The sequence below is a fragment of the Myxine glutinosa genome, chromosome 1 (assembly GCF_964187855.1).
Source record: "Myxine glutinosa chromosome 1, kmMyxGlut1.1, whole genome shotgun sequence".
NCBI lineage: Eukaryota > Metazoa > Chordata > Myxini > Myxiniformes > Myxinidae > Myxine > Myxine glutinosa.
Genome location: NC_136261.1, coordinates 417,080,670 through 417,152,758, shown reverse-complemented (window position 1 = coordinate 417,152,758; position 72,089 = coordinate 417,080,670). Strand labels below are relative to the sequence as shown.

Genomic DNA, 72,089 nt, shown 5'->3' with positions numbered 1-72,089 from the left:
GTCTGGTCCAACCCTCAACTCTTTCTTGGTCCACTCACTCTTTACCACCGACTCCTCACCGCAACCAACGCAACCACTGACCACCACCACCGACTCCTCACCGCAACCAACGCAACCAACTGACCACCGACTCCACTGACTGACTCTGACGACTCACTCCCGACCAACTCGCGTGCGCGCCTTTTATAGCGCCTCCGGCGATTAAGCCGCCGGCCTTCAGGACACGCCCATCGGTGTGCTCACCTCGGCCCTGGTTGGTCACGCGGCCCTCTCGCTCCGCCATTGATGACGACGGGCGGGCACGCCTTTCTTCCCCGATCCGAGCACATGTTCAATGGCAGTTTTGGAGGGGAGGTAATTGGTAATCGAGGGTTGGCAATCACGAGAGGGGATGTAAAAGGAAGTGGAGATTTTGGGGATGGGAATGAAAGGGGATCTATTCTCTTTCACTGGTGCAATGGAGTACTTCAATTAATGGGAGACACAGCCTTACCCTAAAACACAGAATAAGAGATAACTATCAAACAGGGATATTCTATTCTTTGGCTGACGTGTATGCTTGTGGACTAATTATGGGATGCCCTTTCACCTTTATACAGCTCCGGAGGCAGGGGGCGCAGAATAAACAATAATAATAATAATACAGCACACAATCAAAAAAATACAGTCCTCATCTCCGCAACACTGCACCCTCCTCCTCTTAGGCACGTCCCGGGCCTACAACTTTTATTTAGTGTGACACGTAGGTGTAGTTCCCTCTACTTTTAACCTGACCCTGAGTGCGACAGTTTTAAAACATAAATAAATGTGTCCCGCTGCTGCATTGCACCCTGCCTAACAGACTTACGCCCACAGTTAACCGAATCGCGGATTGGTCTTCAAACTATACACTGACGGTGGGGAGCATTATTTACACTTGACGCTACTTTTATTTACAAGACTAACCCAGGACCTGTGATTGTTCTTTCTGGGGGGGGGGGGAAGACAGTCTGCTCTGCATCAATGCACCATGAAAGTACCCAAAAACACACCAATACACACCCAAGCACCAATCGGTGCAGTCACCATAGTTCATCAGTGTTCAAGAATAAAAAATAAATCAACAACCCCGAACCCTGCAGGTGATCTCTTGCTCTTCGGCTCCCTCTGCTGGTTATTATTATTATTTGTTCTTCCAGATGTTGTCATTCTTTCATTTTCTTACTGGCGGCCTATTTGCAATAAAGTGTGCCCAATGTGTCCTTTTTATTTTCTTTATTTATGGCCCACAGGGCCGACTACGTGTGATTCACCTGTGGGGCATCAGTGCCCTGTGGCCAAGGTCCGCCAGCAAGATTTCGGGCCATGGCCGGTTCCAGCAGAGGGGCCATGCCCCAACCCATGGGGTCCATAAGTGGTGCTCGGCCACAGACATGTGGTCCATAATGTGGTGCATCGATGCAGACAGCTGGTTCTGAGAGTTCCGGGCGCACAATGGCCGACTCACGCACGCTCCCCTCGGCGCCCCATAGCGCACAGGTCATGTGGGAGACAAAAGGGGAAAGACCAATGAGCGAGGAGTAAGGTCACAAGGGTACACATCAATAAGGCAATGCAAGGCGAAATGCGTACGGAGGGCGAAGTGAGAAAGCTCGTCCCTACCGTATGTCACCCCCCTGTCACCTACACTACCCTTGCCCTTACCCCATATTTACAAAATCTACCCATTTACAAATTCATCACTACTGTCACGTCTTCCCCATATTTCCCCTATACCCACATTCGTCACCACAATCCCTCTATCCAAAATTTGCCATCACCAAATTTATCATCAATCCTCATAAGGAGGAAGAGATCGAACACAAAGCACAATGTCACACCCACGTCATGATGCGTCTCACAATCCAAACATTTGCATCATAAAAAATAATCAAACAACCTGGCATGGTGTGGAGTACCTGTCACCTCAGGTGAGTGGATGCAGATGGTGCGAGGAGATCCTTCTTCCTAACTATCCTCTAAATGACTAACACACTTTACACTACCCAGGGTCTTTCCCTGCCAATCCATTGGCCAACTTACACTATGGGTTCTAAAAACCAATTCCCATTGACCAAACTGTGGTGCTTCTCAATTTGGGGTCTCACTCCCCCGATTCACCTCCCGGTGCCCTCGCACAATTTCTGGGCTGTGACGTGTAGCTCTCCCAGCAGGTCTACCCACCTGCACACCTCCACCACTGCAGTTGCCACCCGAGCTTACCTAGCTCCTCACCCTAACCTAACTAACTGGGGACAGCCCCTCCTGGCTCTGTCACCCCACTCGGTGCCCTCTGGCACTGGGCTACCCGGGTCCGTCCTCCGGATCCTCGGGCCCCATCCACAACAACTACTACCGGCTCCCAGAGCCCACCTGCGGCCTCACCTGGCCGACATCCTCACAGTGGTGGAGCGCCCAACCAACTACACACACCAACAGGCTACACGCCCAGCCATTTCCACAACACTAATGCACCCATCCAAATACCATTCTTTCACCTCGCACCACAGATGCCAATATCCAACCACAATTTACCTATACCCTCTACCTAACACTTACACTACCCGCCCCGGGTATTCGTGATGGGGGTCCACTCTTCCCCCATTCACACCTTCGCACCATCCACTCCACTCCACAATTTCCACCATACTCACTCCACGACCATCCATTCCAATACCCCATATATTCCACACTCCATATATTCCACACACCTGTTGGTGCACACCTGTGCACTCACACCTGGTGCCACCTGCACCCTCCTCCTCTTCCTGGACCATTTGGTCAACACAACACGCAATCACCACTACTCCCTCATACACTGCTCCATACATACACCCGTTCAGTTGCACACCTGTGCAATCACACCTGTTCAATCCTCACACACACGGCATCATCTCTTCTAACTACTCCCCTCTGAAACTTGCGCTTCCCAGTCGTCCCTTTAAACTATTGCACTCCCACGTCATTATCATCCACACTAATCTACCTGCGTCCCCACTACAGGTATCCTTGTCACTAACTAATCTTAACGTTACCTAATGTCAATCTTCTAGGTCCCTACACACGATATCCTAACCCACCCGGGCTAGTTTTCACTGCCATACACCCCATAACCATAACCTAGTGCTCCTTCGCCCCCCCCCCCTGTGAGGGATGGTGGATTTGCCATCCCACCACATCGGGGAGGTCCTATCAATTTCGCTCGTCCAAATCCAAGAAATCCAAAATTTGTCATCTGCCAATCACTGTACCAATCATCAAATTTTGCTTTTTTTTCTAATTTTGGGTCCAAAACACTACCCTCATCACTCGTCTACTTATTACATCCTCTCGGTGCGCCAATTCCCTTCCAAAGCTCGGCTTCGTACAGCCGAGCAATGAATGCGGGTTGTTTTGTGCCAGCGGCTGGTTACGTCCCGCATTCGGGGCAGGGACGGGGGCTTACCCGGGCCGAGATCCCACGCACCACCTCGGCATGGAGCCATCCAATGTCTCGATCTCGACCTGCCGGCACGTCTCAACAAAAAGTGGTCGCCATGATGACCCTTCCTATCGGGCTGCCCGCTCCGCTTAATGGAGCACGGACGCGGCCGTTCAAAGCGCGGCCCGGCGTGGATCGCGTACGGTGGTTCTTTCGAAACCGCCGTGGTTCGGATCCCCGCGGGTCCTCGCGGCACGCGAAGCTGCCCGACGCGCACCGAGGGCCCGATTCGGCTATAAGTCGTTCTAACCTCTAACCCGGTTACCGTCGATGCCTCACCTGCATGCTTACATGCATATGCTACCCCTTTCTTGCTCATACCTCCAGCTGTTCCCATGCTCCTCGTACCTTTCCTTACACAACTCGGTACACTCATTCCGCTCACAGACTTGGTCACACACCTGACCACCGAGCACCTTGGCACACATTCGTCGCTCGCACACCTCACCAACACACCTCTTCGTGCCCCTTCCTCGGTCACCTCCTCTGTGACCATCACAGGTGTGCTTTCACTCGCACACCCAACCACGTGCCTCACGACCAACTCAAGTGTGCATTCCCACACACGCTCTACCATTCCAGGTGTGCATCCTTCCATTCCAGGTGTACATCCTCGCTCACCTGTCACAACCAACTCACGCTCCGTGCCACTCTCACTACTCTCACTACCACTCTTGACAGCGCACTCACCCTTACTCTCGACAGCACACTCTTTCCTCATGCACCCGTCCGTTACACACCTTTCTCGCGCACGCTCTTGCACACACTCTTTCGTTACATCCTCTGTAACACTCACCACAGGCGTGCATTCTCCCTTACTCTTGACAGCATGCGCTTTCCCCCTGCACCCGTCCGTTACACACCTTTCTCGCGCATCCTCTCGCGCATCCTCTCGCGCATCCTCTCGCGCACTCTTTCGTTACCTCCTCCGTAACACTCACCACACCGCGCTTCCATGTACCCCCTCGCACACGCGCTTCGACCAACTCACTCTTGACGGCACACTCACTCCTCGGCGTGCACTTTTTCCTCACACACCCCATGGTCGGACATTCTCGCACACCTCTTTTTTCGCACACCAGACCTGTCGCACACTTCACCAACGGCCTTTCACGAACACCCGGATCCAAACCAATCCCTAAGCCGACTGAAGCTTTCCTCACATCATGTACATTTCCGAATATTTCGCCACTCACCTTGGCACCTCGTCTCCGCACCTCTTTTGCCACCTGCAAACTCTTTATTTGGTTCATGAGCATCACATTATGAGTTGAGCACCGACCTTGTACCAATTCCATTACCTCCTCCTGGATTTCTCTCTTAGTTTCTGTCCGTCTCTTCTTAATTTCACTCACCTCTTCTTCCACTTCCTCTAATTTTTGTTTAACCTCTTTTATTTCTCGGTGCGTCTCCTCAAGTTCGTCCTCTAAGGCTACCGTGACCATCGCTATGTGCATCCTCACCTGCCGGTCCTTTGTCTCCATTATCTCTGTCACCTCGTCCCACTTCTTCGTCAACCCCTCATGTACCATCTGACATTCCTTTTGTGTTGCTATTAATTCGTTTTTAATGTCCTTTTGTGTCGCTTTTAAACCCCCGATGATTGCAGTGTTCTTTTCCACTTGGTCCGCTAGTTCCCTTTGTCCGACTGTCAGCTGTTCTACTCCCTTCGTCACACCCTCTATGCCCCCCTGTAGCCTAGCCGTATTATTTCTCACCTCTTTCTCCATACGCTTCTCACCTCGCTTTACCTCCTCGCGTAGCCCCGAAACCTCCTCACTCACACCTCGTCATATCTCCTCTTTCATCTCCTCCATCTCCTTTGTAGATGCCACCCTCATCTGTCCCAATTCATCCCTCTGTGCATCCAATTTGGTTTCTACCCCGATTTTTACCTCCTCTATCTGCTCTCCCATTTGTTTAATTTCTCGGGCGGATTGCTCCCCTATCTCCCGCAATTTGCCTTCCATCCTGTTTTCTAACCCTGTTAACCCATTTTTCACCCCCTCTAACTGATTCTCCTGGGCAGCCATTCTATTTTCCACCCCCGTTAACCCCTCCTGTATTTCCCCTAATCTATTGTCTAATTTCCCAAATTTCTTGTCTAACCCCTCACCGGTACCCCTCGCTTCGTCCCTCATTACCCCCATTTGGCCCTCCAATCGCTCACCCTGAGCATCCATCCAGTTCCCCATTACCCCCATTTGGTTTCCCAAGTCATTCCTCAGGTCTTCACTTGTCTGGACCATGAGCGCCTTTATTTGTTCCATAAATAGGCCCCAATCCATCGGCGGCGCTGCTACGGTCACGGGCGCGGCTAAATTTGGCGCCACAATAATCATGTGCGTGAGGCCGCCATTTTGTGCGTCTGATACTCCCTCAACCGCCTCCTCATTGCTCCCCTCCATTTGATCCTGGGTTACTCCTAACCCCTCCTCTAGCTCACCCACCGGCATTCGATCGCCTTGACCAGCCATGGCGCGATTTCAAAATTCGGGTTTTTGTAAAACAAAACAAATTTCACCGCTCCAAATTTTGACCAAAAATTTTTTTTTTTTTTGATGTTTTAAAAATTTGGTTCGGGCCCCGAATCTCACTCCCAGACACCAATTGTTACGGCCAATAGTACAATTGGTGTCCAAAATTTGGGCTAAATAAATTTAGTCCCAGGTTCGAATCCCAACTCCTGACTACCAATTGTTACTGATCGCAGTTTAGATGTTATGATGGGCCGAGCGGATGGTCCAACCGCGACCGAACAGTTACTCCCCGATTAGAACCCGATTTCACCCAAACGTTGGCCGGATCGCACCGCGGCTATTCAATAGGGAAAAGACAAAGGCGACACGGATGTGAAGAAGAAGAAGAAGAAGAAGACAAAAAAGGTTGGAAATACTACTAAATTTATTCCTACTATTTACATGCTCAAAGTAACCAAGGAGAAGGAAAGATAATAAAATAATATACAGAAGGATCAGAGACACAGTGCAATTATTAACTTATACAGACTTAATTAACCCAGGGACAGAACAAACAAAACAAACTCACGTACACAAGAAGGGTGGAAAGGCAGGAGGTGGATGGCTGGAGGGAGAGGAAGGTCCAAGGGGGTCCTGCAGCACAACGGGCGCGTTTAGCAGCCGCCGTTCCTTCACGGCCCTGCTCCAAACCACCGTTCAGGCCCCCAAGCTGCTGTTGTGGCTGCTGTGGACGTCGCGTGCTTTGCCAGGCCTTGTCCGACTCGTCTGGTCCAACCCTCAACTCTTTCTTGGTCCACTCACTCTTTACCACCGACTCCTCACCGCAACCAACGCAACCACTGACCACCACCACCGACTCCTCACTGCAACCAACGCAACCAACTGACCACCGACTCCACTGACTGACTGACGACTCACTCCCGACCAACTCGCGTGCGCGCCTTTTATAGCGCCTCCGGCGATTAAGCCGCCGGCCTTCAGGACACGCCCATCGGTGTGCTCACCTCGGCCCTGGTTGGTCACGCGGCCCTCTCGCTCCACCCTTGATGACGACGGGCGGGCACGCCTTTCTTCCCCGATCCGAGCACATGTTCAATGGCAGTTTTGGAGGGGAGGTAAATGGTAATCGAGGGTTGGCAATCACGAGAGGGGATGTAAAAGGAAGTGGAGATTTTGGGGATGGGAATGAAAGGGGATCTATTCTCTTTCACTGGTGCAATGGAGTACTTCAATTAATGGGAGACACAGCCTTACCCTAAAACACAGAATAAGAGATAACTATCAAACAGGGATATTCTATTCTTTGGCTGACGTGTATGCTTGTGGACTAATTATGGGATGCCCTTTCACCTTTACACAGCTCCGGAGGCAGGGGGCGCAGAATAAACAATAATAATAATAATACAGCACACAATCAAAAAAATACAGTCCTCATCTCCGCAACAATATATTGAACAAGAACGCCACTCAGTAGAGCGCATACTCCCGCTGTGGGTCAAGTTGGAATAGTACGATTTCATAAAAGTTTGAGGGAGTAGTTCAGTGACAACACAAGACAGACATTGCACAGATATATATTTAGAATATATAGAAGACAATGCAAAAAAAAAAAAAAAAAAAAAAAAAAAAAAAACGCTATTTCAATTACATTTTCGGATTCAGCGTTCAATTCCATATAGGTGAGTGCATTTTGAGGCATGTGTGGCTTCAAATAAAATTGTAAGCCAGGAAAAACTTTCGTTTCATTCCTTAGGGATACAACATGTAAAACTGGCCCAAACGTGAAAACAAAACTCGCTCATTTTAAGTCGTACAAGCTAATGTGACCACCCATTCTTCTGGGAAGAATCCCGTGCACATGCTGGTCACACTTATAAGTCACCGAAGTCTTTATAAGTTCATCAAATACTGACACCGCGATTGACATTCGCTGAGGTAAATGTTGATATCTCTTCTGAGGTAAAAAAGAAAAAAGAAGAAGCAGTTTTAAAGCATTATACGTATCAAACGATACATTTGATGAAACAGGGAAACCTAATGCACACTCTGGTGGTTTTAAAATGACAGAATATGTCTTTATTAGAAAAAAAGAAAATGAACATTGAAGACGACGCTGCTAAAATAAATACACCGCTCTAACGCACAACCACGAGTTAAAACTACATTTACAACAAATATGAAAACTATTTTCATATCACAATGTTAAATATAGAATATATGTGAGATATTTGAGATAATAAATAAAAAAATAAAAAACAGCCCTATCTTCCAATAGTAAAAAATCCTTCATAAAATTCCTGGATCCGGAATAATATCCTGAGCTTCACCAAAAACGAATCATTTCTTCCTTATTGCAAGGGCAATCATCCCATCAACTTTCATCCAAATCCGTTCAGAACTTTTCCAGATATCTTGTTCACGAACACACACACGAAAACACACACGAACACACACACGAACACACACACGAACACACACACACACACACACACACAGGAATGCATTACTCCCTGGCGGGAGTAACAATGACAAAAGAAGGTTCATTAGTTCATGAAATAACCCGTGAGTGCAGCGGAACGTTGCGGTTTTTAAAATCAGAACTCCTGACCCGAGGAGGATGATGCAACCAAACTACCCGAGCAGTGATGATGCAACCAAACTACTCGAGCGGTGATGATGCAACCAAACTACCCGAGCAGTGATGATGCAACCAAACTACCCGAGCGGTGATGATGCAACCAAACTACCCCGAGGATGATGAATTCGCGCGACATTTCAGGCACTAAAAAGCTAAGATCTGGCGATCTATGAATTGAATGCAAATCGGCGCTCAGTGGGACGAGGTGTTGAAAGGGTCGGGACGAGGTGTTGAGAGGGTCGGGACGAGGCGTTGAGGGTCGGGACGAGGTGTTGTGAGGGTCGGGACGAGGTGTTGTGAGGGTCGGGTCGAGGTGTTGAGAGGATCGGGTCGAGGTGTTGAGAGGGTCGGGTCGAGGTGTTGAGAGGGTCGGGTCGAGGTGTTGAGAGGGTCGGGTCGAGGTGTTGAGAGGGTCTGGTGGAGGTGTTGAGAGGGTCTGGTCGAGGTGTTGAGAGGGTCGGGACGAGGTGTTGAGAGGGTCGGGACGAGGTGTTGAGAGGGTCGGGACGAGGTGTTGAGAGGGTCGGGACGAGGTGTTGAGAGGTTGGGAACGAGGTGTGGAGAGGGTGGGGCTGAATTATTGAGAGGGTGGGGAAGAGGTATTGAGAGGATGGAGACGAGGTGTTGAGAGGGTCGGGACGAGGTGTTGAGAGGGTCGGGACGAGATGTGGAGAGGGTCGGGACGAGGTGTTGAGAGGGTCGGGACGAGGTGTTGAGAGGGTCGGGACGAGGTGTTGAGAGGGTCGGGACGAGGTGTTGAGAGGGTCGGGACGAGGTGTTGAGAGGGTCGGGATGAGGTGTTGAGAGGGTCGGGCCGAGGTGTTGAGAGGGTCGGGACGAGGTGTTGAGAGGGTCGGGATGAGGTGTTGAGAGGGTCGGGACGAGGTGTTGAGAGGGTCGGGACGAGGTGTTGAGAGGGTCGGGACGAGGTGTTGAGAGGGTCGGGACGAGATGTGGAGAGGGTCGGGACGAGGTGTTGAGAGGGTCGGGACGAGGTGTTGAGAGGGTCGGGACGAGGTGTTGAGAGGGTCGGGACGAGGTGTTGAGAGGGTCGGGACGAGGTGTTGAGAGGGTCGGGACGAGGTGTTGAGAGGGTCGGGACGAGGTGTTGAGAGGGTCGGGACGAGGTGTTGAGAGGGTCGGGACGAGGTGTTGAGAGGGTCGGGACGAGGTGTTGAGAGGGTCGGGACGAGGTGTTGAGAGGATCGGGACGAGGTGTTGAGAGGGTCGGGACGAGGTGTTGAGAGGGTCGGGACGAGGTGTTGAGAGGGTCGGGACGAGGTGTTGAGAGGGTCGGGACGAGGTGTTGAGAGGGTCGGGACGAGGTGTTGAGAGGATGGGGACGAGGTGTTCAGAGGGCCGCACTTTGACGAGGTACGGGTTTCAAGTCAAATTCCTCGGTAAATGAGGGAGAGCCCCGGAGTAATCCATGGTGTGGATCCGTCCATGGAAATTGATGATATTAAGTGAAACTTTGCGGACAGTGGAGTTATCGACCCTCAAATATCCTGTAGATGTCTCAGCACAATGTCAATCACGAGTAAAGATCTCAATACGGGTGTCTTGTCTTGAACTTTATTCTTCCAACAATAAAACGATCACACACACCCTGAGGAAGTTACGAACTCCTATCGACACCATATAAACGATTACAATGCAAACAAAATACCAAAAGTTAGAACAATGTCACATTCTCTGACGTGCACCTCGATAGTTAACCTTTCCAATTGACAGAGACAAAGAGCATGACACATGAACTCAAAACCACGTGGTTTGGGCACAGAAACACGAGGCTGAGGAGAGATTGAAACAAAATAATACAAAAGCTCGATAGAAAAAAAAAAACCCCCCTTTAAACCACAAAATACTTTGCTCCATGGATGTCCGACATATTTATACACTGAATTATAACGAAGGAATAACTTGTTACCTCTTTATTCTGGGCTCCAAAGACGTTGTTTCCTTGCTTCGATTCGGCGGCTTCTCTTCCGTTCAAAGACGTTTGGCGAATGAATAAAAGCCGTTAGACCGATATTCGAACATGGTCTAAACTCTAAATAATCACACACGTACATTACAAAGTATTCCAATGCATGACTCTGGGCTTGACAATCACCTCTTGTGGTAACAAAGTGTTGAAACTAAAGTACATCGATGCAAATTAATGTTAATACACAGCACTATTTACTGATCACGTATGTACACAAACTTGTGAGTTGTGATGCGGTCCTCGCCAAGGACAATATCCTGTGTGACCTGAAATGCGTCATAAATTAATCAAGGTAACCGTTAATTAAATTTAACATTACCAGTTGCAGTACAAATAAAATTAAAAGATATCATATAATGAAGTTATATTTAACAACCAGCAACAGCAAACATAATTATTCGATGTTATTTACACCGATTCCTCTGAACCCTCGTGTGGTGAGACGCGCGCGCCACGTCAGTCTCATTAAAACTTTGATTGAGGGATCTTCAAACATTGAAGCATTTCTTATGACTGTCTCCATCCACCCTAAAACTGGTGTTGATTTAACGGTTATGGTGGAGATCTTGGGATCCTCGGCTCCTGAGTTTGAATCCCGATCAGCCAATGAATGAACACCAGGTGGGTTGACTCATCTGTCATCCTTCAGAGGTCGGCAAAATGAATACCAACTCACCTGGTCCTCTCTCAAGGAGGTTAGTGGCAGGATTTGCACTCGGGCTGCTGTAAAATACCACATTATGTAACACACACAGTGATGCGTGTCGGGATGGTGCTGAGGTCACTTTGATGGTGTTGGCTAACTCACCAACATCTATCTATAATTCCACTAATCTCTGTGTGTATGTTTGTTTGTTTGTATGTTTGTATGTTTGTATGTCTGTATGTCTGTGACCGCTGTTTCTCGACAACCACGGGTCCGATATACTTTAAACTTGCCAGGTATATTGCTGGTGACCTGAGGATGTGCCTTTTCAAGGTTTCATATTAATCGGACAAGTAGTTACCGAGCTATGTCCAAAAAACGATTCAACCAATCAGAGAGCAGCGAGCTATCACGTGTGCCGAACGTGCCGAACAGACTCTGCCTCGGACGGCACATTTGAGAGCGTATTCATTTATTTCACGTTGGCAAACTATGTTGGCGTTAAACTATGTTTTAAAACTAATTAAAACTAATTTGCGATTCATCGTAACTGCGATTTGCGACCTTCCGGACAGTGAAGACTGCACTTCCGTCAGCCAATCACAGAACACGTTGTTGCGTAGGCGTGGCCGATGTGAGAGCGAGCCGAGCGCGTGTCCATTACGGTTCGTAATTCGATTTCTTCCGGAGAAAATAATAATTTCTCGATTTCTTATGCGCATTATTTCTCCCAATTCAGTCAGAGCGAAGGGCGGAAGCGAAGAGCGTTGTTTTTTTTGTTTACGGGCGTACGGGCGTACGGGCGGGGTAGAGCGTACGGGTAGCGTTTTTTTTTTTTTTTGGCAAGGAACGGGCACCCACGTACGGGCATGCCCTAGTATAGAATAATCCAGGATCTCAATGCAATCTCTTCGTTTCCATGGTGACGGACAGCTTGGAGACTTGGAGTACTTCAAAAAAATTGCTAACTGGTATCTCCACCCAGGTCAGACGATCCTCTTCAACTAAAGTATCAAACAAACCCGGATACGCCGCTGTTAGACTGTGTCTTGTTTTGTTTGTTTTTGTTTGCATAGGCGAGGCTCATGGAAGAACAAAAGGTTTGTTGTCGTGTGCTCGCCAAGTGTTTTAAGCACACAAGCAAGAACTTCATCAAAACCGTTGGTAAGGAACGGCTGGCCTGGCAAGCGATAGCAAGCTGCTTGGTAACTGAACACACAAGCTCGACAGACCGAAGACCCTTTTGTGATTCTGCCGTTTGTGTAATGAACAAAGTATATTGCAGGTGATATTCAACCATTTACACCTTTTGTTTCCTCCGCAAAAGAAGGTGGATGCAGGTTATGTTTTCACCCGTTTCTCTGTCTGTTTGTGAACAGAATATCTCAAAAAGTTGTGGAGAGATTCGGATGAAATTTGGTGTATGAGTTGCTAAGCGACAAGAACAAGCGATTAGATTTTGGTTCAAGTCGAATCCAGATCCGACCTTTCAGTGCCCGACCTAACAAAACAAAGTGTTCACCTGGTGCAGGTATGCGTTCCTCCGAATGCCGTTCGAGTTGAGCTGTTTCGCTTTTCAACATCTCCGGAGTAGTTTTGTTTCACCTTGGGCCAGGTGTTCTGATGTTAAAAACCGCAACGTTCCGCCCTGATCACGGGTTGGTCCATTTACTAATGAGGGGTGTTTTGTGATCGTGCAATATATTATAGTGTGGATGTGACAAACAATATCGATATGTATTAACATTAGCAATTATACAATTTTGATTGTGGTTATTGTTGCATTCGTTTACATTAAACTGAGTTATTGTTTTACTTCACCTGCTTTTTCTACTAATACTAACCTCATCCCCTAATTTTGTTATAGTCCTGTCCAGGTAAACATTACATCAGGAAAACGTTTTTTCATCAATTCATCACGTGACAGTGCTTTCTTTCCTTGAGATGGAGCACTCCCTTTGTGCTGTGTTTATCACCACTCACAAGGTGATTGTTTTTTCGGCAAAGTGAGACCCACCCTCGGTCTCATCTCGAAAGATTATGAACCACCATCGATGATCTCTCGTGATCTCTCATCTCTCTTGATGTCGGGCTGCATTGGTTGCATGACGTCATGGGATTTGGGAGCCTGGGCACGTGCTTTAATTCGCCACTGCAGTGTCAAGGAGTGAGTGTCAGTCATTGAGTCAGTCAGTGAGTGGATGAGTGTGTCAGTGAGTGTGTGAGTCATTCAGTGAGTGTGCATATGAGTGAGTGAGTGAGTGAGTGTCAGTGAGGGAGTGAGTGTGAGTCATTTAGTGAGTCAGTGAGTGAGTCAGTGAATCCACAAACACTTCAGTCATTATTACTTGAACCAAACACGCGATTTTGACCAACCTGACCACAAGCTGCATACCTGATACCTTATCAAGGTGGACTGATTGACCGCATCAAAATCTGCGCTCATTGGGGGCGCCTCTTGGGGGGGTGGGGGGGGGGGGAGGTATGTACTTTCTTCTCCGAAACTACACACACAATTTCGATGAAACTTGATGACAACCTTCATCGCCCATGATGCACCAAAGTTTTTTCACGACAGAAAAAATTCAAGGTCTGAGGTCGTTGTGGTTTGAGTGATGGTTGCTCCTGAACCAGGAAGCTTCAGGACCCGCAGTCCCGTTTTTATTTCGACAATTATTCACTTTAAATGTTGAACTGATGCATGATTTAACCAACTCGTCCATTGTTTGGATTAAATAATGTCGATGTTCGTCAGTATACGACTACGGTTAATCCACAACGCACTGTAAACTGAATGGGATTGAGGTTCAGGCCTTTTCGGATACTGGTTCCCAAATAAGCCAAGCAAGCAGGGACTGGCTACAAGATAACTTGCCAGACACCGTTGCAAGACCAGTGGAAGAAATCCTACAGGATGGATTGTGATCAAAGGCTGCAAATGGAAGCCCCATTCCATTTGAAGGATGGATTGTAGCAGAGTTCAAGCTTTAAAAAGGTGGCAGAGAAGAGTATTTTAGTGTGTTTTGGTCAGTAAGGGACAGGTGACAGACCCAACAATTGTCCTCAGCGTAATTCCAGAGATGATGGTTCAGTACAAGGCCAAGTCTGACGATATAGTAGCACCACCGGAGTCATTCGTTTCTTTGTTTCCGGAACGGAGCCGATCACAAATATATAGTCAACCAGACTTTGGAGAATCCAGAGGAGGGACCAGTTTCCATGTGTACAGGCCGTGGCCATACTCAAACTCTTCCTGGGAGAACAACAAATATCCCTTATGTTCATTCTCATCCACTTGCAGTCAAAACACTCACAATGTGAGAAACTGACCAAGAACAGTGCTGGTCAGAAGGGGGAGACAGTGAAACTTTTTTTGTATACTTAGTCTCGGCTCCTATGAGAGCTAACACATGGAACATATAATAAGGGGGGCAGGGAGGACAACATGGGGAGAGAGAGGGCAGAACAACAACAGCTGGGAACAGGGGCATCGGGAAATCTGTTAAAGAGAGAGGGCTGGGTGGGGTATGTGGGATAAAGAAAATGGACCTGACAGGGTAGTTTTAATCAGGAAAGAAATCGGAATTTGAAGGAGGTGAATTTAAGGTGGATTAAAGGGGGTACAAAAGATCAAGGTTTTGGATAGGGGAAATATAAGATGGTGGTGACCACCTGTTTTAAAAACCTGGAGGGAGGAGTGGGATTGAAGAAACTGCGGAAGTTCATTCTGAAGGCGGAAAAAGAGGAATTAAAGAGTGAAAGTCAGCAGAGAGTCTTCATTGTGGCAGTTTCACTCACTGCAGGCAGGTAGGTGGTCTTTCTGTCATCTACCGACTCCTCTCCGGCCTTGCACCCCCAGCTCTCTCTGTGCTCTGTCCCCCAAATATTCCTACAGGTCGCACAAGATCTGCCAGCAACCCTCTGATGGTTAAACTGCCGAAATCTCGGCTCTCTGCTCACCTTCACTCTTTCATTCCTCTTTTCTCCCGCCTCTGGAACAAACTCCCTCACTCCCTTCAATCCCACTCCTCCCTCCAGGTCTTTAAAACAGCTGTTCACCACCATCTCTTATCTTCCCCCATCCAAAACCTTGATCTTTTCTACCCCCACTAATTCACCCCAGATCCCCCTTGTTTGAAATTCCAACTTCTTTCCTGGAAGTCCTGGCAGTGTCCATATGTTTTATACATCTCCCACCGCCCCCTTCCCATGCCCCCCCCCCAAAGCCCTCGCCCTCTCTCAGATCTCTCGATGTCTCCATGTCTCTCGGTCCCTGCTCTCAAATGTTGTGTTTGTGTCCTTCCCCCTCTCTCCCCATCTTGTCTACTGCTCCCGATGTTATATGTTTTATGTGGCGGTTTGTCTTTCTGTGTGATTAATGTTCGCTCTTTCACGAGCCTCGATCTTGTATACAAAAAAGAAAAGAAAAAAAAAAGACGTTTACTGGTAGACCTTGTGCGTCGTGCAAGATTATTTGGGAGACAGAGCACAGAGAGAGCCTGGGGAACAAGGCCGGGGAGGAGTTGATAGAAGAAAGAATGACCGCCAACCTGCCTGTGGTGACACAGTGAAAGGCCCTCAAAATTAGCTTCATCGTGGGAGGTACCAACAATCCTAAAAACCTTGTTTTCTACAGCGTGAAGCCGCACTATGTATGAGGCAGGAGCACCAGCCCAGAGGGGATACTCCAATACTCCAATCAATGTGCAAAAGAAAGCTTTCTAGGTGGTGAACAGCTCAGTCTTGCCAATGAAGGACTTTGCAAGATGGAGGATGCCCAGTTGGCCACTGGCTTTGGAGGCCAGCTTGGAAATGTGGTTTTCCCAGGAAAGTTCAAAAACTTCCGGTCCGCTTCCGGTCCGGTCTGGAGAGGACGCTGGCATTACTTGTTCGCCGCTTCTCCGACTGGGTCATTGTACGTAGTCTGCTTTTCTGGTGGTCGTGGCGGCTTTTTGGCCGTTGGGTCTGCTCCCTGCTCCGTCCCGGCTCTGCTCCTGGCTTCGCCTGCCCGGCTCTTCCACTGTTGCCTCAGGCCCACTCCCGTTGTTTGCGGCCGTTGTTTGCGGCTGTGGCTGTTTGCCGCTGCGGCCTTTGTTGTCTTGGTTTGCGGCTGCAGCTGTTTGCCGCTGCAGCCTTTGTTGTCTTGGCTTGCGGCTGCGGTCGTTTGCCGCTGCGTCTTGGTCAGCGGCTGCGGTCGTTTGCCGCTGCGGCAAGGCTTGCTCGTCCTCCTCGGCCTTGCCCTCATACTCGTCCCCTTCGCTCCTGCCTGGCATGGCTCTAAGGTACTCCGCCGCAAGGCTTCTTCTGCTCAGCACTTACTCCACCCCATCAAGCATCTCTGCAATCAAATACCACGGACTCCTGCGACGACCCAGATATAATCATAGAGGCTCTGGTCGTAAGTTTGTTTACTTACAAACAGGTCACTCCATTCCCATACTCTGGTCGGCTCAGCGCACTCCCACTCATTGTCCCAGCGCACCTGGTCACAGCAACGCACACGATCGCACCTCCTGCCTGCAAACCCTGGCTAAATCACCTGAGTTCATCCCCACTGTACAAACCAACATGAAGATCACTTTGTTCAATACCCGGTCTCTCGATAACAAAAGCCTCATCCTGAACGACTACATTCTGGATAATAAACTGGTCTTTCTCTGTCTCACTGAAACCTGGCAACAACCAGTGGACTACTTCTCCCTCAACCTCACTACACCCAATGGATATTCTTACATCAATAAACCATGCTCGGAGGGCCGAGGTGGTGGAATTGCCGTAATTCACCGACAGGATATCAAAACCAGCCTCATCTCCACCTCATCTGCTCCATCATTTGAACACCTGGCTTTTAAACTCTCTGGTCACACACAGTCAGTCATGGCTGTCGTCTACCGCCCTCCCAAACCACACCCATCATTCCTGTCTGACTTCTCCTACTTTCTGACCCAGCTCTGTTCCCTCTCCCCCTCAATCCTCCTCCTCGGTGACTTCAATATCCACATGGACTCCACTGACTCCACAATAACCACTGACTTCACCGATTTATTCACCTGCTTTAACCTCACTCAACATGTCAACTTTCCTACCCATAACCGTGGTCACATTCTGGACCTTGTCTGCTCTACTGGATTAATTTTGCACCATCTCTCTAGCTCCGACCTCACCCTCTCTGACCACTTAGCCATCACTATGACCATCAACATCCCCACCCCAGCACCAAGGCATTATCGCACTATCAACTTCCAGAAGCTAAACGCTCTTTCACCTACCTCATTCTCATCCACCCTCTCTGAAAAAATGTCCACTTCTCCCTTCGTTGACCTCCACACCCCTTCTGACCTCACTGACTACTACAACCACCCTCTCTCCTCCTGCCTTGACCAGCTTGCGCCTATAAAAACCAAAACAGTTTCTTTCACCCATTCTGCTCCCTGGTTTAACCCTGAACTCCGCCTGATGAAAACTCGTGCTCGCCAACTTGAAAGACTCCGCAATAAAACAGGTCTCAAAATTCACTCCCAAGCCGACAAGGACCACTGGTCACTTAATCCACCGTAATGGTCTCCAATTCCACTGCTTCGCCGATGACATCCAGCTTTCCATCACCACCAAGTCCATCTCCACCTCCACCTCCACCCACTCTATCCTGACAAACTGCATCACTGAAATAAAATCCTGGCTTCAAATCAACTTCCTCAAACTTAACTATGGTAAATCTGAAATAATCATCATTGGCCCAAAAACGCTCACCAAATCCACCCATAACTTTGCCCTCAACATCGACGGTTTCCCAGTATCCACCTCCCCTCACATCCGGAATCTTGGCATCATCTTTGACCAAACCCTCTCCTTCGACAAATACACCAAACAGATCACAAAGACAGCCTTCTTTCACCTGAAAAACATCGCCCGTCTCCGTCCATCCCTCTCCTCCACGGCTGCAGAAACCCTCATCCATGCCTTCATCACCTCCCGTCTGGACTACTGCAACAGCCTCCTCTATGGTTCACCCTCAAAAATCACCAATAAACTCCAATACATTCAGAACTCCGCTGCCCATCTACTCACCCATTCCCGAACCCGTGACCACATCACCCCCGTCCTTTACAAGCTTCACTGGCTCCCCATCCCCCAGAGAATCCAGTACAAAATCCTCCTCTTGACCTACAAAGCCCTCCATAACCTGGCCCCATCCTACCTGACTGACCTCCTCTCCAGATACACTCCCACCCTGCTGGTACCAACCTCCTGACCCCCCCCCCCATCCGGACCAAATTCAGATCCTGGGGGGACAGGGCCTTCTCCATCGCTGCTCCCACCCTCTGGAACTCACTACCTCACACCATCAGAGACTCCTCCTCACTCACCACCATCAGAGTCTCCTCCTCTCTGAGAGACTCCTCCTCCTCCTCACTCACCACATTCAAAACATCACTCAAGACCCACATGTTCAACACGGCATTCAACATTTAACCCTCAGCATGTAACCCCTGACTATCTCTTTTCCTTCTCCTTCCTTTTGCTTTGATTATTTACCTATTGATTTTTGTCTTTTTGCACTTGTTTTTTGTACTCTGTCAAAGCGCCTTTGGGCTTCTTGAAAAGCGCTATATAAAATAAATGTATTATTATTATTATTACTAAAGATCATGGCAGATCGCGAGACCAAAAGGCTTGAAGAGGATTGTTGGGAAACGAGATAGGAGGGTTTTATCCAAGTCTACAGAGAGGTAAGAGGCTGCTTTTTGCCCAGAACTGTCGATCTGAGGGATGAGAGACGGAACGGCAGAGGGTGATGGATGATTTAACCATCAGCAAAAATATAAAGATTTCCCAGGGTCAGAAAGATCATTGATGAAGATGAGAAAAAGCACAGGGACCAGAACACTGCCTTGAGGAACTCCAGCCTGTTCAGGAAGACGAGATGAGAGAATTCCATTTTGAGCCTCACCTTGAATACGACAGGAGAAAATCTGTGAGCCATGCGTGGAGATTTCCATGGATACCAGAAGAGGCGAGTTTGGTGAGCAGGGTGGGGTGCCAGAACTTATCAAAGGCACGAGATATGTCAAAGGAGACGGCTCTGATTTCCTGTCTGGTGTTGAGGACATACATCCATTGCTGAGACCGCCAAAGCAGCATGTAGAGATTAGAGTGGACTGGTCTGAATCCATATTGATAATCTAAGATCAAGCCATTGGAGAAGAGGAAGGATTGAATGTCAGAAGTCATGATGGATTGAATGACCTTGTGGATGATTGGGAGCAGGATGATTGGTCCGGAGTTGCAAGGATCTGTTTTTGGAATTGCTAGAATGTTTTGGAATTGCAAGTTCCATGAATTTTTTAGACTTCATTATGTCCTGGTCACATCTAATTGAATGTCAACCTTTTTTGGGGGGAGGGGGTGGGGAAGGGGGAGGGGAGAGGGGTTCGTTCACTCTTCACTTTTTTGGATGTCTGTGTTTGAAGGTATTCCATCCATAAACGATGCATTACTATTGATGTTGACAAAAATGTGGGAGCAACCAGCTGTATGGCCTTCCACATTGGTCCCTGTGTCACCAAGGTGCTTGAAAGCAATCAGTGATGGCATGAAGTGCAGTCATGCCATGATGGTAAATGCTGTGCTTGGCTTTCAACTGATTGGTGAACAACTCTCGGTTTGATCAGGATTACTTCTGGAGATATGGACAACTCCAAACTCTTCACTGACTAATAATTGATCATAATGTGATTTACATTTTCACAATAAAACAGACACTGCATTTGTGCTTTGAGGACCTCTCTTTATTGCAAAACGCATCACAAATTCAAGTTTCATGAAAAACATAGGCAGAAGTCCTCTTCTGATAAACAATTTTACAAGGGTGTTCTCCCCATATCACACAAAGCAATGAAACATGGACTACAGCAAAGATTGAGTAAAAATTGAGGTTCAAACTGCCATGGAAAGATGCCATCTGAGCAAAACCAAAAAGGGACAAGTAAAAAACAACTAAATCAGATGGAAAATAAAATTCCTAAACACTGGTCACAATCAAAAAATTTAAATGGATTTTGGCTGGATACATGGCAACAACAGAGACAAGAATTACAAGCTGGCAACCTAATGAAGACCCTGAAAGAACCACGATGAGATCCAATATCAGATTGAGAGATTAAGTTCTGTTACCATTTGAGTGTTTGGCATAGATTTTTCAACAATTCTCCATTAGGAGAACTAGCGTGACTTGGCGCATTCCGCGCGCCTCACCACATGTCTGTTCAGAGGGATAAGCATCTTTGACCATTTCGGTGTCTTTTGGGTCTTCAGGGCCATTTGGATTTCAGGGTCTTTTGGATCCTCTGGGCCTTTAAGACTCGGCAGTCTAAACGTAATTAAGAGTTCACGGACTGTGTTTTGGGTGTTAATTGTATTTGAAGAAGAAGAATACGTTTTGGTCGAATACAAACACAACCATATACGTTTGCTCCACAACGAAAATAACTATTATTATAATATTACTATTATAATAAAAGAAGATACCCATGCAACAATAATCACATTAAAATTCTATAATTGCTATTGTTAATACATATCTAAACTAAACGTAATTAGTCAAAATGTAATTAAGAGGGTTAATTCAGAAGGTGTTAATTTTATTTGAAGAATAAGACGTTTTGGTCGCATATAAACAAAACGACATAATGACATAACCATATACGTTTGCTCTATTCTAATAAAATACAGAAAACCAAATTGATAAATTTTACATTTTTTTTAAGCTAACTTTTTCTTTAAACTTAGTTTGAGGACGCACATGGGCTTAGAATTTTGGGATTTTTGTTGCCTTCTATCACTAGTTTGCAGTCATTGTTGTGGACATTCTGGTGACAGCCAACTGTATGGCTTTCATCAAGGGGTTTGGGGTAACGGCTGGTTGTCAGGGGTTGCAGATGGTACTCTGAGAAGTTGTACTGACAAGGTAGATGCCCAAAAGCGCTGTACGCTTTCACGATCGCTTTCTCCATACTGGTTCACTGAATACCTTGCCGACTGCTGAGGATCGCTTGCAAGGGTGGCACAAACAACACAGTACGGGTAATGCTTTGTGAATTTAACAAACCTTTATCAGCAAAACCTTTCCCACAGTCAGAGCACTTTTTATGCGAGCACTCCAGCATGGGTTGCACTATGGAAGTTCAAGCTCCGTTTAGATCCTCATAAAATCCTCCTCACAAATAGAACATTTTAGCACATGGGCCGAGCCCTCAAATTCTTACTTTCCCCGGTCTGCATCAGAGAAGTACTTTATTTTAACTTTTTTGATCAGCTGGAAGATTTCTAAGAACACTTAAGAATGTTCCCATTTTTAAAACCTGCACATTTTTTCACAAGTTTGATAATAAGGATGATAAATTACCTTCACAGCATACGATTTTTCTGAAATAATGACGTCATTGTAAGCCTTACTCGACCAATCATTATGGTTGTAAAGAGGCTCCACAAAATTAGCCAATCACAGTAATCGTACAGAGTGTGCATGAACACGTTGTTGGAACATCGCAACATGGCATGCTGCATTGCATGCACAGTGTGCACGAATGTGCAGACAATCTAATTTCTTTTTCGGAGATAAGAAATTACTATCTTCATTTAAGAAATATGTATGTGAGGGAGAGGAGTTACATATTAGATACAAATCCTTTTATCTGAAGAAGATACTTCAGAAGACTTACCCGTTTGATGTTTTTGAGATAATCTCGCACAACGAAAGTGATTTAATTCGTGTTTGAGGAAGATTTGTCCAGACGAGGTGGTAGAGGAGGTTGCTCTCCCATTCTCCTCTGATGTAAGCACGGATGAGACAGATGACTTGGACACAAACCAAGATGAAACCACATCTCATATGAATGCAGGGCATAACTATAGAGTTCTTTACCATGCTGCACAATCACTGAAGAGGAGGATCATTGCAACGAGTGCCAATCCTCAGCTGATATGGACACCCACAGCAGCAGACATCAACATGGATGTTGCTGCAAGTCTTGTGCCTAATGAGTCATTGAACTTCATGGCATGGTCAACAGGAGCGTCTGATGAACTTCCTCAATAAATTGCACGTGTAAACGTTTGTGAAGACAGAAGCAAGAAGATTATTTTAACTTGCCAGGATATAATCAACATTGCATTCAATGGAAGGAGGCTCATGCCAAAGCACTGCGTTGGCTATATCAGTTGGACACATAACTTGATCTGCTCAGCTTATCGGGCTGTTGAATGGCCTGGGGCATTGTACTTCCAATTCCCAGGTCCTTGAACATGATACAGCCATGGCCCAACTTCAGATTCAGCGAGGAGAGTATTTCATACCTCCAAATATCCAGCCAAATATCCATACAATGATTGTATGGGATAACAATGACTTCGGCGATGAAACTATCTGGCAGAGGAACCACCCACAATACCAATGGTATAATAATTCAAAGGCGGGTATTCACTGACGACTCTCGTGATGAAGCAAGATCTGTGCAGAAAAAGAGGAAACAAACCCGACAGCCACCATCAAACAACCTGGAATTCTATCATGAAGGGCAAAGGAAAGGGCCCAGGAAATATGCTGAGAATGTCCAACTGGACTTGGAGAACCATATCCATGTCCAATAAACTGCACGGAAAATCGATGGCGCATACTTTCTCACAAAGACGGCAAACCTGAATGAAAGTGTCTTACCTGGATGGACTGGTTACAGCACATTGTTTAAAAGAGGTGCTTTTCCAACACAAACAAATATTGGCTACTTACCTGTCATAGATGCCAGTCCTCAGTCGAACTCATTTAAACACAGGGTACACGATCCTATGTCACAGCCTTGCCATAGCAGATGGGTTGAGACTCAGTAAGATTATTGTAGTCATGGACAAGGCCATTTATTCAAAGGCTCAAAATATCTGATGGAACTTGTGCCAATCCTCAGCTGATCTGGCCACCCACAGCAGCAGACATCAACATGGATGCTGCTGCCAGTGTTGTGCCTAAGCAGCATCAACATGGATCCTCAGCTGATCTGGCCACCCACAGCAGCAGACATCAACATGGATGCTGCTGCCAGTGTTGTGCCTAATGAGTCATTGAAGATGATGTTGTGCCTAATGAGTATTGGAAAGCGATATTCTGATGCTGGCTTACAGGACATTATCATCGAGTCTGAAGTGATTGCTACTGGGTCTGTCGGGGGAGTAATAAGTGGCCATCATTAGAACAGGAGCATAAGATCTCACAAATTACTTTGTGAAGCACTGCAACGACTCCGATGGCAGTCATACTGGGATACTGTATCAGAAGAGGAGAGAAATGTCGCTTCCCAGCTTGCAATTCACCTGCAGAAGGCATTCCCAGCTGAAGACTTTGACAACCGTGTCAACTCAAAGACATTTCAGGAGCTTGTCGGTGGCTATGATAATTCATTATGGACAACCTGAATATTGAGCCGTCCCACTTCTGGAGCATATATATTCTAATGGTTGATGACTTGCTTCTATTCATCAGGGCTACAAGGCAAGCCAGTTGGAACCTTCACCTGTCGAGCATCCATTCCATTCCACCTTGGTTCTTTTCATATGACAGAATCATTAATGCAAGGTATCTGACATCGTATTGGTTTGAGATGTGCTGCTTGAGACAGAGTCACCCTGACATCTATGCAGAGTTAAGCTGGGAATTTTGTTGCACAAACACAACAGAAGCATAGGTTTGCTCAAATTGGTTGTGACCAAATAATTGAGCAAACTGCAAACCGAGACTCCAAGACAAAAGGAGGAGTGACTGGATTCATGCTCAAGAAGGGTGCAGTGCACAGCTGGACATTATTAAAATATGAAAGAACTGCCATTACGAGAAATAATTGTCAGGAGATGGCGATGGTTGGTCGTGACACTTCATGTCAGGCCCGTGTTGACTTAGACAGAACACGAATAGAGCATGATGAGCAGAACATACAGAACATCATGGATACAATTCAAAATATGGTCAACCCTTTTGATCCTTCACTAGAATGAGACAAGCTGTTTTACATAACATCAGGTCAGCTTGCATCAGACCTGTCGCTGCAGACCTTCATGAGGCTAAGGAAAAAGGTGAAGTTGCCTTCACAACATTCTGCCAGAAGAGACTTCAATCAATTGATATTGGTTTTCATGACACCATGACGAAGATGAAGCTGAACACTTTCAAGGATACAGAGAAGTCCACCATAACAAAAGTGAAGGGTAAAGAAATCGCCTTGATAGCTGACCAGGATCTGTCCGCAACAAGAGAGAAAGGTTGACATCAAAGAGATGCTGGTTCATTAATTGGGTCCATTTCCTGCACCACTGGCAAACGATGATGGCTCTCCTGTGAAAACCAACAAAGACAAACTCATGCACTTCCTGGAGGGATCAGTTGAGGAGATCCCATTTGGCTCAATGTGGGTATGGGATTCGATGGCACTCATCAGAGTCGTCAAACCACAGCCAACATTTGGACAGTTTGCTGATGAAATGTTGAAAGTCCTTGTGAACAAGAGAAAGATGAACAAGTCCAAAGTTGTTCACTTTGTTCCGGACAGATACATGTCTGGCAGCATAAAGAATGCTGAAAGAGAAAGATGAGCAGAGGAAGGGACCCAGATCAGTGAAATATTTTCTCCTGACCAGAGGACTCCAAAACAATGGTCCAAGTTTCGATCTTGTGGTGACAACAAGGAAAATCTGCAATTTTTGTTCAAACAGTGGTGCAAGACTGGGAAGCTGATTGATGACATCACAATTATTGTTGGGCATGGCATTGAGTGTCATTCTATTGGAAACCATGGCAATGATGAGGAAGTTTTGCAAATCCCAAGTCTGTTCTCAACACAAGAAGCCGATACGAGACTTCTACTTCACTCTTTGTACGCTGTAATAACAGTGATCACATCATCATCATGATCAGTCCAGACACCGATGTCTTGGTACTATGTGTGGCATTTTGCAAGGACATAGATGCAGAGGTCTACTTCCACACAGGCAGAGGAAGTAATACACGCACAATTGTTGTCTGTCACATAATTGCCCATTTTAGGAAAGAGGTTTGTTCTGCGTTTAAAGGATTTCATTGTTTTACTGGATGCGTCACAGTGAGTGCTTTGTATGGTAATAGTAAACCAAAATCTGCAAATACCTTGACATCAAGTAAAGACCACTGATCCACATTTGAAAAGCTTGGCATGACGTTTACAGTACCACCATCCTTGTATGAAGACATCGAAGCATACACCTGTGAACTCTATGGGCAGAAGGGCTGTCGTGATGTAAATGAAGCAAGATGCAGAATGTTCAAGACTGGGAGCTGTGGAGAGAAAAGCTCGCCTCGAAACAGAGATTTCATGCACAAGCACATATAGCGAGCAAACTACCAAGCCGCCATTCACAAAATGTGCCTTATCAGCAAATCAGAAATATCATCACCAAAGAACAATGGTTGGGATATTGATGATGGTTTGCTCACCATAGACTGGATGGGTCTTCCCCCAGCACCATCAAGTGTAATGGAACTTGCCCATTGCTCTTGCAAGAAGACACAATGTACTCGAGGGCAGTGGTCGTGTTTGCTCAACAAGCTTCCCTGTAGTGATTTGTGTTCATCTAAAGTCTGTGCAAATCAGGCGTCTGTTCCTGATTTGACACAGATTGAGGGAGAAATTGACACTCTGGAATCAGATGAAGATGCTTAATTACTTCCTTATACTCTGTGCGTTTTTGTAACTTGAGTCCATTAGTCATTGATTTATTTTGATGCTTTGCTACTGAATGCACAAATATGATTGACAGGAATGCATTATGTTATTGTATCAACAAAAATCTCTGTGTATTTGTTCTTTTTTCTTCATTTAACAACAAAGGTTTTGCCACTTTCTATAGAATGGGGTCATTTCCATTTGAAAATGAAAGATTAATGAATACAAAATTTTGTATTTCAGATGAATGTAAGACTGAGAAATTATGCATTTCATTCCAAAGTTAAAACATTATACCTGTGTTTTCTTTTTGCCGAGAACAGTTTATACTGGAGGATAAAATAAAACGAATGTCGTTTAAGAATGTGAACTTTTGTCCTGTAGGGACGGATTTTCATATGAAAAATTACAATGAATATGCATGCCAAGTACAATATCTATCCTTTCCCATTTATTATTGAACCAAATTATATGTACAGTACTTAATGTGCACTATCTTGCCGAGAGTCAGAGGAATTGGAGGAGTTGCATGTTTGTGTAATGATTCAGACTATGATGTCCTCATACAAACTTGTTTACATCAATAATATCATATGCATGTCAAAGAGAATATGTGAAACACACGAGCCGTTTATAAACTGAACATAAATGGTTTGTTTGAGTGGCTTTTGCCATTATTTAGTGCTGTTTCAGATAGGGATGCACAAAGCTTGAGAGAGAATGAGAGAGAGAGGAGCGGGGGGGGAGGGGAGGGGGGGAGGGAGAGCGGATGAAACAAGATTATGAAAAATGTGACTTAAAATGAGTGCATGTGTGTGTCTGCATGGGTGTGCATATGTGTGTGTGTGTGTGTGTGTGTGTGTGTGTGTGTGTCTGCATGGGTGTGCATATGTGTGTGTGTGTGTGTGTGTGTGTGTGTGTGTGTGTGTGTGTGTGTGTGTGTGTTAAATGGAGAGAAAGGGGAAGGAAACAGGAAATATTTACAAGAAAGAAGAGTGAATGAGGAGCATTTGGATATAAAAAAGAATGATATGGGTGTGCACGTGTTATGTGTGTAAAAGTGTATGTGTGTTTATGTGCGTCTGTGTGTCTGTATATCTCAAGAGGACAAAAATAGAGAAAGGTAGTATGGGGATACTATACAAATTTAAATACCCATTAAAGTATATGTGTGATAATTATTTCGGTTTTTTTGAAATATTTGTTTCTTTAATAGTTCATTTTTGTATTCCAAGTTACAAATATAGGGATTTGGGGTGGGATCACGAGTCCCCAAAGTATACCAGTATGTTTCGAGCCTGGCTAGTCTAATTTACGGAGCAGATTTATACTTTTAGTGAATCAATTGATGCATATAAGCAGTTTGTGAAATATTGGGTGCTAGGGATATTTTTACCATAGCAACGGACACCAATTTATTGGAATTATGTATATGAAATAATCCACAAAATAATATCTGATAACATCATATGATTTGCAAAATCATACATTTGCATGATCAGAGGATTGCAATGCTCAAAATCTCGATTTAGAAGCATCTATGCAACCGTTGCTAGGGAAAAGGAAGTCCTCACCAACGGAGTTTAACTTCCTCTTTGTTTTTGGCCGTTGCTCATTAATGTGCAAATTTCGAACATGGGAACATTTCATTAATGGTTCATATACACTTTTTAAGCATATCAAGCACATATGCAGATACTTCTCATCGTAGACCACGGAATTCGAAAACCAAGCAGAATTAGTGGACTCGGCCCATGGTCGATTTGTACGGATGCTCTCGTTGGTCGTTATCTCCACAGACCAGTTTTATTTAGAAGCTGGAAGGAAGTTCTCCCAGAACTCAAAATCTCCACCTCCTTTTTCGGTAAAGGATTCTTTTTCATTAACCAGTTTGTGAAACTTCGTTCTCATAGCTTTGGTCCAAAGGCTCGTTTCAGAATCCTCACTGAACCTCTGACAGCTTCCACCTGTAGATTCTTTGTCATGATATTCCCCGGAATGCTTTATAAGTCCTTCTTTGGGATTTTCTTGATCATCCGGATTCCCTGTTGCTCTGACTATCACTGGTACAATTTCAGATTTCTTCAATTTCCAAATCCTCCTCATCTCATTTTTCATATCCTGGTATTACAGATTACAGCTCTCCTGTATGGATCCTCATATGTAATTTCAAACTGTCTTTTCGAGAGAAACCTTTGTCACATATCGAGCATTTGTAAGGTTGCTCTCCTGTGTGGATCCTCAAATGTAATTTCAATTTGCTGTTTTGACATAAACCTTTATCACATATCGAGCATTTGTAAGGTTGCTCTCCTGTATGGATCCTCAAATGTAATTTCAATTTGCTGTTTCGAGAGAAACCTTTATCACATATCGAGCATTTGTAAGGTCGCTCTCCTGTATGGATCCTCAAATGTAATTTCAATTTGCTGTTTTGAGAGAAACCTTTATCACATATCGAGCATTTGTAAGGTCGCTCTCCTGTATGGATCATCATATGTGATTTCAAATCGCCTTTTCGAGAGAAACCTTTATCACATATCGAGCATTTGTAAGGTCGCTCTCCTGTATGGATCCTCATATGTGATTTCAAATGGCTGTTTTGAGAGAAAGCTTTATCACATATCGAGCATTTGTGAGGATGCTCTCCTGTATGGATCATCATATGTGATTTCAAATCGCCTTTTCGAGAGAAACCTTTATCACATATCGAGCATTTGTAAGGTCGCTCTCCTGTATGGATCCTTATATGTAATTTCAAACTGCTGCTTTCAGAGAAACCTTTATCACATATCGAGCATTTGTAAGGTCGCTCTCCTGTATGGATCTTCATATGTGATTTCAAGCTGAAGTTATGAGAGAAACCTTTGTCACATATCGAGCATTTGTAAGGTCGCTCTCCTGTATGGATCCTCATATGTGATTTCAAATAGCCTTTTCGAGAGAAACCTTTGTCACATATCGAGCATTTGTAAGGTTGCTCTCCTGTGTGGATCCTCATATGTAATTTCAAACTGTCTTTTTGAGGGAAACCTATATCACATATCGAGCATTTGTAAGGTCGCTCTCCTGTGTGGATCCTCATATGTAATTTCAAACTGTCTTTTCGAGGGAAACCTATATCACATATCGAGCATTTGTGAGGACGCTCTCCTGTATGGCTCTTCATATGTGATTTCAAATTGTCTTTTCGAGAAAAACCTTTATCACATATCGAGCATTTGTAAGGTTGCTCTCCTGTATGGATCCTCATATGTAATTTCAAACTGCTTTTTCGAGAGAAACCTTTATCACATATCGAGCATTTGTGAGGATGCTCTCCTGTATGGATCATCATGTGCGATTTCAAATTGCTTTTTGTCAAGAAACCTTTATCACAGACAGAGCACTTGTGTGGATGTTTTCCTGTATGAATCCTCATGTGTATTTTGATGTTATTCGTTGAAGCAAAATCCATTCTGCACACATTACACTTATAACGGATTCCCCTTTCTACAACCTTTTTGTGTTTGTTCAATTTAATATTAATCTTGGTGTTGTGAGGCCCAGACATGCACTTGTATTTTATAGGAATTGAGTCTTGATTTCATGATTTTTTCTTCAAAAAAGGCTTCTTCTTCACTGTCAAGCTGCTCTTGGACCTTATTTGGCCCTTATTACTTCTGGATTGTTCTACAGAAAGAAAGAACACAACAATTTTCTTTTTTTTGGTCAAAATCAAAATGCTAAATATTTAACACTTTTCCAAAAATTTAATATTTTCTCAACACAAAAGATCTCTTCTGCAAAGTTAATTTTTTATGTTTCCACTCACCAGTTGCAAAACAGGCAGCACTTCTGTTTGTCATGTGATTATCATCTGAACCTTTCTTTGCCGAATCACATTTTGAATCTTCTGTGACAGATGAATCATTGTTGTGTTGTCTGCCTTCCACATTTACAGGATAGACATCACCTGTGTACAAATCAGCATCAGTAGTTTGGAGGGAAATGAGACTGAGATCCATCTTGAGAGATCATAGAACATGTTACGTCATGAAATGTATACTTCCATTTAAATATAAACAGAGGGGCAATACCTCTGGGCGCTCAGCTGGTAGAATAAAGCAGTATACTACACTGAATAAAGGTATTTTTTAACCATATCAGGGCATTTTTAACCAATTTGAATGGATGCTAGAGGACAGGGCAGCATGGACAATCATACTAACGTCATCATAAGACTTTAAACAAACAAAATAAAAATTAATCTCCATCCACCTCCCCCCACCCCGCCCCCCAACCCCCATAGACTACCTTTGACCCAATTTTTGTAAATGCTGGGAAAAAACGTTGGTACATCATGGGTGATGGACAGAATGTTGTGGTCAAGTTTTATTGGAATTGGATGTGTAGTTTCTGAGAAGAAAGCAAATACCTATTTTGGAGGGCAGACCCTGCCCCCTGCACAACCCCAAAGGGGCAGATTTTTTTTAATGCCATGAACAAACTTTGGTACAGCATGGGTGGTGAAGGTTGTGGTCAAGTGTCATCAAAATTGTGTGTGTAGTTTCAGAGAATAAAGCATATATCTATTTTGAGGGGTCCAACCTGGACACACTTGCCCCCCCTCCCCCCTCCCATTGAGCCCCTTAGACTTCGATTTTCTACGTGCGATGAACAAACATTGGTACATCAAAGGTGATGACGGTTGTGGTCGAGTGTCATCAAAATAGTGTGTGTAGAGTCAAAAGCTAATTCCTATTTTTGGGGCGTTATACGTGGACCCACTTTGACTCCCGGAAGACCCAATTTTTTTATGCCGTTTAAAACTTTAGTGACAACGCAGCAAATATAATTTGTGCCAAGTTTCATCACAATTCAATCAGCGGTTGAGGAGAAAAAGTTGTAAGTGTTTACGGAAAAATGGACGGATGGACGGACTGATGACGCACCATCACATAAGCTCCCCGGAAAATCGTTCCAGGTGAACTAATCATGAAGGTACTTACTTACTTACTGCGTCGAGCTAGCTCGGCATTCCATGACACATTTCTTCCATTCATCTCTGTCACTCATGGCATTAGGTAGTTCGTTAACCAGACACCCAGTATCATTTGTAAGCTGATCTATATATGTTTTCGCAAGTCTCCCTGGTGCCTGTTTGCCATGAGTTGGTAACCAAAGTAAAACATCACTTGCGAGCTCATCTTTGTTTCTCCAGCAGTGCCCAGCAAATCTTAATCTACGTTGACGTATGGTTACACTGATTGGTGGGATTTTTGCATACAATTCATATTTTGTGGGGTGCTCTTTCCATGAGATGTTAAGGGCTACTCTGAGCATGCGAGTGTATGCACCATCCAGGGCCTTTTCTAGTGACGATGTCAAGGTCCATGTAATTGCCCCATATACAAGAACTGATTCAACAGCTGCTCTAAAGAAGTTTCGTTTCAGCTCTATTGAAAGCGCAGATTTCCAAATCTTGCCTAGACTGTTTAAAGCTCCCCAAGCCTTTCCAAGTCTGATGTCGACATCTCTTTTTGTGGAGACGATGTTGCTTCCAGGTATGTGAATTCGTCAACCTTTTTGATGTTTTCACCATTGAGTGATTTTATGTCTACAACCTGATCTTGCTTAAGACTGATGTACTCTGTCTTCGAGGCATTTATGTAGAGACCAATTTGGCTGGCTACTTATTCAATCTTGTGTAGTAGTGTCGCTGCATCATTGTTATAGTCTGCTAGAACCGCAAGATCATCATTAAGTTAAATATTGTTAAAAATAAAAATTCCGGATGTTAAGCGCTATTGAAGTATGCTAACCTGAAGGTTAGTGGAAATAACAAGGCGGCGATTTGTGTTCAACAGTGTTTAAGTATTTGATTCAATTTCCATGAAATAAAGATTGAAAAATTATTTAAAACATTTTCTGGAATTTCTTGGACTCTCCCCGACCTCTGAACGAGCTTCGCGGGCTAACGGGATGTTAAGTAACGACTGACACCGATTGAGACCGCCAAACCTGGCACGACAATTTATCTCGGCAGGTGATCCTTCCATGCCATGAACAGGTAGGCAGCTTCTCCTCGGGTGCCCAACACGTTCAAACAGCAGCGATTGCTCTAGAGTTCCAGCTTTTAACCCGCTTCCGCACTAAATATTCTATCCTATGTAATTCCCCCTATGTGGGAAAGTTCTGCGGCACATCTGGAACCTGCCAATGAATTTAAATGTTCACACTCACATTCGGCGGATTCCCGACGGGAACCCGAACGTGTTCTCCACATCCACTGCTCGAGCTGCGGAACCCCCACAGACGTCACGCACATATGCACAGCCCCATAACCTTCACCACAAGCACACCACTTCACCACAACGTGGTACATCCCCAAATCGCCTCATGGCCCAGCGTACACAACTTACACACACCAGCCGTCTCATGCACACCATTTATTCACACGATCCACTCCACAGTCAATCTCACTCCATTCACACACATGGGTCTCTCCATGACAGTTCACACACAACTTTAGACATGAGCCTTTCCAAGGAGATCCCGCAGCTGAATTTGCCAATTGTGCCGGATGCAGCATTTGTGCCACGCACACTCAGCCACACACCATTTCTTGGGAATTTTTTTTTCAATCATCTGCATCCGGGCGTTTTGCCCAACAAAGACCGTTAACACACAGTGACATGGAGTGCCTTGAGATGTACTCTCCCTTGGACCGGTACCGATTACAAACCTGTTCTTTTTAATCCCCTGCGCACAGGATGAGAACATATTTACATTTAAAATATTTCCCGCTCGGTAACCTCACCCCTCCCCTCAGTCAAGCTAACGGTTACCCCCGTCTGAATCGATGCATGACCCGAACCCTCGCTCGTTCATGCACTCCACTCTGTACGCTCACGGCACACACTCCATTACACTCAGGCTCGGCACTCCAAGGAACCCCGGCTTCTTTATTCCACCCAAGCTCGGCACACACCCTTTCACACCTAGAATTTGCTCCAGTTCACACAGCTTCACCTCGTCGTGGTTCGCTTTGATCGCTCATATCCTGTCCACCTGCACCTGCCATGTGTTATCCCGATCTTTACACATTGTTTCTACATATTCCATGATCTCCTCCTCAACATTCTTTGCCGTCTCGCTTGTCTTCTTGTGCTTGAGATTACTTTGGTGTCTTCCATTATTTATTTCATTTTCCGTTCTTTCGTCTCCAATCCTTCGTCCCATTTATTTTATCTTCTGTGTCCGGCCATTATGTCCCATTTTAAATTATTTTCTTACTTGCCAACATTTCTCTTTATACATCCTTCCGGCTGTTCAAGTCCAAATACAGAATCTAAGGGCATTTCTCGAGCTGCCCTTAGATCCTGTATTACTTCTGATTTGCTTCTTCAGTCTTTTTGCTCATCCACAGGTCATTGTACTCCATGTTTAAGTCCATTAACCTCTTCTTTTATCCCAATTATCTACATCATTCTAGCCTCACCTGCTCCCATCTCGTTCCGGACACCATACGCATGCTCACTCACCTCTCTCAGTACAGCCTCGAGTGTTGCGGCTACCTCATTGCCCATAGCCTTCATATCAACCATTACCTCTACCTTCCCTGCATGCATGTCATGCCTAATGCCAGCCACCTTGTCCCTCCTGCATTTTAATCATCACCTGTGCCATTAGTTGACCAATCAACAACATAATCTAGTCAAAGGGGAACGGTGTCTCACTATTCTGTGTTATTGGTGCTGCCTTTTCCAGGGGCTGGTGGGGAAGTGGAGGGGTGGGGGTGGGGGGAGTTTGGAGGGGGGGAGTGGGGAGGTGGGCGGTGGGTGGGTTGGGGAGGTGGGAGGGAGGGTTTGAGAGGGGGGGAGGCTTGGGTCCTCAATCGCTATCAGCACCTCTCCTGCTTCCACTCCTGGTCCTTCTCCCACAATGTTACATTCATATACAGCTTCCTGGGCCAAGAGCTCCTCCATATGGATCTCAAGTAAGGCCACCAGGACCTGCCCACCTAAACTTGACTTTTTTTTGTATATAAGATCGAGGCTTGTGTAAGAGCGAACATTAAATGCAAAACATATCAAATAAAACAGAATTAAGGGAGCGGGAGACAATATGGGGAGAGAGAGCGAATCAAACAAGCAAAACAACAGTAGAGAACAGGGACATCCAGAGATCTGTGGAAGCGATAGGGCTGGGGGTGGGGAGGGAAGGTATGGTACAACGCACAAAACAAATTGACACTACTCGGCATTTCAGGAATGAAGTCGGAGATTGAAAGAGGTGGATTTGGGGTGTATTAACGGGGGTAGAAAAGATCAAAGTTTTGGATGGGGGAAGATAAGAGATGGTGGTGAACAGCAGTTTTAAAGACCTGGAGGGAGGATTGGGTTTGGAGAGAGTGTGGGAGTTTGTTCCAGACGCGAGAGAAAAGAGGAATGAAAGAGTGAAGATCAGCAGAGAGTCTTGATTTTGGCAGATTTACCAGAAGAGGAATACAGGCAGACCTTGTGCGTCCTGAAGGAATATTTGGGGGACAGAGCACATACAGTGCTGGGGGACCTAGGCCAGATAGGAGACGGTAGAAGACAGAAAGACCACCAACAGAAAGACCACCAGTCTGCGGTGAGCGAGTGAAAGGCCATCAGAATCAGCTTCATCGCGGGAGATTCCAATGATTCTGAAAGCTCTGGTTTCGTCAGCGTGAAACCGAGCTAGGTGTTAGGAAAGGAGCACCAACCCAGAAGGGAGAGCAGTACTCCATCAAGCTGTGGATGAAAGCTTTGTATGTGGTGAGGAGATCAAAGGTGCCAAGGAAGGACGTCACACGATGGAGGATGCCCAGTCGGTGACAGTCTTTGGAGGCCATCTTAGAAAAGTGGTTTTCCCAGGAAAGATCATGGCACATTGTGAGACCCAAAAGCTTGAGTGACAGATCTTCTTCGAGAGGATTGTTGAGAAAGTAAATGGGAGGGTTTTCCAGATGGTCTTTTTGGAGAGACTTTGTGAGAGTGAGAGATTTGTCAGAATTAAAAGACATGTTCCACTTGTTTGACCAGTTTGTGATTTTGTCCAAGTCCGTAAAGAGTGAAGAGGATGCCACCTGCCGATCTCATGGTTGATATATGTTGCGGCAGAGAGTGGAGTCATCAGCAAAGAGATAAAGACTGGGCCAGATTTATGAATGGGCAAGCTGGGCAGTTGCCCAGGGGCCTCCACAACCAGGGGGCCTCCACATATGGACGATCAGAAGAAGCTGCACTCTCACTGTCTGAAAATTTCGAGTTCAGAATTTTCTTCCAGTAATTGATCAGTTTCTGAGTTCATTGGAGCAACGATTGGAAGCCTATGAAAACACCTGTTCTCTTTTCGGTTTCTTGCATAAACTGGAATCACTGGACTGCGATGAAATTGAAGCAGCTGCAGCAAAATTGATTGCTGAGTACAAGGATGATCTTGATCAAACACTTGGTGTTGAACTTGTGCAGTTTTCAGCCTTCTTCACTCATTTACTGGAATACGAAGATGATAAGATCGAGTGAGAACATTTCCTTTACAAACTGTTGATGGACAAGAAAGTTGTGGATACATTTGCAAATGTCGAGATAATGCTACGGATGTACAATCACGTGAAAAAGCAAGTACACCCCATGTAAAGTTTTGAGTTTTTCAACATATTTCAACATACAGCTATTTGATCTTCATTTCAACAATATTGACAGATTAAGGTGATGTAATATAACAAATATCATGAAACATTTACATTTTGTATTCCATTGTATAATTTAAATAAACATAAATGCAAATTTCGCATGTGGAAAAAGTAAGTACACCCTTCGCTCTAATAGGTGGTATTGCCCCCTTTGGCAGAAACAACCTCAAGTAGGCGTTTCTTATAACTGTCGACCAGTCTCTGACATCGACTGGGAGAAATTTTTGCCCACTCCTCCATGAAGAATTATTTCAGCTGTGCGATGTTTGAGGGGTTTCTTGCATGCACAACAACAACAACAACATGCATTTTAAGGCCATTTTCTCTGCTAGAGCGGGGGTTAGCCTTGCGGTCTCCATGACAATCTTCTCCATTTTGCCCTATTTTCTGCATCTCTCCTTGTTAACCCCCTTGCCCGCATTTCTTCTTCCACCATCTTTAGCCAAGCCTTTCTCAGTCTTCCCCGTCCTCTACTTCCTTCTACATTAACTTCCATCACTCTTCTCAACCAGTCACTTTCATCCTTCCTCAACACATGACCAAACCATCTCAACCTGTTCCTCTTCACAGCATCAATCACAGGCAATATTCCCATCATCTTTCGCAATTCAGCAATTTCAATATTCCCATCATCTTTCGCAATTCAATTTCGCTTTCGCTTGCATGCACAGCTCGTTTAAAATCCCCCCACAACATCTCGATGGGATTTAGATCCGGGCTTTGACTTGGCCATTCCAGAACCCTCCATTTCTTTCTTTTCAGCCATTCCTTGGTGGATTTACTGGTATGTTTAGGGTCATTGTCATGTTGCAAGGTCCACCTTCGGTTAAGCTTCAACTTTCTGACAGATGGCCTTACATTATCCTCAAGCACCCTCTGGTACAATTAAGAATTCATAGTGGATTCTATGATGGTGAGCTGCCCAGGCCCTGATGCAGCAAAGCTGCCCCAAACCATAATATTTCCACCACCATGCTTTACAGTTGGTATCAGGTTCTTGAGTCAAATCCTGTCTTTGGTTTTCACCAAACATGTCTTCTGGTACTGTGGCGAAATAGCTCTACCTTTGACTCATCTGTCCAGAGCACATTGTTCCAGAAGTGCTGGTCTTTGCCTCGGCGTTCATTGGCAAACTTAAGTCTTGCCCTGATGTTCTTTCTGGACAGCAAAGGTTTCCTCCAAGCACACCTCCCATGTAGATCAAATTTGTGCAGCCTCTTTCTAAAGGTAGACTCGTGCACTTTGACATCAACAGTGGCAAGAGCTACCTGTAGGTCCCGTGATGACATTCTGTGGTTCTTCGAGACTTCTTTCAGCATCTTGCGGTCTGCTCTTGGGCTGAACTTGCTGGGGCGGCCTGGCCTGAACAAGTTGGCAGTTGTTTGGAATCTTCTCCACTTGTAGATGATCTTCCGGACAGTCGAATGATTGATTTCAAATTGTTTGGAGATCTTTTTAAATCCCTTCCCAGACTCCTAGGCATCTATAACCTTCTTTCTGAAGGCCACAGAGAGCTCTTTTGATCTCGGCATGGTGATGCCGCACACTTCAACAACAAAGAGCAAACCAAACTAAATATCTGCGGTTTACATAGGACAGGTTCCTGCAAGAACTTTTCCAACGATGTTCTAATCATTTGCACCTGACCTGGTGCACCTGATTCTAATTTTAGGTATTTGAAGTAGTGATAAATGTAGGGGTGTACATACATTTTCCACATGCGAAATTTGCATTCATGTTTATTTAAATTATACAATGGACGACAAAATGTAAATGTTTCATGATATTTGTTATATTATATCACCTTTATCGATCAATATTGTTGAAATGAAGATCAAATAGCTGTATGTTGAAATGTGTTGAAAAAGTCAAAACTTTACATGGGGTGTACTTACTTTTTCACGTGACTGTAGATGCGTTAGGAGTGCTTGAATAAGTTCAAGAGGAGGAAGAAGAGGGTAGTAATAGGGCAGTTCACCCACATGCATTGTGAATCTTCGAGGATTGATGCAATCCTCTGAAGAAATATGGCAATATTAAATTTGTCCTGCGCTAGACTCTCAAAGGAATCATTTTGATCGCTGTTGAATCTGATGCAAGATCACGTGGATCAACCTACGATGAGAAGCAATGTGCTGAATCGCCTTTAACAATTCTCTGTGACCATGCGATTCTATGCAATTGCATCATTCAAATTGGATGTTCGAGACATGTGCGGTGTGTCACAGGCTAATCAGATGTTTCAACACGTACAACTAATTGGCTGTTTATCTCCCTTCACAAATTGCGATCTGGACGGGCGGATTATGTGTGCACGTGCAACAATATTTACCTCTGCCACCGAAGGTGAATGGAGGTTATGTTTTCACTCCTGTGCCTTTGTCTGTCTGTTTGTCTGTCTGTGAACAAGATATCTCAAAAACTTATTGACGGATTTGGACTATATTTGGCAGAGGTAGTTTATGTGACAAGTACGAAATAATAAGATTTTGGTGAAGATCCGGATTCGGATCCGGCTAGTAGATTTTAAAATTGATTCTTTACCATTGGGAGAAGCGACCAAAAACGATACATAGCACGATGTCTCAAAAAGATAAGAACGGATTTGGACGAAACTTGGTGGACAGGTGTGTGCAACAAGGACTAATTGATTCGATTTTGGTGAAGATCTAAATGTGGATTCGGATACGATAATCATTTAATTCTAAAGTGGTGGTGGTGGTGGTGGTTCGGTGTACAGCCACCCTGCTGCTGGTTGCATCATTTTCAGTGGGTGCGTCTGCCGCTGATGCAATGCCTCTCTATAACCAGTTATCTGGTACTCATTTTGCCGACCTCGGAAGGATGACAGGCTGAGTCAACCCCACCTGACGTTAATTCAAGGGGATTCAAACTCAGGACATTAGGATCCCAAGCCTTCCGCCCTAACCATTTGGCCAACACCAGGTGATGGTGTGTGCATGTGTGTTTGTTCAGGGGAGCTTATACAATGAAGTTCTGAATGTCCTGAACCAAGTTCATGGGAGCTTATGCAATGGCGCGTCGTCCACCCGTCAGGCAGTCAGGCAGTCCTGAAACACATGAAACTTCTTCTCCGAAACCATTAATGGGATTGCGAGCAAATTTGGCCCAAATGATATTTGTTGTATTGTGACTAAAGTTTGTTCACCGCATTAAAAATAAATCAATGTCTAAGGTCTTCCAGGGGTCAAAGTGGATCCAGGTTTGATCCCCAAAATAGTAATTTGCTCTTTCCTCTGAAGCTACAGACACTATTTCAATGAAGCTTGACCACAACCTTCATCACACCCATGACGTACCGAAGTTTATTTACGGCACGATGAAAATCGAAGTCAAAGGGGGTCTATGTGTGGTCAAAGTGGGTCCAGGATAGTGTGTGTAGTTTCACAGGAAAAAGCAAATTCCTATTTTGGGGGGTTAAACCTGGATCCACTTTGACCCCGGGTAAACCCCCTTAGATCCGGATTTTTTTAATGCCGTGAACAAATATTAGTCACAACACAACAAATATCAGTTGTGCCAAATTTGGTCGCATTCCCACAGTGGTTTCGGAAAAGAAGTTTTAAGTGTTTACGGACTGACGGACTGATGGACTGACAATGCGCCATCGCATAAGCTCCACTAAACTTCGTTCCAGGTGAGTTAAAAATACCGGCCCATGAGGGGATCTACGGAGTGCGGGGGGTTGCCCCCAAAATAGGTACTTGCTTTCTTGGAAGAAACTGCACATGCAATTTCGATGAAACTTGACCACAACGTTCCGATCACCTGTGATGTACCAACATTTGTTGCTAGCATTAAAAAAAAAAAAATCGGGGTCTAAAAATCTAATCCATCACTCTGGTCAGCTGAGCGCACTCCCACCTGTCGATTACGTCATCACAGCAACATACACGAACGCGCCCCCTATCTGCAAGCCCTGGCAAAATCACCCGAGTCCATCCGCACCATACAAAGCAATATGAAGCTTACTCTGTTCAATACCCGGTCCCTCAACAATAAAAGCCACATCTTGAACGACTTAATTCTGGACAATAAACTGGACTTTCTCTGTCTGACTGAAACCTGGCAACAACCTCTGGACTACCTCTCACTCAACCTCACTACACCCAATGGTTACTCATACATCAATAAACCACGCTCGGAGGGCGTAGGTGGTGGAATTGCTGTAATACACCGACAGGACATCAAGACCAGCCTCATCTCCATCTCATCTGCTCCATCATTTGAACACCTGGCTTTTAAACATTCTGGTTACACACAGTCAGTCATGGCAGTTGTCTTCCACCCTCCCAAACCACACCCATCATTCCAGTCTGACTTCTCTTACTTTCTGACCCAGCTCTGTTCCTTCTCCACCTCAACCCTCCTCCTCGGTGATTTCAATATTCACATGGACTCCACTGACTCCACAATAACCGCTGACTTCATTGATATTCTTAATTGCTTTAACCTCACTCAACATGTCAACTTTCCCACCCATAACCGTGGTCACATTCTGGACCTTGTCTGTTCTATTGGACTAAATCTACACCATCTCTCTGGCTCTGACCTCACCCTCTCCGATCACTTAGCCATCACGATGACCATCAACATTCCCACCCCAGCACCAAGGCATAAACGCATAATCAACTTCCGTAAGCTAAACTCTCTTTCTCCTACCTCATTCTCATCTTCCCTCTCCGAAAAGATGTCCACCTCTCCCTTCGTTGATTTGCACAGCCCCTCTGACCTCACTGACTACTACAACCACACTCTCTCCTCCTGCCTCGACCAGCTTGCACCTATAAAAACCAAAACAGTTTCCTTCACCCATTCTGCTCCCTGGTTTACCCCTGAACTCCACCTGATGAAAACCCGTGCCCGCCAACTTGAAAGACTCCGTAATAAAACAGGTCTCACAATCCACTCCCAAGCCTACAAAGACCACCTGCAGCACAACAAAGATGCCCTCTCCCGCACGCGCTCCACCTACTACTCTCAAATAATCCACTCTGGCTCCGGAAACCAAAAGCACTCTTCTCCACAATAAACAAACTCCTCTGCCCCCTGGAGACCACCACCCAGTCATTCACAGTCGACAATTGCATTTCTTTCCTTTCATTCTTCCAAAGCAAGATAGACAACACCGACAGCAGCTTAACCACCACCTCACCTGCTCCCCCTCAAACTATCTGCCCCCCCTTATCCTGCCAACCCCTATCTCAGTTTTCCCCAGTCTCCCCTACTCGCCTCTCTGAACTCCTCATAGGAATGAAAACTGCCACCTGAACTCTGGACCCCATCCTCTCCAGCTTTGTTAAGGCTTGTCTTCCTGTTCTCTCTCCACTTATCACTGCAATGATAAACTCCTCCCTGTCTACTGGCATCGTCACACCATCCCTCAAAATCGCTGCTGTCACCCCCATTCTGAAAAAACCTGGACTCAACCCTGACACCCCAAATAACTTCAGACCCATCTCCAACCTACCCTTCTGTCAAAAGTATTGGAACGTGCTGTAGCCACTCAACTCAAACATCACCTCTCTGCCAATAACCTGTATGAAACATTCCAATCCGGATTCCGCTCCAACCACAGTACGGAAACTGCACTCCTCAAAATCATCAACGACCTTCTCCTCTCCTCTGACGCCGGCAACCTCAACATTCTCATCCTTCTCGACCTCAGCGCCGCCTTTGACACCATCAATCACATCATCCTCCTTTCCCGACTTGAAACCACCTTTAACATCACTGGCACTGCCCTTTCTTGAATCAAATCATACCTCTCCGACAGGCACCAGTTCATCTCCATCAATAACTGCAAATCCCCTACCGCTCCCCTCCCTCAAGGTGTCCCCCAAGGTTCAGTTCTCGCTCCCCTCCTCTTCATCCTGTACCTGTTCCCCCTTGGTCACTTAATCCATCGTCATGGTCTCCAATTCCACTGCTTTGCTGATGACATCCAGCTTTTCATTTCCGCCAAGTCAATTTCCACCGTCACCCACTCTATCCTGACAAATTGCATCACTGAAATAAAATCCTGGCTTCAAATCAATTTCCTCAAACTAAACTGTGATAAATCCGAAATAATCATTATTGGACCAAAAATGCTCACCAAATCACCCCACAACTTCACCCTCAACATCGACGGTATCCCAGTATCCACCTCCCCTCACATCCGGAATCTTGGCATCATCTTTCACCAAACCCTCTCCTTCGACAAACAAACACACTAAACAGATCACCAAGACAGCCTTCTTTCATCTGAAAAACATTGCCCGTCTCCGTCCATCCCTCTCCTCCACAGCTGCAGAAACCCTCATCCACGCCTTCATCACTTCCCGTCTGGACTACTGCAACAGCCTCCTCTATGGTTCACCCTCAAATATCATCAATAAACTTCAATACATTCAGAACTCCGCTGCCCGTCTACTCACCCACTCCCGGGCCCAGGACCACATAACCCCCGTCCTTCACAAGCTCCACTGGCTCACCATCTCCCAGAGAATCCAGTACAAAATCCTCCTACTGACCTACAAAGCCCTCCATAACCTGGCCCCATCATACCTGACTGACCTCCTCCCCAGACACACTCCCACCCGTTACCCGTACCCTCCGCTCTGCTGCTGCCAACCTCCTGCCCCTCCCCCCATCCGGACCAAACTCAGATCCTGGGGGGACAGGGCCTTCTCCATCGCCGCTCCCACACTCTGGAACTCTCTACCTCAAACCATCAGAGACTCCTCCTCACTCACCACATTCAAATCATCACTCAAGACCCACCTGTTCAACACCACATTCAACCCCTGACCGTCTCTTCTCCTTCTCCTTCCTTTCTGTTTGGTTATTTAATTATGTATTTTTCTTTTTTGTCTTTGTTTTACGTACTATGTCAAAGCGTCTTTGGGTTTCTTGAAAAGCGCTATACAAAATAAATGTATTATTATTATTATTATTATTATTATTATTATTACTAGGGCATGCCCGTACTATATCTATATCTAAAATTATATCCCCCCCCCTCTATTTACATGAAATGGTTTGGTCCAAAGCGAACGGCTTGCGAGTACGGTGACAATCCCCCCCCCCCCCCCTCTATTTACATGAAATGGTTTGGTCCAAAGCGAACGGCTTGCGGAGTTTGGTAAAGAAATCGCCATAGCGTGCACAAACGCGCAGGAAAGCGAAAGAATCGCAAATTAGTTTTAATTAGTTTTAAAACATAGTTTAACGCCAACATAGTTTGCCAACGTGAAATAAATGAATACGCTCTCAAATGTGCCGTCCGAGGCAGAGTCTGTTCGCCACGTTCGGCACACGTGATAACTCGCTGCTCTCCGATTGGTTGAATCGTTTTTTGGACATAGCTCGGTAACTACTTGTCCGATTAATATGAAACCTTGAAACGGCACATCCTCGGGTCCCCAGCAATATACCTGGCAAGTTTAAAGTATATCGGACCCGTGGTTGTCGAGAAACAGCGGTCACAGACAAACAAACAAACACACAGACATACACACAGACACACAGACATACACACATACACACACACACACACACACACACACACACACACACACACACACACACACACACACACACACACACACACACACACACACACACACACACACACACACACACACACACACACACACACACACACACACACACACACACAGAGATTACTGGAATTATAGATAGATTATTATTATTAAGGTACAGTTGGCATGTTGCCGCCCCACACCCAAAGTAGGTATTTGCTCTTTTCTCTGAAACTACATGCACAATTACAACAAAACTTCACCACAACCTTAATCACCGATGATGTTCCAATGTTTGTTTGAGGCATTAGAAGAATTGGGGTCTGAGGAGGTATATGGCGTGGGGGGTGGGGGGGGGTTGCCCCCCAAAATAGGTCTTTTTTTGTTTGTTTGTTTGAAGTCATATGATTATGTCCCAAAAATAGGGGAAATAGACACGGATTTTTCAAATGCCTTAACAAACTTTGGTACATCACGGGTGATGAAGGTTGTGGTCAAGTTTCATCGAAATCGTTTGTGTAGTTCTAATTTCGTGGTTTGGGTGGGTCAAACCTGGACCCACTTTTACCCTTGGTAGACCCCCTGAGACCTCGATTATTTTTTCAATGCCCTGAACAAACTTGAGTTCCAACACACAAAATATAATCTTCGCCAAGTTTGGTCACAATCGCATCAGCAGTTTCAGAGAAGTTGGGATGGGATGTTGGGATGTTGGCAGACATGTGAGGCTGGTTCCATCCTTCAATGAAAAGGAGGTAGCCAACTTTTTTTTTTACACTTTGAGAAAGTGGCTCAAATGCTAAAATGGACAGAGGAGTCCTGGACCATGTTAGTGCAAAGTGTTCTGGTGGGTAAAGCTCAAGATATTTATTCGGCTTTACCGATTGACCAATGTGCAGATTATGGAATAGTGAAGAAGACCATTCTCAAAGCCTATGAATTGGTCCATGAAGCTTACCGGCAAAAATTCCAGAATGCCAGGAAGAGGGAGAGTGAGACCCATGTGGAGTTTCCCAGAATGAAAGAAACCATCATTGATCGGTGGTGTGATTCAAAAGGAGTCGGGAAAGACTTCGAACTATTGCGACAATTGATCCTGGTGGAGGAATTCCAACAGTGTGTCCAAGAGGATATTAAAGTACATCTGGGGGAAAGGAAAGTACCAAACTTGTATGAGGCAGAAACCATGGCAGATGACTATGCCTTAACACACAGGATGGGGTTCCACAAACCTAACTTTTCGCCTAGACTTAGCCAGGGGAACTATGGTACATCAGGGGCGGAGAACGAAGATTCTTGGGGGCGGCATTGAGATGACTATGAGGACCACTCTGACACCACAACTTCTAGAAATCCGAAGACTACGGTTCCTTGACAGACCTATCTTCCCGGGGGCTCGAGGCAGACCACGAGGTTCTCCTCCGGGCCTACTTGCGTTTTTTGCCATAAACCTGGACACTTCATGTCCCAATGTTATGCTCTGGAAAAGGGAAAACAAGAATGGAGTCAGACTAGTACAACTCCGAATGCAATGGCCAATGTAAAAAAATCGCCCTCAAAAGGGTTACCAACCATTTATTTCAGAGGGTTTGTGTCACTGGATGGAGACTCGACTAACCAGAGACAGGTTAGGGTATTGAGGGACATAGGAGCACATCAATCGTTAATGCTTGAAGGCATTTTGCCATTGTCAAGAAGAATGACAACTGGTGGTAGTGTTCGTTTACAGGGGATTGGTGGCTGTGTGAGAGCTCCACTGCATGTTATCCATTTAGAGTCTGATTTGGTGTCAGGACCGGTCACCATAGGTCTACAAGCCACTCTTCCTGTAGAGGGAGTATCTGTTGTTATTGGGAATGATTTGGCCAGTAGTCAGGTTTCTGGTAACCTGATGGTTGTTAAAAAGTACAGTATGGAAAATAACACCGCACCAGTCAGGGATGGAGGCAATATTGGCAAGCTATTTGTAGGTGGACTGAACTTCAAAACAAGGGAAGAGGTTCTGACCTCTGTCTTTGGCCAATATGGACCGCTTTTGGAAGTGCGACTGGTAAAAGACAGGGAAACGCAAATGTCAAGAGGGTTTGGCTTTGTCACATTTGAAAACACAAAAGACGCCAAAGAGGCAGAGAAGGATTGGAATGGCAAGGATTTGGATGGTCGGACCATAGCTGTAGAGAAGGCAGGCCATAGGCGTCGAGGGGGCTACATAAGAGGAAAACGTGGCGGTAGTTTTGGTGGTGGCCACAGTCGATATTACTATGGAGGCTCCCAGAGTTACGGCAGCGCCCGAAGGAATGATTTATCAGGGTAGTGGCCGAGAAGGAGACCGTTATACACGTGACTACAGTGACAAGTGGTCCAACCGTGATTATAAGGGAAGTTAGAAAGAGTTGAAGCACTGAATGCTGCGGAGCACCCGAGACAAGGTTCCTACATGGATTAACCGTGAACACCACGTTCCTAAAGGCGTCAATGCAGTGAACTTTCCTACACGGACTAACCATCAACTCCACATTCCTAAAGGTGTCCATGTAGTGAATACTCAGCTCGGCCTCCCGGAAAAGGTGCTATCGATTTGCTTCACTTTGGATTTTTTTGATCAACCCTTAACCTTCATTCAAAAGAAATTGAAAGTAAAATGGGAGGTTGATGAGATGGAGTTTGGTTTTGAAAGAGTTCAACTAGGAAATTGAACATGTAAAGGGCAGGGACAATGTCGTTGCTGATGCTTTATCCAGAGTGATTTAACTTTGGAAATCTCTGGGAGATTGTGGGGAATTTTGTTGCTTTATTTTTGAGAAATATGGATTGTTGTTGCTCACGGGAATTGATGCTTTGGGGTTGTGAGTTTATTTTTGTTTGCTTAAAGAGTTTGCATGCAAAGAAAGTTTTCGCTGTGTTCAAACTTTCTTTATTGAGGGGGGGAAGTGTTACGGATTCGTCACGTCCGTGGTTGTGGATTTCATCCACTTGATACATTTCGGGTTCTCTGTATTATTATGGTTATGGTTGTTTAAAGGAAAAGGTTATTGTTGTTAAAAGGAAACGGTTGCTGTTGTTAAAAGGAAAGGGGTTAATATTTTATTTTATTTTAAATGAAACATGAAACCGGATGGAGAACCGGTAGGACGACGAGAAGAGGCGTGGCGAGCAAAGTCGGAGAAGACGTGTGACCTCGAGGCTCCGTAGAGACCGTGGTTTAATGAAAGACGTGAGGGGAATTTTGAGTTCCTTGAAAGGACATCCTGCGATAGGGTTTATCGCCGGAATTGAGAAATCTGCGTAGTCAGATTTTGGGCGCTGAGATTCCGACGAATCCTCGCCTAGTGGCATCGACTCAAGTATGAGCCGTCGGGCATTTTGAACCTCGCGCTTCGAACACCTATGAAGGTTCACGCTGCGTCAGCTTTATCCCAACATCCTACCATCTGTCGGGGATGTGTGTGTGCGACCGCTCCGTCTCAAACTACGTTGCGGTTTGCTAAATGAGCTGTGAAGGTGCTCCTCTGGAGGGCGCCTTTGTAGTTTCGGTGGGGCGACCACCATTGCCACCGCCGCGTGATTCGAATCTCGACTGGAGAGTGAGATTCGGGCTTTGACTGGATTTTGTTCTAGCGACCGCTGGAGCGAATCACCTTTGCCTTGGAAAAGGTGACAGAGACATTGAGGAGTGTCCTTTTTCCTTCACTGGGAGCAGTGAGTCATCTGGCTTTATTTGATGGCACCATCATAAGCAATAAGGTATATAGAGTGCACTCTTAATTGCCATTTGTTGTACCATTATTCCTGTGTGTGATTTTTAATACAGTTTGTTCATTTATAATCATCAGTGTGGTTTCACTATTGATTTTCAACACAGAATAATCTATTTTTCTGCCGGGGCTCCTCTCGGGGTTCCGAGGTTTACCGAGCCCAGGAGATCGGTGAGGGACCCGTAACACATAACAAATGTAATTTGTGCCAGGTTTGCTCACAATCCAATCAGCGGTTGTGGAGAATTGTTTACAGAGTGACGGACAGATGGACGGACTGACGATGCGCCACCACATAAACTCCCCGGAACTTTGTTCGAGGTGAGCTAATAATGAAGTTTAATGTTGTTAAAAAGAAAAATTCCATTGTTAAGCTACATTGAAGCAGTCTTCTACATCACCCTTATACGCCACCCTATTTAATATGTTCAAGTCATGCTAAACTGGAGGTTCGTGGAAGTAACAAGACGGCGATTTGTGTTCAACAGTGTTCAAGTATTTAATTCAATTTACACAAAATAAAGATTGTAAAATTCACTTTTAAACATTTTCTGAAATTTACTGGTGTTGCGCAGTGTCGATTACATCACTCTATCTCACACGTTAAATTAGTTATTTGTGCCTGTTGTTTGTGTCCTTTATGACGTCATTATAAACAGCAATTCTCCTGTTTGGAATGATTTTCCTGCCAAGCAGCAAACAGTGAAAATATTGTTGAACACGTGGGGTTTGGGGTGTGTCACGAGTGGGACTTCTCCGACAATGCCACATTTCTATACAGCTTCCTGGGCGATTAGCTCCTCCATATCCTCCTCAAGTAGGCCCACCAGGTCCTGCTTACCATGGCTTGACATAGCTATATAATTCTTTGAAGCACAATTTCAACCTACACTCCTTCCAATTTTTGCGGTGCTGCTGATATCGCCCCAGATTCGATTCTCACTCCTGATGTCAATTGTTCCGGACGCAGGGTTCTCACTCTTTTACAAACGTGTTACCTTTTGGTGCCAAACGGTTTGGCAGTGCCAATTGGGGTATGTATTCTCAATGCACATCCATGTTTCTTTTTATGAGATATCACCTGCTACAAAGCCTTTAAGGCCACTCGAGCTGGGGCCTAGGCAAAGGCAAGTATAGATATTTGACATTAGACAGAAAGGAGGAGTCTCTATTGCCATTCCTCTTGAATCGAGGTCAGTTGAGATAGAGGGGAAAGCGGGATGTGGGTAAGCCATTCCAAAGTAATGCTTTGTGGGGAAAAATAAACTAAGAATATATTATAGTCTTACTCCTTGGGACAGATATCGTGTATGGATGGGAAGAAACTGCCAGATGTGTTCAGTGACTGAAAGAATGCTCAGGTAGAACAACCTGATAGACACTCAGAGCACATTCTGTGGAAATATCTGTATAAAAGGCTCAAGGAAGCAACAGAGTGGCAGATTGAAAGAGGTTCCAAGGATGGTGCCAACTCCTGTCCCATCAGAATGTCAGCACGGTGCTGGGTTCTGTCAAGAAGAGAAAGATGACAGGCCGGCGCACCAGCCCAAATACGGCAATGATACTCAATGACAGGACGTACAGTGGCCTTGTATAGATGGAGCATATCAGCTTGAGAAAGGGATCGCTGAGCACAAAAAAAAGCTGCCAAGTTGCTGTGACACGCTTTTAGCTCTATCAGAGATGTACTTTTCCCATCTGAGGTTTGAGTTGATATCCAATCCAAGCAGACAGATAACAGGGAGTTCCTGCAAAGGTGAAGAATCCACAGACAGGATCGGAAAACAAGATGATCTTGAACAAGAAACAGATAACAAGTGGGTCATTTTTGGTTGAGAGTAACAAGCCAGTCTTTTCCCCAGTTCATCACACTCTCCAAGTCCTGATTGAGAGTGGTACTCGCATGGTCAATGAGTAGTTGCGTCTAGATTGGGTCTCAGGTGGGGGTAACTGCCTCGGGACACGGGCTTCCCCTGTAATTATTATTAAACAGTACAGTGTAACCCCTCATCGGCTCTTTCTCATTGTTACATTTAAACCCGTAACAGAAGCAGATTTTGCTTTTTCTTGCCAGAAACAAAACACCATTTGCCGCTGTTAATGGTACAGTTTCCAATTTTACAGAAAATGGTTATTAATGCGAAATGTGATTTATAAAGAAAGGCATTTGTATCCTCTTTGTCCAAAAAATATCAACCATCTTCTCAAGTATTTTTTTGCCAATCTTAGGGAGAAGGTGTTCAACAGTCGAGAGTGTGAATTGACTCGATCGGTCCAAACGTCCCGCTATCTCCTATATTTACGATCATACTGCTAAATCAAAGTGACCTTTTTTTTTTTCTTTTTCTTTTTTTGTCATGAAACAAAGTTCATTAAAAAGTTACAAGGGAGAGAAATACTGAACTAACGGTGGTAGAAAAGATCATGGTTTTGGATGGGGTAAGATAAGAGATGGTAGATAAGAGATGGTGGATACGAGATGGTGGATACGAGATGGTGGATACGAGATGGTGGATACGAGATGGTGGATACGAGATGGTGGATACGAGATGGTGGTTACGAGATGGTGGATAAGAGATGGTGGATAAGAGAAGATTAGAGATGGTGGATAAGAGAAGATGAGACAACAACAACAACAACAACAGGCATTTTAAGGCCGTTTTCCCTGCGAGAGCAGGGGTTAGCCTTGCGGACCCCATGACAATCTTCTCCCTTTTGCCCTATTTTCTGCATCTCCCCTTTTTAACCCCCTTGACCAGATTTCTTCTTCCACCATCTTTACCCAAGTCTTTCTCAGTCTACCCTGTCCTCCACTTCCATCGACATTCATTTCCATCACTCTGCATACAACAACTCCCAGATCATTTGCATACAACAACTCCCATGGCAAACACTCCTTTATGTTCCGAGCCAGCACCTCCATCACAGCTACAAATCGGAGTGGACTTAGTACCGACCGCTGATGCACTCCCACCTTCACCTCAAACCTACCACTGTTCCCGTCCTTCATCCTTACAGCTGTGCGTGCTCTTTCGTACATTGCCATCACTACTCTGATGAACCATTCCTCCACTCCTAACTTCCTCAATTCCCATGTCACAACTTCACGTGGAACCCTATCAAATGCTTTCTCCAGATCAACAACCCCAAGAAACAACTTCTTTGTCTTCTTCATATATTTCTCCTGCAACTGCCTTACAATAAAAAGTGCGTCTGTTGTTCTGCTTCCTGGCATAAATCCAAACTGCATTTCGTCGATCTTCACTTTCTTCCTTATCCTCCTCTCCAACACCTTCACCAATACCTTCATTCCATGCTCCAATAACTTTATCGCTCGATACGAGCCACAGTCGAGACTCAGTCTCAGTTGGGAACTCAGTTCCCAATCCACTGGAATGCGGCCTTCTTTCACCACCATATTACAGATCTCTGTCATTCTCTTCACACCCCAACTTCCTGCTGCCTTCAACATATCTCCCACAACTCCTGTCGGCTCTTCAGCTTTAATACTCTTCATTGCTTTTCTCACTTCCTCAACCTCCTTCTCAGTTAGCTTCTCTGCCGGTCCTAAAACTGGGTTACTCTCTATGTTGCCATCCCATTCATTCTCTGCATTCAACAGCATTTCCATATATCTCTTCCATCTTCCTTTAATTCCATCTGGGTCCACAATGATTTGTCCCACTTCATCCTTCAAGCAACTCACCTCCCTCACATCACACCTCTCTTTCGCCATCTGCTTTGCAATCCTGAATACCACTCTCTGACCGTCTTCCGAATCCAAGCCTCATCCGAACATTTTCGTACATGCCTCCTGCGCCTTTGCTACAACTTTCTTTGCAGCCTTCTAGACTGCCTTATAACTTTCTTGCTCTGCCTTTTCTGCCCCCCGTACCCTTCGCCTTCTGCCACTCCTTGAACTTCTTTCGCCTCTCGTCAATCCTCTTTCCAACTTCATCTTCCCACCACCATGTTTCTGAGTGCCTCGGTAGTCCTTTTGTCCATCCACAAACCTCACCAATGGCTCCCAACAGACGATCTTTCATTGACATCCAACCACTTTCAAGCTCAACCACATCATCCTCTACCATACTCAGCCTCTTTTAATGCCTCCCTCACTGTCACCTCTTTCAACCTCCACACCTTCATTCTCGGTTTGTACTTCACCCACCGAGCTCACCTCACACCTTTCACCCTTATGTCGCAGACAACCAAGTGGTGCAGTGAAACAGCCTCCTCCCCCAGGATCACCTTTGTGTCCCGGAGGTGCCCCCTATCTCACCTACGCATGATCAGGTAGTCAACGGTTGTCGTCGACGCACCTGACGATTAGAAGATGAGAGATGTTGGATAAGAGAAGGTAAGAGAAGGTGGAGAAGAGAAGATAAGAGATGGTGGATAAGAGAAGATAAGAGATGGTAGAGAAGAGAAAATAAAAGATGATGGACAATAAAAGATAAGAGATGGTGGATATTAGAAGGTAAGAGAAGGTGGAGAAAAGAGGATAAGAGATGGTGGATAAGAGAAGATAAGAGATGGTGGAAAAGAGAAGATAAAATATGATGGATAATAAAAGACAAGAGATGGTGGATAAGAGAAGGAAAGAGAAGGTGGAGAAGAGAAGATAAAAGATGGTGGGTAAGAGAAGATAAGAGATGGTGGATAAGAGAAGATAAGAGATGGTGGATAAGAGAAGATAAGAGATGGTGGATAATAGAAGATAAGAGATGGTGGATAAGAGAAGATAAGAGATGGTGGATAAGAGATGGTGGATAAGAGAAGATAAGAGATGGTGGAAAAGAGAAGATAAAAGATGGTGGACAAGAGAAGGTAAGAGATGGTGGATAAGAGAAGATAAGAGATGGTGGATAAAAGAAGATAAGACAACAACAACACAACAACATGCATTTTAAGGCCATTTTCCCTGCTAGAGCGGGGGTTAGCCTTGCGGTTCCCATGACAATCTTCTCCATCTTGCCCTATTTTCTGCATCTCTCCTTGTTAACCCCCTTGCCCGCATTTCTTCTTCCACCATCTTTAGCCAAGTCTTTCTCGGTCTTGCGTCCTCTACTTCCTACTACATTCATTTCCATCACTCTTCTCAACCAGTCACTTTCATCCTTGCGCAACACATGACCAAACCATATCAACCTGTTCCTCTTCACAACATCAATCACAGGCTCTATTCCCATCATTTTTCGCAATTCATCATTTGTCTTCCTCTCTCTCAATGATACTCCGCACATCCATCGAACCATTCGCATTTCCACCCTTTCCACCCTTCGTTGCTGCTCTACGTTCATTACCCATGTCTCGCTCCCATAAATCATAATACTTCTCACACATGCAGCATACCCCTTTCCCTTCAGCTTCAACGACACTCCCCTCCTTATCAGCACGCCACGCAGTTCCCGAAACTTCTTCCATGCACATCTCACTCTAGCAACCGTTTCCGAGTCTGATCCACCTTCTCCATTCAGCATGTCTACGAGGTAGCAAAATGTTTTCACACCTTCCAGCTTCACGCCGTCTCCAATATCCAACTCAACATTTCCTTCATCTGCAGCTCCCTCTGTGCACACCTTACATTTGAATGTAGCTGCCACACTGGTTAATGACCCTCTCAGACCACTACATTTTTGATGAACCCACTCAGCGCACATTGTACAGTGAATGGAGGTCACTCCAACACCCTTCCTGCACACAGCACAGGACCACTTCCCAGTTCTTTCCTCATCACCACATGCTTTACCACTTGCCATCACCTTCGTCTTTCCGATATTCACCTTCAGACCTTTTGTCTCCATACATTGCTTCCACTTGTTCATCTTTTCCTTCAGTCCATCCATACTTTCTGCAATCAACACCAAATCATCTGCATACAACAACTCCCACGGTAATCCCTCCTTTATGTTCTCAGCCAGCACCTCCATCACAGCTACAAATAGTAGTGGACTTAGTACCGACCCCTGATGCACTCCCACCTTCACCTCAAACTCACCACTGTTCCCGTCCTTCATCCTTACAGCTGTGCACGCTCTTTTGTACATTGCCATCACTACTCTGATCAACCATTCCTCCACTGATAACTTCCTCATTGCCCATGTCAATACTTTGCGTGGAACCCTATCGAATGCTTTTTCCAGATCAACAAACCCAAGAAACAACTTCTTCCTCTTCATGTACTTCTCCTGCAACTGCCTCACAATAAAAAGCGCATCTGTCGTTCCTCTTCCTGGCATAAATCCAAACTGCATTTCATCAATCTTCACTTTCTTCCTTATCCTCCTCTCCAACACCCTTTCCAATACCTTCATTCCATGCTCAAATAACTTTATCGCTTGGTACGAGCCACACTCTCGAGGGTCACCTTTCCCCTTGTATAGAGGGACAAGGGTACTCAGTTTCAAATCCACTGGAATGCGGCCATCTTTCACCACCAAATTACAGATCTCTGTCATTCTCTTCACACCCCAATTTCCCGCTGCCTTCAACATATCTCCCACAACTCCTGTCGGCCCTCCCGCTTTTCAACTCTTCATTGCTTTTATCGCTTCCTCAACTTCCTTCTCGGTTATCTTCTCTGCCGGTCCTAAAACTGGCGTACTCTCTATGTTGCCATCCCATTCATTCTCTGTATTCAACAGCATTTCCATATATATTTTCCATCTTCATTTAATTCCATCTGGGTCCACAACGATTTGTCCCACTTCATCCTTCAAGCAACTCACCCCCATCACATCACACCTCTCTTTCGCTATCTGCTTTGCAATCCTGAATACTGCTCTCTGACCCTCTTCCGAATCCAAGCATTCTCCGAACATTTTCCTACATGCCTCCTGCACGTTTGCTACCTCGTTCTTTGCAGCCTTCTTGGCTGCCTTATAATTTTCATGCTCTGCTGTTTCTGCTCCCGTACCCTTCGCACAAAAAAACCTATATCTAACAATATCTCATCTTCAAAGCCACTTAGGATCACAATCTTGATGTCCAAACATACATTTTCTGAGCCAAGGAATACAACTATACCATTTAGAAAAGCAACAGACGATTTTTAGTAACACAAAAAAAAAACCGAACATCAAACCTGGGAAAAAAAATTAAAATGGAATACTTTTAATGTGCCATAGTCACTGAAAATACTGCAAAAAAAAAAAAAAGTATTCGGAGGAAGTGGTTCCTACCTAAAATGGAAAGTTAAAGCTATGGGCAGCATGTGGGGAAAATTTAGTGCTTTTGTCCAGAACATAGACATCCATTTGCTGAGCTGCCTGACTATTACCTTATGACTGTATTAACTCTTCTTTTCTTCACTAGGCTATGGCCCCTGGTCCTGTCACTCTCTCTGCTGAATAATTATTCTGCACTTGTTTTGTATATACCCTTCATTATCTTAAACATATATCATATCCCATCATAACCGCCTCATTTCTAATGCATGTTACAAGAAGGGGCATTCTTGGGGAAAATTCCAGGGGCATAGAAAGGGCCCATTTATAAGGTATGTGCCATGTGGCAAAGTATAGAAAAGAAGGGACATTCCATAGCTTGTAGAAAATGCCAAACAGAAAATAAGGGACATTCAAAAAATTTCGTGTGCATGCTGGACTGCCCTTGTGTTCTTCGGAGGAAGCAAGGAATGCTCTAGAAAAGTTGATATAAAAGGGGCACCCTACATCTTGCAAATAAAATACATTAACTTCTTCTTGTGTAAAGGTATTGTGTTTTTGTGTGGTCATGAGGTTGGAAATGAACTGTGATCGAGTTATTATTGTGATGTGTTTGGAAATGGGGATTTCACATGCAAGCGGGCCTTTTTGCTGACATCTTCTATGGAAATATGTGGTGGAGAATTCGAATGGCGCCCCTTTATTGGCCTAATGGATGAGGCATCAGACTTCCAAGCTGGGGATTGTGATTTCAAGTCCCATTTGGTTTGAATATTTTTTTTCTTCTTTCTTTTTCAAATCTTTGATATAGTCTTGAATAAAGTCTTGTATGATGAACAAAATGCAGTTTTTAGCTGCGATGAGCACCTCTATGAGGACTGCGTTGTTGCTGGGTGCCTTTTTGAAAAGCGCATGCGCATACACTCAGACGTGCGTTGGTATGAGGTAAGAACATTGCGGACGAAAGTCGCTATTTGTTTGAAGAAACCAGAATAAATTTAGCAACAAAGACAACATGAAAGTTTTCATATCAATCTCGTTTCACATAACTTGACACAAATTAGGTGTAATTAACATATATATACATGAAAACAATTCGCACAGGAGCCGAGCCTCAGGGATGCTTAGTCCACCAGCAGAATCCCAGCATATGCAGGTACACAATACAAATAGACTTACAGCGGATTGAGAAATACCAAAGAAGCGACCACAATGTGAAACCTGGAATATGGTCACACGCGACTTGGAATATGGAATAATTTTTTTCTTCTTTCTTTTTCAAGTATTTTACATCATCTTGAATAAAGTCTTGCATGATTAACAAAATACAGTTTCTTCATATTTAAAACGTATCAATTCTTAAACCTGATTTTCAGCATCATTACGTGTCATGTCCACAGTGCTATTGTGCCAAATTTTAAGGTACCAAAGCCATGCAAAAATGCGTCGGCCATGACATTGCCAGATATTATCTACGTCACATCAAATTTGAACACGACACTAACCATTTGAGCTCCCAAAATGAGTGATAAAATGAAAGATGTACCATTTACCATGATAAATAAATGACATGCCAACTTTAACACACACACACACACACACACACACACACACACACACACACACACACACACACACACACACACACACACACACACACACACACACACACACACACACACACACACACAAACCAAAATCCCCTTTTTAATAAAAAGTCACCCCGTTTCCTTTTTTTCAACAAAACTGTGTATTTTAAGAAACAGTGAAGGTTATTTAGTTATTTAGTCCAATGTGGGAAGGGCTTGTGGTATTGTCTACAGGTATGCACACTCACTTTTAACCTGTCTCGTCTGGGCCCAGGGATGCACGTTAAGCTGGCTGTCCAGTCTGTTGGCATTAATTATTGGGGAAAATGCCAGGGACATAGAAAAGGTCCCTTTATATGGTATGTGCCATGTGGCAAACTATAGAAAAGGCCACTTTATATGGTATGTGCCATGTGGCAAACTATAGAAAAGGGACATTCTTGGGAAAAATGCCAATTTCATTCACACAGGTGCATGAAGAAGTAAATGCGTTTGATTTGCCAAATGTAGGGACCTTTATATGAACTTTTATAGAGCATTCCTTGGTTCTTCCTATGGAACTTGGTTCTTCCTATGGAACTTGGTTCTTATTGTGGGAACTTGGAAATTATTGACATTCCCCCCCCCCCCCTCCCCTCTGATTTAAAACGCACATACCATCTTAAGGGGCCTTTTCTTTGCCCCTGGCATTTTCCCCAATATATATAAATATACATGAAGTGAATTGGTTGAAAATTGATGATTTATATCATGTGACCTAAGACCTGTTTCCCTCAGAAACAACCCACTTTCAGTTTCGCACCCCCCTGATGCAGTGCCCCCTGTTCCCGGGAGGCTGGCACTCATTTTTCCGACTTCAAAATGACGACAACCTGAGTCAATCCACCAGGTGTTATTTTAACGGTGTCACCCTAACATCTTAAAGCAGCCACATTAAACATGAAGCCAACACCAGGATTAGTTTCACAGGTAACGAAGTAGAACGACACTGGGTATCGCACAAACCTCCAACAGGATAAACAGGTAACGTTTTGTATCCACTGATAGACCGGATCTGGATTCGGACCTAAACCTAAATCTAATCAGCTTCTTTTTCTTCACACCTGCCCATCTCATCCCCCCAATTTCGTCATAATCCATCCACATCGCTTTGTCATATCGTGCTGTGTATAATCATCATGTTCTCCCGATCTCTCTATTAATATTAGGAAAAATCACTTCAAATAATCGTTTTACAGAAGATCTTTCTGTATTAATAATAAAATGAGAATCTCCGAACAAACCTTTTCCTCAAAAGATCCGAACCGATCACTGTGTGGAAAAGGACGCGGAGCGGAGCACGGAGGACAAAAGGACGCGGAGCGGAGCACGGAGGACAAAAGGACGCGGAGCGGAGCACGGAGGACAAAAGGACGCGGAGCGGAGCACGGAGGACAAAAGGACGCGGAGCGGAGCACGGAGGACAAAAGGACGCGGAGACGAGCAGGGAGGACAAAAGGAAACGGAGCGGAGCACGAGGCCAAAAGGACACGGAGCCTCGCACGGAGGACAAAAGGACACGGAGACGAGCACGGAGGACAAAAGGACACGGAGACGAGCAGGGAGGACAAAAGGAAACGGAGCGGAGCACGGAGGACAAAAGGGCACGGAGCCTCGCACGGAGGACAAAAGGGCACGGAGCCTCGCACGGAGGACAAAAGGGCACGGAGCCTCGCACCGAGGACAAAAGGGCACGGAGCCTCGCACCGAGGACAAAAGGGCACGGACCCTCGCACCGAGGACAAAAGGGCACGGAGCCTCGCACCGAGGACAAAAGGGCACGGAGCCTCGCACCGAGGACAAAAGGGCACGGAGCCTCGCACCGAGGACAAAAGGGCACGGAGCCTCGCACCGAGGACAAAAGGGCACGGAGCCTCGCACGGAGGACAAAAGGGCACGGAGCCTCGCACGGAGGACAAAAGGGCACGGAGCCTCGCACGGAGGACAAAAGGGCACGGAGCCTCGCACGGAGGACAAAAGGGCACGGAGCCTCGCACGGAGGACAAAAGGGCACGGAGCCTCGCACGGAGGACAAAAGGGCACGGAGCCTCGCACGGAGGACAAAAGGGCACGGAGCCTCGCACGGAGGACAAAAGGGCACGGAGCCTCGCACGGAGGACAAAAGGGCACGGAGCCTCGCACGGAGGACAAAAGGGCACGGAGCCTCGCACGGAGGACAAAAGGGCACGGAGCCTCGCACGGAGGACAAAAGGGCACGGAGCCTCGCACGGAGGACAAAAGGGCACGGAGCCTCGCACGGAGGACAAAAGGGCACGGAGCCTCGCACGGAGGACAAAAGGGCACGGAGCCTCGCACGGAGGACAAAAGGGCACGGAGCCTCGCACGGAGGACAAAAGGGCACGGAGCCTCGCACGGAGGACAAAAGGGCACGGAGCCTCGCACGGAGGACAAAAGGGCACGGAGCCTCGCACGGAGGACAAAAGGGCACGGAGCCTCGCACGGAGGACAAAAGGGCACGGAGCCTCGCACGGAGGACAAAAGGGCACGGAGCCTCGCACGGAGGACAAAAGGGCACGGAGCCTCGCACGGAGGACAAAAGGGCACGGAGCCTCGCACGGAGGACAAAAGGGCACGGAGCCTCGCACGGAGGACAAAAGGGCACGGAGCCTCGCACGGAGGACAAAAGGGCACAGAGGACAAAAGGGCACGGAGGACAAAAGGGCACAGAGGACAAAAGGGCACGGAGGACAAAAGGGCACGGAGGACAAAAGGGCATGGAGGACAAAAGGGCACGGAGGACAAAAGGGCACGGAGGACAAAAGGGCACGGAGGACAAAAGGGCACGGAGGACAAAAGGGCACGGAGGACAAAAGGGCACGGAGGACAAAAGGGCACGGAGGACAAAAGGGCACGGAGGACAAAAGGGCACGGAGGACAAAAGGGCACGGAGGACAAAAGGGCACGGAGGACAAAAGGGCACGGAGGACAAAAGGGCACGGAGGACAAAAGGGCACGGAGGACAAAAGGGCACGGAGGACAAAAGGGCACGGGGCCTCGCACGGAGGACAAAAGGGCACGGGGCCTCGCACGGAGGACAAAAGGGCACGGGGCCTCGCACGGAGGACAAAAGGGCACGGGGCCTCGCACGGAGGACAAAAGGACACGGAGCCTCGCACGGAGGGCAAAAGGACACGGAGCCTCGCACGGAGGACAAAAGGACACGGAGCCTCGCACGGAGGGCAAAAGGACACGGAGCCTCGCACGGAGGACAAAAGGACACTGAGCCTCGCACGGAGGACAAAAGGACACGGAGCCTCGCACGGAGGACAAAAGGACACTGAGCCTCGCACGGAGGACAAAAGGACACGGAGCCTCGCACGGAGGCCAAAAGGACACGGAGCCGAGGACGGAGGACAAAAGGCCAAGGAGCCGAGGACGGAGGACAAAAGGCCAAGGAGCCGAGGACGGAGGACAAAAGGCCAAGGAGCCGAGGACGGAGGACAAAAGGCCAAGGAGCCGAGGACGGAGGACAAAAGGCCAAGGAGCCGAGGACGGAGGACAAAAGGCCAAGGAGCCGAGGACAAAAGGACACGGAGCCGAGCACGGAGGACAAAAGGTCGCGAACACGAATCCAAAAAGGACATGGATCGATACGATCCGATCATGGGTATCTTCGTCACAGTTGCAGTTCAAGGTTTACAAGATCACCTGGATGTTTTCGTCGTTATTGAATCCTTCCTATGCACGCAATTCATGCTACTTCTTCTTCGTCCTCCTCGGATTCACCAATCTCCACCACGTGGTAGCTGATGGCTCATTGGCCATTCGGCGTCAGATGAAGAACTGAAGCCACAGATCGGCCATTTTACCACTCCCGTTCACGGCGCATGAGAATAATTACCTTTAGTTCAGTTGTTTTTCCATTGTTGACTTGGCACGAAGTTTGGAGTTACACAGAACCCTTATATTGACCTAGTAGAAAACGAAAGAACATCAGAACCATTTCCAGAATGCCGCGCCCTTCGGAGTGCCACCCGCCTCTCACGCCGCTCCGCTCCTCCCCTTCCAGGACTGCCACGCCCCGACCGGTCTCGCCCCGCCTCATCCCGCCCCGCCCATTCCCGGCCTGCCACGCCTCGTCCCGCTCCGCCCTTTCCCACCGCGCCTCGTTCCGCTCCACCTCGATTGAAATCATCCAGCCGACTGTTCTTGGAAACACCGAAACCGAAATCCTGTTAGATCTACGAGCCTCCAGTAACAGCACTTTATTTTGATTTCTCCTTTGCGACAGCAGGTCGGGGAAAATTCTGTCAAAATGACGAGTGCACAAAAATAAACAACAAAGGATTACAATAAATACAGTTACGGATTATGTCCGATGGATTATTTGCAATAAATAATACATTAATGCAGTGCAGGAAATGAGTTTCCCTGGGAAGGATTGGAGGTGAGGACAGAAATTTGTCGAAACATCGCATGTTGAAAAGAGACCATTATAACATCAGCATGTCCCTCCCCCTCCTCCTCTGCCCAACAGGAGGGTCGGGCCACCTTTCACATTCCCCCCAACAGGACAAAGACATCTTTAGAATTACCCTGAACCCACACTTCACGAACAGGAGGGTAAGGAAATCTCTAGCATCCCCCCCCCCCCACCCCAAGAGAAGGGTAAGGCGACATCTCGCATCTCCCCCCCCCACCCCCCATCCACCCACTTTAAGAAGAGGGTAAGGCGATCTTTAGCATCCCTCCCCCCACCCACGCCCTTCGAGGATGGTAATGCGATCCCCAGCATCTCCCCCCCCCCCCCCAATAAGTGGAAGGTAAGGCGATCTCGAGCATCTCCCTCACCGCCCCCCCCCCTCCAAGTGGAAGGTAATACGATATCTAACACAGCCCCCCCCCCCCCACGCCCTTCGAGGAGGGTAAGGCAATCTCTAGCATCTCCCCCCCCCCCCACCCGAAGAGGAGGGTAAGGCAACCTCTAGCATCTCCCCCCCCCCCCCCCACACCCTAAGAGGAGGGTAAGGCAACCTCTAGCATCTCCCCCCCCCCCCCCCCACCCCACCCTAAGAGGAGGGTAAGGCAACCTCTAGCATCTCCCCCCCGCCCCAACCCTAAGAGGACGGTAAGGCGATCTCCAGCATCCCTCCCCCCCACCCACGCCCTTTGTGGAGGGTAATGCGATCTCGCGCATCTCCCCCCCCCCTCCCCACCCATGCCCTTCGAGGAGGGTAAGGCGACCTCCAGCATCTCCCCGCCCCTAAGTGGAAGGTAAGGCGATGTCTAGCATCCCCCCCCCCCCCACCAAGCGCCCTTCGTGGAGGGTAATGCGAACTCTAGCATCCTCCCCCCCCCCCCCCCACACACGCCCTTCGAGGAGGGTAAGGCAATCTCTAGCATCCCCCCCCCCCCACCCTAAGTTGAAGGTAAGGCGATATCTAGCATCTCCCTTCCACCCCCGCCATAAGATGAGGGTAAGGCAATCTCTCGCATCTCCCCCATAAGAGGTGGGTAAGGCAATTAATAGTATCTCCTCCCCGCCCCGCCCCCCACAACTCAAGAGGAGGGTAAGGCATTCTCGAGCATCTCCACCCCCTCCCCCCCCCCCCCCCCCCCCCGCCCTAAGAGGAGGGTAAGGCAATTGATAGCATCTCCCCCCCCCCACACCCTAAAAGGAGGGTAAGGCAATCAATAGCATCCCCCCCCCCCTAAGAGGAGGGTAAGGCGTTCTCGAGCATCTCCCCCCCCCCCCCACCCTATGAGTAGGGTTAGGTGATATCTGGCATCCCCCAACCCCCACCCTGTTTTTTATGGAAAAAAAATTTCTAATATCTATCTATAATTCCAGTAATCTCTGTGTGTATGTGTGTATGTGTGTCTGTGTGTGTGTGTGTGTGTGTGTTTGTCTGTGACCGCTGTTTCTCGACAACTACCGGTCCGATATACTTGAAACTTGCCAGGTATATTGCTGGGGACCCGAGGATGTGCCTTTTCAAGGTTTGAAATTAATCGGACAAGTGGTTCCCAAGGTATGGTCACCGTACTCGTAAGCCGTTCGCTTTGGCTTTGCGAATGGACCAAACCATTTCATGTAAATAGAGGGGGGGGGGGGTTCTGTGGTCGTTACTGCCACGTGGTTTCAAAGTCTTTTTTTTGTTGTTGTTGTTTGTACGCATGTTTTTTTGCACGCACGTACGGGCAAGCACGTACGTGCGGGCACGCCCTAGTCTATCTATAATTCCAGTAATCTCTGTGTGTATGTGTGTCTGTGTGTGTGTGTGTCTGTGTGTGTGTGTGTGTGTGTGTGTTTGTCTGTGACCACTGTTTCTCGACAACTACCGGTCCGATATACTTGAAACTTGCCAGGTATATTGCTGGGGACCTGTCGTGGAAGTGTGTTTGGGACTCGAGACTCCAATGACCGGAAACAGGTTTACAAAAGATCAAGACTTTATTAACTACTAGTTCACTTGTTTCAATATAATAAGGAACTACAATACCATAACGAATTTAGTAATTCAAGTCGTTGGTTCTTCCTCATTGGCCGGTGCTCTCCTGGCGCTGCTTTCCCATTGCATACTCGTTCGTCCGTCGGGCAGATGTTCTCGTGGCAAGTCCTCCTGACTCAAAGTTTGCTCTTGCTTATATGGGCAAATTGGAGTTAATCCTCCGTGCGCTGAATGTTAATCCTCCGTGCGCTGAAGCTCCTTGGTCATCCACAACCGCCTCCCTGCTGGGGAGGTTCTTCACCCTCTTTGCATCCCGATGTCCAAAAACAAATAGTGCGGGCTTGGGAATGTGTGTTAGCCCGGGGTCGTAATAAAGGTGGACAAAAGGACTCCCAGCTTCGACAGAGCGAGATACATTCCTGACATTCTTACAACCACCTGCTAGTACCTGCTTCCAACCAATGAGTTATACTGAGTTACAATCAATGAGTTACATTTCCACAATTCCCTCATCTTTTTGTTTTTGTTTATATTAACCATTAATCTAAACATCAATAAAAGTAAACCATCAATCACTACAAGTAAACATCAATACAAGTATAAGTAAATAATCAATCACTACAAGTAAATATCAATACAAGTATAAGTAAATAATCAATCACTACAAGTAAATATCAATACAAGTATAAGTAAATATCAATACAAGTATAAGTAAATAATCAATCACTACAAGTAAATATCAATACAAGTATAAGTAAATATCAATACAAGTACTCAAACCACAACTTTGGTAATTACATTCCCTTGGGCATACACCGTCATCCTGCAAGAATCACAAAACATTTCGTTGGTCATTGACTCCTTCCATATTGTTCAATCTATTGCATTTGCATCACAAATATCTTTTCAAAACAACACTTCACCATCACCAAGATACAACAATTTCACTTCATTTTCAAGTTTTGTAAAGCATCTGCAACATCTGGCAAAAACGTTTGCCTCCACACAAATGTTGACTCTTTGTTTGAAAGGAAGGGCTGATCACTTGTGTTTGAATCCAGGTATGAAACATTTTCTGTCTTCATAACACCTGCACTACTTCGTGTAGGATTTCGCTGTTGTGGTAACAGTGCGGAGTCATAGACTGACCCTGCTCTCCATGTAGCATTCTTGCCACTTTTGCTGTAAACCATAATAATTCCTGAACAAGGCCTTCGCCCAGTTGTAGTCGACTTGCCTCTTCCCTCATTATGAGTGGGCAGCAAGTATTGGTGTGACGTTGATTGGCCAGCAAGATGTGGAACAGGGATGCCGGATGCATCCACAATGATGTTGGGACCATGGTGTTCAGGTCATCCATGGTCCATACCATGAGCAACCAGCGGAATTGTGCACAGCTGTTGTGAAAAGGCACAGCCATTTGTTTGCAGCTCCATGCTGGCTCCCCGCAAGTTGGTGAAGTAATAACATATGTTCCCGCATTTCACAGAGGTTGCAGGTAAAATGTCGTTGTCCTGCAACTTCTGATGTGATGAATGTTCCAAGCCTTCGAACAAGAGTAAGTGATCGCCTTTCTTTCATATGTTGCAGTGTGATCCAGGCAGATGGTCACATAAATTTCCTTGGTGAAGGTAAGCATCCATCTCCAAGTTACACGGGAGAATGTCTTCATCATTCTTTGAGAAAGAGGGTGTATGCCACGATTAACTTCATTTTTTAGCCACAAATTTTCTTTCTTTCTTCTTCCCAATTCCGTTAGCAATCCCTCCAAAATGTGATCTCGTCTTATCCTTATGCTCAGTCATATCTGAATCTGCTTTCCGCACACACTGAATCAGATAGGGTACATCTTACCATGAAATCAGCATAATCATGTATATCTTCCGACAGTTTCACATTCAACAATTTGTTGTTTTTCCTTAACACAAAAAGTTATATTCATTTATATGCGTCACACAAATAATATTCAATCAGGTATGTATTTTATTACTAAACTAAGAATAGCATTGTATATGATTACAATCACAAACGGGAATACCTAATTCCCAACAACAATTTTCCCAAACCAACAAATTAAGCATAATGTATAATTACCATAATTCCTCTCCACTTTTTCTTTTCCCTCTTTTTTTTTTTTTTTTTTTTTTTTTTTTTCCTAACAGTGTGTCACTCGTGGTGATATGAGTTCATTGATATTGTAATTGACACAACTCATAACATTGTCGTTATGCCATTATCTTAATTCTACTGTTTATGTCGCCATAAAAGTCTTCCTTTTTTGGTTCCACATTTCTTTCCTCATTTGTCACTTCATGTGTTATCATCGTGTTGTTGGTTACCTTATTCAAACACACCGTCACTAAGGCTTTCAAGCAAGCCACCACTAAAACAATTGCCAATATAACTACTAAACCAACAAACAAGTCTGCTACTCCTTGTATATATTCATATCTATGACATAGTTATATGTCGATGACATTTAACATTATATACCAAACTAACAAGCTTCCTAAAAGGTAAATAAAGAAAATCCCTTAATATGTAACATAATCAGATTATTTGTCTTACCCTGATCCCCCTATCTCCCGGGGTTGAACTCAATCCCCTGATCATGGGTGTAGTTGTGATACATTTTTTCACTCATGCTGTATTAATATCAGCAGGTAATTGTATGTCATGTAGGCAAATAAATGTCACTATTCCAAGTAGGAATATCACATGTTGAAAATGTAATGTTTATCAATGCAAGGGGTGTTAAAATGTAATTCAAATGACTGTAAATCATGACTATCATTTTTCTACCACTGAATGTTCTGCTGGGCTGCTAGGTGCAGCCTCATTTTCTGTGGGATCGTCCACCTTAGCCCCATGTGCTTGCTTGCAATGAGAGGCATGAATCCAACTTTCTATTTTGGGTCCATATTTGTTTCTATTCTTATCAATCTCCTATGGTTTATCAATTCGTTCCAAGATACCGCAACCAAAGGTTTTAACCAAAGCTCTACCAAACTATTTCCAATTTGAACAAAAATGCCAGTGAAACAATGATTTGAAGGATTAACTTCAAGGGGTCAATAAATTTATTCTATAGCCAGATCTAATTTTCCCATCCAATAGTTTGCCTTGCCACATGTCATATTATAACACCTTAATAAACCTTCGAAAAAATGTTTCCCATCTCAACAAATTTCCTTTTTACAAATAGCCATGTGTAACTTACGTATTTAACTACAATTTCCTCTCAATTTGTTTGGCCTAACTGGCCGCAAAAGTGGCTGCCAGCATGCAGTACCGTTTTTTATCTACCAAGGAAGTGTTCCACACAAGACCTCTACCAAAATGTTGTTTGTAAAAACAAATCTGGGATTTCTGATTACATGGATGCACACTCTCAGGACATTTTCAGGCTGCTGTTAACAATCCACTACGATGACTTAATTCCTTTACCCACAATCAAATAATTAGTACAAATTGAGGATATTATCCTTATCACATTCTTTTATAGATTCATTATGTTGGATCTAATTTTTTCCAATAATTTTCCACTGCTGTAAGGCGGAACAATAGCTCTCATAAGTCTTAGTAATATCGTACTTAATTTGCCCAGCAGAGAATAATTTATTTACTATCCTTTCTCATCTGTTAACCAGTGACTTTGTTTAAACTCCAGAACTGAAAACCCACAATAGTTCAAACCAGCAAAATTTTCTTTACTCTTTTCCCATATCATCTATGCCTAAAACACATCCATACATACAGCACAATTTATATGCTGATAAAATTCAAGTTTATATATATAAAATCCATGAGCAGAGTATTCTGGGAAGTCAGTGTAAGACCTCTCCCAAATTTGGATGATTTTGTACTTCCTCATTTCCTTTTATGAAGCTCATATCCATAAATAGATGTTATTCTCATATACATTCTATCAAAAATGGAATCCCAAAATTACTCACAATTTTACTATTAATTAATGGCTGCTCATAACCCAGCACATCAAATTTTTATATTCCATTTCCCTTGACAAAAGAGATAATGCTCATAATCAAATTATATTTCTATTTTATTTTACGGATTCTCTGGATATTCAATCCCATCCACATATCCCAATCCCATCCACATATAACTATCCATTTCCAGACAGGCACACTGTCGGTGTCAACAATCTTGTAAGATTGATACACAAAAACACACACACACATGCATTATGCATATTTGTTTGCGTTGGAACCATTATTTACAGATCAGATGGGTGTCAATTTTATTTCAATTTCATAAAATTTGTCAATCAAATTCAAAATGCTTATAGACAAATAAACCAAAAGTCCATTCTTAGAAAACCCTTATGATGTCACATTGAAATTACCCTTTCTGCCTTCACAATAATCTATCCAAATTTTGACTACACACCCATTTGCATGTCAGTCGACCATTGACCTATCAATCGTGCGGAACAATAGTCCGAAATTCCCACCTGATCATCATGTGACTCTTGTTACTTGGTTTGCCAAAAATTGCAACGCAATTGTTCCAAACTTTGTAAATTTAAAATTGCTGTGCCCAAAATAGAAGATCCAATTTTGGCATTTGATCAATTAATTATTAATTTGTTAACAAGCAAAAAGAAAAAATGAATCATTCTTGCTCTGAAAACTTTTCAGACACAAGAATCATCGACAGTTATTCATGTTTGTCCAGTAATCGAATCTGTTGAGGCCAATCATCATTTGGGATTTGCAGCAATGAAGGCCTAATCATTGTCTGAGGTATCGGTCAGCACTGGTACCCTTGATCTTGGTTTACCCTATTAACTTGTCTTCCTTTTGGTATACGGACATCCTCTTTTCCAATGTCCCATCCGTCCACATTTGAAACACCGGTTTCTGTCGTTGTCTGATCTGTGCACCTGTGCACTTGTATTGCTGGGTTGCATCTCTACATCCCTGAGTTGCCACTGCAATCTCTCGTTATCTCCTGAAACACGAAAAAATTCTCTGTACCGTCCTTTTTGGGGAGACAACTGGAAATCTGATGGGACAACTGTCACTTTCGTTCCTAATTTCGAGGGCAGTTGTGCATTTGTCTCCTCCACTGTATCCTGTATCCTTTTTATTTTAAGTTCTAGATCCGTTATCCGTTCTTGCTGTTCCCGTTGTCTGGATTCACCATCCCAAAGATGGAATGCAAGCCAGTCTACCGTTAGATTCTGTCTCTTCCTGGCTTTCAATCTTTGTTCCAATCTTTCCAATCGACTTCGCTCGAATGTACCATCTCTTGGAAACTCCTCATCATGTCCCTTTGTCCACAAATACCAATTCTCGACCTGTCTTATAGCTTCGGCACCATAACGGTCGTACATATGATGTGTACAAGTACCTTTTTGTGGAATTTCTGGTTGTCCTTGTGTATTCTTGCAGGCTCCATTTCCCATTCTGCCTTTTATCAAAGTAGCGTTGGATGTGTTGTAGCTTGTTCCAGGTTCCTCTAAAGCTTCACTCGTACCTCCAGGAAGGATCTCTCCACCTGTTCACACGGTGATTTCCAGAGAATCTCCCTCAGCTGTGGCTTTTGCACAATCCAATCTCACAGATCAGTATTTGCAGATGAGCCGGAGGGTCAGTATGAAATGGGTGAATCCTCAGGTGTCCGCTCTGTTTGACGGGGAAATCACACAATGGTAACCGCACATATATATCTGTATATAAACTCACCACCTTGCTCAATTTTCCCAGGTTGTCTCCACATTGATAATATCTCGCAAATATATCAAAGCTTCTTTCTTGAGACCGCATTTTCATCAATCAAACAATCAATATATTCAATTCAATTTATTCAGTTCAATTTATGCAATTAAATTCAATCAATTAGATTCAATCAATTAACAATTCAATCAATTATTCAATTTCAATTAATTCATCAATATTCATCAATAAATCAAATTAATCATTTTGAATGACTCCTTGCATAAGCCCTTTCCCCAATGATGTCAGGACAGGTCCATCCATTGACTGAGATCGACTCATCGGTCGTCACCTCTGGTTCGTACCTCATGTCAATTGATGAATCACCGTCCTGTCCTAGGGTCATATCTGACATATTTCCCCATTTTGCCTGGTCTCCACAAATTTTCTTTGCAACCACTAAAGGCAACTCATCCTTCATTCGTGAGACAGCCAAAATGGATGGCAGATATTAAAGTTCATTGGAAAAAATATCTCATCATTTTTTTTCTTTAATAGTACCCAAAATCTCTTGGCAATTTAAATTTCGTAAAACTACTGAAATAAGACTGTAAAATTCCTTCAATCATGCTAAATTTTGAAGCTCCATTGCTTGTAACACCCAATTTATCCCATAGGGCTTGAAAGTTCTTTCCCAAGTTCATGCAATCATTCTGCATTTGAACCCTATGATATCATTCATAATAATCATCATGATTTTATAGTCATGGTCATATCATAATCATCTATTTAAAACGAACATTTCCTTTATCACCACAATTATGTGGTATAATCAACAATAGAATAAAACTGTACATAGCAACAGGCTACCTCATGGCCACTCAGTATACCTATTGACAATAAGTCATAACAATATCGAATAATCATTGAACAATTCAAAAATCGCTTCCACTGCTCCAGCCGCAGCATTCGTCATTTTGTTTGCTCATCCGCATGACCAAAACGAAATAAAGGGAGCTCAACCATTACACAGCGCTTTTAATGGCGCATGCCATAGAAACTCAACGCAATTTCGACTCAGCCAGAAAACGAGCAAATTTTGCAGGATGTTAACTGGAATTAGTCGTGAAAATATATCCAAAATACACAAAAAATACACATCCACAAAATAAACAACAAACCCAAACAAACCCAAGGTCGACCCTCTTACACAGTAAATTACATCATTTCAGCATCGTATTGATTGCTGAAATATTCCAGGGTTTATACATACCTTAAAAGAGGTATGCGTGGTGTTGCCCCCTCCCACGTTTATTCCAGGGTTTATACACACCTTAAAAGAGGTATGCGTGGTGTTGCCCCCTCCCACTTTTAATTCCTCATTAAATTACTTATTAAATTACTTATTAAATTACTCATTAAATTACTCATTAAATTACTCATTAAATTATTCGTTAAATTACTCATTAAATTACTCATTAAATTACTCATTAAATTATTCGTTAAATTACTCATTAAATTACTCATTAAATTATTCGTTAAATTACTCATTAAATTACTCATTAAATTACTCATTAAATTATTCGTTAAATTACTCATTAAATTACTCATTAAATTACTCATTAAATTACTCAGTAAATTATTCGTTAAATTACTCATTAAATTACTCATTAAATTACTCATTAAATTATTCGTTAAATTACTCATTAAATTACTCATTAAATTACTCATTAAATTACTCAGTAAATTACTCATTAACTTAACTTACATAGTTTCAGCATTGTATTGATTGCTGAAATATTCCAGGGTTTATACACACCTTAAAAGAGGTATGCGTGGTGTTGCCCCCTCCCACTTTTAATTCCTCATTAAATTACTTATTAAATTACTTATTAAATTACTCATTAAATTACTCATTAAATTACTCATTAAATTATTCGTTAAATTACTCATTAAATTACTCATTAAATTACTCATTAAATTATTCGTTAAATTACTCATTAAATTACTCATTAAATTATTCGTTAAATTACTCATTAAATTACTCATTAAATTACTCATTAAATTACTCAGTAAATTACTCATTAACTTAACTTACATAGTTTCAGCATTGTATTGATTGCTGAAATATTCCAGGGTTTATACACACCTTAAAAGAGGTATGCGTGGTGTTGCCCCCTCCCACTTTTAATTACTCATTACATCGTTTCCATTTAAAAAAACATCGCTTCATACTGCTCCATCCTGATTGGACGAGTGCGTGCTAGAGTCGTTAACAACGACAGTCCAGATCCGATTGTTCAAAATTTCAACTCAATCGATCGAAAAATGAACGCAGGGATGCATTTTAAAGGTGCAGTGGCACTAACTGAGTTGCCACGAATATGGCCACGAAATTGCCAATATGGCCATCACAAAATATTTTCCTTAATCAATTGGCTCATAGCATAACCAATCTGCAAGTATTTCATCCGAAGATGTATCTCTCAGGAATTTTAATTAAATAAGTCATTTATAAATCAACGAGTTAATTTATTAAATGATTAATCAATAAATCAATATTTTCCTTGACAGCCACATCACTTGGTCAGTGTCATGTCCAAATATCAGCTTCCTTACTCAAAAGGTGCCTGAGTTAATGTAATGTAATTACTGTAATAAGATTACTGCAATTACTGTAATGATTACTGTAATTACTGTAATTACCGGAACTGTAATTACTGTAATTACCTCAGGTAATTACTGTAATGTAATAAGAAATGTAATTAATTAAATAAGTACTTCATTAATCGTTAATAATGAAATAATTCCTGAATTCTCATTCGATTCACTTGACATTCGAATGTCCCCAAAACGTTGGAGCAAAACGTTGCAACAACGAAAGTGAAACGTTGTAGCGACGTTGTGGAAATGTTAGCAAAACCCAACATTTGAATGTTCCCATTCATTCCAACAACAAGTTCCAACAACAAGTTCCAACAACAAGTTCCAACAGCAAGTTCCAACAACAAGTTCCAACAACAAGTTCCAACAAGTTCCAACAGCAAGTTCCAACAGCAAGTTGCAACAACAAGTTCCAACAAGTTCCAACAACAAGTTCCAACAACAAGTTCCAACAACAAGTTCCAACAGCAAGTTCCAACAGCAAGTTCCAACAACAAGTTCCAACAGCAAGTTCCAACAACAAGTTCCAACAACAAGTTCCAACAACAAGTTCCAACAAGTTCCAACAGCAAGTTCCAACAGCAAGTTGCAACAACAAGTTCCAACAAGTTCCAACAACAAGTTCCAACAACAAGTTCCAACAACAAGTTCCAACAAGTTCCAACAGCAAGTTCCAACAGCAAGTTGCAACAACAAGTTCCAACAAGTTCCAACAACAAGTTCCAACAACAAGTTCCAACAACAAGTTCCAACAGCAAGTTCCAACAGCAAGTTCCAACAACAAGTTCCAACAGCAAGTTTCAACAACAAGTTCCAACAGCAAGTTTCAACAACAAGTTCCAACAACAAGTTCCAACAACAAGTTCCAACAACAAGTTCCAACAGCAAGTTTCAACAACAAGTTCCAACAACAAGTTCCAACAAGTGCCAACAGCAAGTTCCAACAGCAAGTTCCAACAACAAGTTCCAACAGCAAGTTCCAACAACAAGTTCCAACAACAAGTTCCAACAACAAGTTCCAACAAGTTCCAACAGCAAGTTCCAACAGCAAGTTGCAACAACAAGTTCCAACAAGTTCCAACAACAAGTTCCAACAGCAAGTTCCAACAGCAAGTTGCAACAACAAGTTCCAACAAGTTCCAACAACAAGTTCCAACAACAAGTTCCAACAACAAGTTCCAACAGCAAGTTCCAACAGCAAGTTCCAACAACAAGTTCCAACAGCAAGTTTCAACAACAAGTTCCAACAGCAAGTTTCAACAACAAGTTCCAACAACAAGTTCCAACAACAAGTTCCAACAACAAGTTCCAACAGCAAGTTCCAACAGCAAGTTCCAACAACAAGTTCCAACAAGTTCCAACAGCAAGTTCCAACAGCAAGTTCCAACAACAAGTTCCAACAAGTTCCAACAGCAAGTTCCAACAGCAAGTTGCAACAACAAGTTCCAACAGCAAGTTCCAACAGCAAGTTGCAACAACAAGTTCCAACAACAAGTTCCAACAACAAGTTCCAACAAGTTCCAACAGCAAGT

General features: G+C 44.7%; 1 protein-coding gene and 1 long non-coding RNA gene across 6 annotated transcripts; both read right to left on the bottom strand.

Annotated features, from left to right (window-relative positions):
• Positions 1 to 20,020: 20,020 nt before the first annotated feature.
• Positions 20,021 to 59,708, bottom strand: LOC144889623 (uncharacterized). Of its 5 annotated transcripts, XR_013621931.1 has the most exons (6): positions 59,469 to 59,708; positions 29,809 to 29,949; positions 26,292 to 26,323; positions 25,766 to 25,932; positions 25,439 to 25,606; positions 20,021 to 21,304 (listed from the first exon to the last, which is right to left on the bottom strand). It is a non-coding gene; the product is annotated as an uncharacterized LOC144889623 (long non-coding RNA). The 5 variants fall into 5 exon arrangements; XR_013621928.1 differs by lacking the exon at positions 25,439 to 25,606 and having other exon boundaries at positions 20,021 to 21,294; XR_013621930.1 differs by lacking the exon at positions 26,292 to 26,323.
• Positions 27,384 to 29,724, bottom strand: LOC144888254 (uncharacterized). The gene is made up of 2 exons (XM_078770586.1): positions 28,272 to 29,724; positions 27,384 to 28,187 (listed from the first exon to the last, which is right to left on the bottom strand). Exons 1-2 carry the CDS (start codon positions 29,545 to 29,547, stop codon positions 28,129 to 28,131), a joined length of 1,335 nt encoding a protein of 444 aa, XP_078626712.1. The 5' UTR covers positions 29,548 to 29,724; the 3' UTR covers positions 27,384 to 28,128.
• Positions 59,709 to 72,089: the final 12,381 nt, after the last annotated feature.

What these genes read in the sequence shown, in the direction of transcription:
- LOC144888254 (XM_078770586.1), bottom strand. Translation starts at nt 29,547, where the DNA reads ATGTCTGGGCCTCACAACACCAAGATTAATATTAAATTGAACAAACAC. An exon ending in ATGCTCGATATGTGATAAAG is followed by an intron (nt 28,188 to 28,271) that starts GTTTATGTCAAA and finishes TATGTGACAAAG; the next exon opens with GTTTCTCTCGAAAAGACAGT.